Genomic DNA, 72,089 nt, shown 5'->3' with positions numbered 1-72,089 from the left:
ACCTCTGTCTTCACCCTGCATTTTGGTCTTTCATCAATGTCTTCTACTGCCAAAATATGGTCCTCAGTGGGCAGCTGATGTGGGGGGCCCACCAGTCTTTCCTGAGATTTGTTACACACAGAGGAAAATACCTTTCCATTAGGTTGGGAGCAATTGTTTCCCATAATGCACAGAGTGCCTGCCCAAAAATGAAGTCAAGCCAGGTATGGTGGCACACACCTTTAATCCCAACATTCTGGAGGCAGAGGCAGGCAGATCTCTGTAAGTTCAAGACCAACCTGGCCAACAAAGTGAGTTCTAGGATAGATAGAGCTACATAGTGAGACCCTACCTCAAAATAAAATAAAATAAAGTTAAGCCAGAGGGAAGTAAACTAGAAGAGAAGGGAGCAAAATCATTTGAATTCTAGAGCCGCTGGGCCAACAGCTAGCGTGACTTCCTGGTTATAGGAGCCAGTTCCCTTCTGTTGATACCGCTTTACATAAAACTGAAAAAAAAAAATCACCTGAAAATATGAAGTGAGAACTGAGTTTCACTTGGGGAGTGTCAACAAGGTAGTGAGCGCTTCTTATTGGTCGGTCCCACTACTGAGGTATTTGCATGTCTGTCTGCAAGCGGGCGTAGGTGGCAGGGGCTAAGTGTTCATCTGGTCCTTGAGCTCAAGGGGGCCTTCAGGGATGAAGTGGGGTGTGAGGAAAGCACCGGCCGGGGAAGCAGCTTAAGCAAAGCTCTCAAGGTGGAGAAGAACTGTGCTAGCAGGAGATGACTGAGCAAGAGTCAAAAGCAAGCAAATGGCTTCTGAGCACCTTCAGGTGGGGAACGGTCAGAGAGGACATGGGTGGAAAGGGCAGAGACCCTCTCAGTGAAGCGATAGGAAGGTTCGAGGGTCCATTTGCTCCTTTTAATTTTTTTTTTCTTTTGTCTTTTTTTGGTTTGGGGAAGTATTGGCCAGTGCTACTGGGTTACTGAGTCAGAGAATTTGTGCTCTGTGGTTGGGATGAGGAGAGTCTGGCAATGAAAGGTCAGAAAGGAAGGAGTGTGACTGAGACTGGAGTTGTTGCCTGGGGAGGAAGGATTAGGAAGTATTCAACTGACTCTAGTTGGTGGAGTAGAGACTGGCCTCACAGTCTGAGGGACTGGAGATGATCGGTACCTTCCCTGAGGACGAGGATTCAGACAGGAAGCGAAGGTGTAGTGATGTGTTCAGATGACTAGAATGTGGCGTCATGAGTTATTTAAGGACAGAGGTTGTCCAAAGGTCACTATTGAAAACCTGCTCCAATGAACGCCGCCCTGGGAAACTTCATTCAGATGAGCAATCACTGTAGTCTGAATGGAATTGAGAGTACAGGACGAAGTGGAGGTCGGAACTTAGACAAAAAGTGTTGCAGGGAGTTCTAGGTTAGCTTGGGTTACACAGCAAGTACCAAACCAGCCAGGGCTGCATAGCAGGAAAGAAAGAAAAAAGAACTTAGGCACAGACGGCACTGACAATAAGGGATGGCAAGACGCCATAGTGGCCTGGGAACTGAGGGCTAGGGGAGGCTATAGGAAAGACAGATGTCCATGACAGACAAGAGCTTCTCAAAGCAAAGGAAGTACAAAAGACATCAGCTTGGCCAAGGGACACTGGTGGTCTATGAGCACTGACACTTGCTAACTACAGAGTCCTTCATTTGGACCTCCAGAGCAGCAAATAAGAATTAACGACATTTATGTGGGTTCTCCTGTGTGCGCAGAGGGGCAGAGTGGGGAGCCAGGGCTACTCAGGGAAGGTTTCAGGGGTCCTGTTTGAGAACTGACAGAGGCCGGAAAGCATGTGGCACATCTGTGCAGCCAAGTGCAGGTACTTCCAAACCCTTACCTCTGCAGCCATGTACCTGGCTCTGTGCTTGATGCTTTGGAATAGACAAAGACAAGCAGAGGTGTGCCTCTGGAGTGTTCACTGTCCCGTGAGAAAGAGACACATCAGCAGACAGAGCCAGTGGATGTGACAAGCACTTAACAGCTAAGCTTTGTGGCCTGGGACAAACTTCTTTATGTTAAAATGCCTCCATTTCCCAATCTAAATTTTGTTACAGGAATGTTCTAAGGGGTGTGTGTGTGTGTGTGTGTGTGTGTGTGTGTGTGTGTGTGTGTTCTATGGTGTGGAGGTCAGAGGACAACTTTCAGGAGTTGTTTCTCTCCTTCCCCTATGCTGAGACAGGGCCTCTATTGCGGCTGCCACTCTCTGCAGTCCAGGCTAGCTGACCTTCCAGCTTCCAGGCTCTTCTCCAGTCACCTCTGCCTCCTGTGTCACTGGAGGGCTGCTGGGATTACATCTGACTTTTGTGTGGTGAAAGGATTGAACTAATGTCACCAGGCTTGTAGCAGCTACGTTTGCTAGATGACCTGTCTCACCCCAGTATTCTCACTTCAAGTGGGGTGTTCAGCATCTTCTACAGCACAGTAGCTACTGTACGTCAACCATCCCTAACCTGAAACTCTGAAATTCTAAATGCTCGGAGATGCAAAATCACCCAAAATCTGAGAGGGTTAGCCAGCACACTCTGTAAAGTTTCGGAACAAAGCCAGGCATGATGGTGAACACCTTTGATTCCAACATAACTAAGAAAATGAATCAGATGCAGTAGCAGGTGCCTTTAATCCCAGCACTCTGGAGGCAGAGGCAGGCGGATCTCTGTGAGTTTGAGGCCAGCCTGGTCTACAGAGTGAGTTCCAGGACAGCCAGGGATACACAGAGAAACCCTGTCTCAGGGGTGACCAAAAAAAAAAAAAAGGAAAGAAAAGAAAGCTAGTGGAGAGCAAGCCACAAGGCTAGAAAATATGCATCATTCCTCCCTGGTTTCTGTTTGAGACGAAAATAATATCTTACTCTTCACAGTCTACAGGCACATTTTTAGATAAACTTAATTTGTATATTCTACTTTCAAAAGTCCCGCAATCCAAAGGTAACTGAATTCTAGCTCTGCCTGATCAGGCACAAACACAGGTATGGGTGTCTGACCCAATTCCAGACAAGACACCAGCCAGAGCTTTGCCCAAACTATCAGGAAGACGTGGCCTTTCTGCTTGCTGCAAGTAACAGATTCCCAACATCAGCACCACCTACTCTAGCCGTACCTGAAGCCAAATTATCTGGGTCTTTTCAATAATGGCACTTGTACATTTTCCTATGGCCAGCTTGCTTTTTTAAATCGTATGTCCTTTTAAAAGAATCTTAACTAGGGGCCAACAAAATGTCTTAGCGGGTAAAAGCGCTTGCTATGCAAGCTGACAACCTGAACTAAATCCCCAGGAGCCCACTTAAGAAAGCCCGATGGTGTCCAGCTCTAATGGCAGTACTCCTACCTCCAGACGGGAGGTGGAGACAGGAGACGGCCCGGAAGCTCACAGGCCGGCCAGCCTGGATCAAGTAGCACCATAGAAACAAGAAACCCTGCCTCAACAAGTCAAGGGAGAATGGACTCAAAAAAGTTGTTCTTTGATGCGCACACACACACACACACACACACACACACACACACACAGGGATAGGGGGAAGAAGACTAATAATAGCCAGATGTGATGAGCCACTCTTTAATCCCAAGGAACCAGAGGCAGGCATATCTCTGAGTTCAAGGCCAGCCAGGTAGATCTACATAGAAAGATCTGTCTCAAAAAAAAAAAGGCAAACATAATGTCCTAACACATGTACATGTTGTGTGTTCAACTGTAGGTGGAGGCCAGAGGTCAACAGCAAGTGTCCTCAATCATGCCGACCCCTCCCTTTTCCGTGGCCTCTAGCTCAGAGACCCACCGGTCTCTGCCTCCAGAGCACTGTGATTAAAGGTGTGCCCCTTCACATGTAGCAAGCTCCTTATTTTTGAGACAGTCTCTCGCTGAACCTGAAGTTCACTGGTTCGGCTAGACTGACTGACTATGTGTCCCAAGGATACTCCTGTCCTGCTCCGAGTTACTGATGTGTGCAACTGTGCTTTACGTGGGTGCAGCGGACCCAGATTCCAGTCCTCATGCTCGCACAGCAGGCACTTTACGAACAGAGCCCTCTCCCCAACCTCCATGCCCTTGCTTTTCTAAAGACAAGCTGGCCTTGAACTCTCTGTATAGCTGAGCGCTTACACTCCTGATTCTTCTGCCTCTCCTCCCAGTGGATTACAGGTGTGTGCCACCATCATGCCCTGCTCATGCGTGCTGGGGACTGAACTCCAGGCCTAGGACATGCACTCAACCAACTGAACAACATCCCCATTCTCTTCATCCTTTTTGTTCATTCAGAAAATATTTGAGGGGGTCAGACACTGTTCTGGGAACACAAGATTATTCACTAAACCAGCAAGACCCCTGTTCTCCAAGTACGCCCTGTGTTACGCAGCAGATGCTCCGGAAGGAAGACAGCAGGGTGGAAAGGGGACTTCAGGACCACCGGCTACTGGGAACGGGACTTGGGTAGGACTTTCTGAGAATCTGAGACTGGAATAGACTTCAGGAAAGGAGGGAGGTGACAAATGGTTGTCTGCAATAAATGTAAGGTAGAGGGCACAGTGGAGCAGAGGCCTACAGAAGGCAGGGTGAGTCAGGGAACAGCCTGGAGGGGTCAGGGGAAGGGTCAGACTACGTTGGCCTGGAAGGACCCCTGAGAACACTGGCCTTTACTTTGAGTGCCCGGGGACATTCCAGGGTCTTGAGGAGAAAGAAGCCCAAATTGGACTCCCAGGCTGCTGAGCTGGAAATTGCTTGCTTGATCCACTATATTAGCTGGCTTTCTTTAAAATGTGTATTTATTATTATTATTATTAGTTGTTTTTGCTGTGTTTTGTTTTAAGACAAGGTCTCCTGGATGTTCTGTCCTAGAATTCATTCTATAGCACTGGGTTTAAAGGTTAAAGGTTTAAAGGGGGGGAAAAAAGGAATCAAAGATGAAAGGGGAAGATCTGGACTCCCACACCCAGTGAATGAAATGTAAACGGAAGAGACACCTTGGTGGCAGGAAGGGTCAGGAAGTAGGCAGTGAAGAGGGTGGGATGTGGTGAGAAGTGTAAACCAAGTGGGGGTTGAAAGGGGTTAAGTGTTCAATTCCAGAATGCACACTCAAATAGTCACAGAAGAAACTGCTCAGAATATGGGGACAAAAGGAAAAAAGAAGAGAAATAGGTCAAGTTTATTTATTTACATTTTCGGCAGAAGAAAAAAAAAATGAAGTGGTATAAAGCCCCTGGGTTTAGCTAGCATCAGAAGAATTCATCCATCTGGCCCTCGGTAGACAATAATTCTTCCCATTGTACCACAATTTGGACACTGTGAGAAGCTGATAAGGGAGCATCCACCACGTTCTTTCCTACACCAGAACCAAAAAGGCCATTCAGAAGTGTCAGCTAGACTGATGACGACACCATCTGAAGCCCGAGAAAGGAACTACCCGCTCTACAACAACCTGGCCCTCTGCACAATAACCTGGCACTGTGTTCCGCCTGTCAAAACCTTCATGCCCCTTACCCAGAACCAACCCTAAATCCTTGTCATCTAGGATGAAAATCCCAATGGCTAAAGAGGCAGGGGAAAGGTCTCTTCTCACAAGACTGATCACAGGACCTGACTTTACCTCCAACAACACGCATGCTACCCAGACAAGGGCAAGCATGGTCAAGGAGAGCTTCCCTTCCACGGCCCTCACCTCTGGGGCTTACTAGCTTCTCTTTACAAACACTTGGGGGTGGGGTGGAGTGGAGGAGTTGGAGAGATGGCTCATCAGTTAAGAGTACTTCCTACTCTTCCAGAGCATCTGAGTTCACCTACCGGCACCTCTGTCAGGAGGTCAGAGAGCCTGTAATTCCAGCTCCAGGCAAACCAACACCCTCTTCTGGCCTCTGAGGGGACCTGCACACACACAGCATCCATACACACACACACACACACACACACACACACACAGAGCATCCATTCACACACACACACACACACACAGACACACACACACACACACACAGCATCCATTCACACAGACACACACAGACACACACACACACACACACACTCACACTAAATCTCTTTTTAAAAATGTATGAGAACACAGGTGTGCCAAGATAAGAGACTATTACTCCCAATCAGAAAAACTACCATGCTTAGCCTCTAAGGAAAAGTGGCTGATTGTAAATCAGGCCCTTGAGACGTGTCATTTAGATGCTCCCCACAGTTGTTAGGATACTTATTAAATATTGAATAATTAATAACAGTGCCTTCAAGATTCTTTCAAAGAAAAGATCCTGTGGAGGAAACCATCCATAATTAGACATGGGCCTCACTTCCTGCCAACCAGACAGATCTTAGTAGGACAGGGAACTTAACCTTCCCAGAGTACTTATTAGTAAAATGGCTCCACTTCTGAATTAATTATCCAAGAGTGGAGCATAAGCGAATATTTAAAATAGCAGTATGTGAGGCAAGGGATATAGCTCAGTGGTAGAGCACTTAGCATGAGTTCAACCCCCTAGCAACACACAACACACACACTGTAGAAGCCAGGGTCCAAGATGGTCACAAGGATCTCCATTTCCTAGTGTTCTCTAGGATTCACACCCTCTACCCATGTACCAGTGTCCCTCTATAGAATACAGCAGAGGTATGTCACTTTGGGGATCAGTTACATAGGGCTAGCTGGAGTCTTGGGCTGTCTTGAATCACTTTCTCTGGCAGAAACCAGTTACTATGTTGTAGCCTGTGAAGAACCTCATGAATGAGCCTAGAAGGGAGGTTAGAACCCTCCCAATCCAGCCTTCAGATGATGGCAGCCTCCTAAAGGTCCAACCCAAAACCACCCAGGATCCTATAGACAATATTTTCAGATGCTAAATTCTGGGGTAATGTGTTGCACAACAGTAAGAAAATAATTCCATTTCCTACATAGAACCAAGACAACAATTGAAGGTTTAACCTTAGTTCTCATTCGACATCCATTAAAAATCAATTTCTCTGCTAATAAGAAAAAAACAAATTTATCATTCAGGCATTCAACAATCACTTTTTGAATGTCAAACATAAGCAAAGGGTTTGCAAGCCTATGTTTTCATATAATCTAAAATCTATAAAAAACAATAACCACAGAGGTACAGGCGTGCATGCAAGAACACATTTTGAGCTGTTCAATCCATCAATTTCATTAGCTTATGCTTTAGAAATGTATTATCACTCCCTGGTCGTTCTGAGGGCTTGAGGCTATCAAGTCACACTCTCCCATGGGCATTGTCACCCTTGCATATGGCCTCCAATCTAAGGGAAGAAGAAAAGTTAAGCCTCTCGATTCCATTAATACTGGGGAAAGGAGGGATTCATTTAGTATTTTAGCAGGAGGAAGAAACCCTGATCTCAAGTGCTAAGAACAACTGGAATGTCTACAACTCATGACTCAGTGGCAGCAGGAGCGCAGATCACTGCTCAAAATCCTGGTCACAGCTGAAATGGCGATGGGGGCGGGGGAGATGCTGTCTCTTCCTCCTCCCTGGACTTCGCTATCTCTCAAAGCAGCAGGAGGGTAGAATAGCTCTACAACCAAGAGCCTCCTTATGCACAAAGAAGGTCAGAGGGCGAGCTTGCTTTCCACCAACCACAAAACCTGCCACTGCCAAACCTAATCAATGTGGTCCGCTCCAGGAGGTGAATGAAGCCCCAGACAGAAAACCACAGCAAGACTCTCCTCCCGCCGCCGCTGAGGTCGGAGTCAGGTGACTCCTCGGGGCAAACAGCAAACCTAAACAAAGATCACTCCCCACATGACCGACTGGGGAGAAGAAGAGCAAGGCTGCTCGGTCCCCACCCCAGAAAGCCATTAGCCATTAACTATTGCTTCTTTGCAGTACTGAGAAGCCGGAGGCGCCAACAAGTTATTCCTATTCCGCAGTCCTCTTCAAGGAATGCACCTAGAGGGGTGAGAGACCCCCCTTCCAGGACACAAGGGCCAAGCACCGCAGCACAAACCCCGGGCCCCCACTTGCACGCTGCAACCTGAACCCCTCCCTACCAGCTGTCACCCGCGCTCTGGACCAGTCTCAGCCAGAGACACACATGCCCTCTGGCCACTCAGCCCGCAGCTGCGACCCCGCGGGGGCAGCAAGAGGACACGCTCTGGCCAAGGGATCTAGGGGCCAGAGCATGCCTGATCCCCGGGAAAGGGGCGCTAGGGTGAGCGCGGCCCGGCGGCAAGGGTGGCTCTAGATCCACCATCCTTCCTCTCTCCGCCCAGAGTCCCCAGACACGAGCACCCCACCTTGTCACCGAAGCTGCGGTCCATCAGTAGGTCCGGGCTGGGCGTGCTGTCTCTCCCACGGCCTCCTCGCTGCTGGAGCCGGCCAGCCGGGTGCGGCATGTCGCGCAGGGAGTGGGGCCCCGTGGACGGCAGGGCCTTGGGGGGCCCGCCCGCCATGGCGCGCAGCGCTCGGGACCCGCCCGCCGCCGCCGCCGCCGCCGCTTCCCCCGCCGCGCAGCGCTCGGGCCCCACTCGGCCTGAGGCCCTGCACCAGCCGCTGGGGGCGGCCGCCGCCCGATGCTTCTCCTGCCCGCAAGGCTGGGCTTTCCCTAGAGGCACACCGCAGCTCCGCGCGCTAAGCCGCCACGATCCCCGGCACCTCCGGCCCCGCGCCTAGCAAGCAGCGCCACGCCGCCCACGGCTCGCAGCCCCGCCCCCGCGGAGCCTCGCCCGCAGGAGGGGAGGGGCGGGGCGCCGGGGGGCGGAGCTTCAGGAGGAGGCGTCCCGCCCCGCCCACCTCCCGGCAGGAAGTGCGCCCACCGTCCGCTGCGCTGCGGGCTTAAAGGCTAAGGGGCTCGGAAGGCACCCGCCTAAGTCAGGGTCTTCCAGCCTCACCGCGCTCGCAGAAAGCACCCCGAATAGAAATGTGGGGCATATCTTAGTAACGTAGAGAGTTACGTGGCTCGGAGGGGCTAGAGGACATCGGGTAGAGAAACTAGAAGGACATTTAAAGAGGCAGTGTGGGATGTCTTCAGATCCACACTGACGTCCCCCGTCGTCTGGCTTCTGCCGCTAAGCAGGGTTTATGTAAGGCGAAACCTCAGAAGCATGAGCATCCGTAAATAGCGTGTGCTACAAATGAGTTATGGCCCCGACGCGCACACGTAGTCCACCAGTAGTCTTCTGCAAAACCGTGACGTCCGAGTTATTTTCATACATTATGGTTCCTGTCCTGGTCTCGAGCCAAGCTGGATTCTCGACTTTTATTTGCTGGCATGGTGGAGATGGCCGAAGCATTACTTCCAACTCTTTAAAGAATACCTTCGATCCCTTTTTTTCCTGTCAGGGGAGCTTCTGTTTCTAAGGCCAAGTTAGAGGGTCATCTGGCCATCTAGCAAAGCCTTAAGTATTGTGTGGCTCACTGTGAGAAACACGTTTTTCCCAATCCTCAAACTTCTTAGGTTTGTCCAGTTTTTTGTTTGTTTGTTTGTTGTTTTGTTTTTCGAGACAGGGTTTCTCTGTGTAGCTTTGCGCCTTTCCTGGGACTCACTTGGTAGTCCAGGCTGGCCTCGAACTCACAGAGATCCGCCTGCCTCTGCCTCCCGAGTGCTGGGATTAAAGGCGTGCGCCACCACCGCCCAGCAGGTTTGTCCAGTTTGCCTGCTAAAATAAAAAATAAAATGGTGACAAGTCTTGGCATGGGATTCACAAAGGGCTGTATCTGTCACACTTTCTCTAGAAACGAAAAGTGGAGAATGCAGAGTTGAAACCAACCAAAATAACTCTGAGAGTCTGACTTAACTTCAGTTGGCTCTTTTCTTCTGGCACAGTCCGAAGAGTTGGACCTTTAGTACTGTAGCGATTGTCTTTCGTCTCCTTCGGAGTGGTCTGCTGGACTGGGGAAAATAAGATTGAAAGGGCACTAACAACATTTTAAATGCACCTGTCTCATGTGATCCTCTGAGTTGGCAAAATTGTCGATCCATTTACATTTAGGAGCCGCCTAAAACTATTACATACCCTATTATCTTCATTAAAACAGATGATACAAATACAACTAGAAACGACTGATGTACGGATATCTAACAGATTTTCTTCTTGACGATTTTTTTTTTTAATTTTTTTTTTTTTTTTTTTTTTTTGTGGTTTTCGAGACAGGGTTTCTCTGTGTAGCTTTGCGCCTTTCCTGGAACTCACTTGGTAGCCCAGGCTGGCCTTGAACTCACAGAGATCCGCCTGGCTCTGCCTCCCGAGTGCTGGGATTAAAGGCATGCGCCACCACCGCCCGGCTGACGATTGTTATTTAACAACCGGGCCACGTTAACATAACGGAGCTCTTAGGATTCCATAGAAGTGGGGCTGGAGAGATGACTCCGTAGTGTGCACTGACTGCTCTTATAGAGGACCCAGGTTCGACAACATCCATAAAACAAAAATAAATATCAAAAGAAAATTCCATAGAAGAGCCAATTACATGGCAAAGTAGGTAAAAGAACCTGCCACCCATGCCTAAGGACCTGGGTTCAGTCCCCAGAACCCACAGGAAAAGCCAGATGCTGTGGCATTCTTTGATCCAGGCAGCGGCTGGCGAATCATCCAGAAGTCTAGAGTACCCAGTGCTGCCGCTGTATCAGCACAAACATGAGAGACTCTGCCTCCACGGGGGGGGGGGGGGGGGGGGGGATGAAAGAACCCACTCCCCCAAAGTTCACCCTCGGACTTCAAGCATGTGCGCACACGCATGCGCAGTAAAGGACCAAGTAGGGAGACAGAGAGCAGAGAGTCATACACAAGAAAACGGTGGGTGTTAGATGGGACTCAGGATCGAGGTCCTTGTTGAGTGTTAAGAGCTCCTTACATGCTATTCCTTCCTTTTTCCTCAGGTTTTTCTCTACTATTCTTCTGAAATAACAACCACAGAATATCCATAATTATATGATGCATTCCAAACTCCATGTCCTTAGTTTGAGTCAGAATAACATGTTTCTACGCCTCCCCACATCGGAAGGAGGAGAGAGGAAAAACAAAGAAAAGAGGAAGGAAAAGAGAGAGACAGAGAGAGACAGACAGACAGAGAGAGAGAGACAGAGAGACAGAGACAGAGACAGAGAGACAGAGTTCCTAAGGGCCATGTGAAAGTTTCTGTATTTACTTTCCTGGTCAGTCAGAGGCATCTGGCAGAAATGATCCAAGTTGTGGTAGTCATCAAGTCTAAAGAAAGTGAACTATGGGAAATATTTTTGTTGGAAAGTTCCAGCATTCATTTTCAGCCGAGGCCTGCCTGTTCCTGTCCACCGTTTTCTGTTTCATTTCAGTGCTCCTTGTGGTGAGGAATAGTTCTTGAAATAACCTAAGTCCCAGAGCATGTGACTCCGTCTACTGAGAACAACATGGTGGGGAAGAGGAACATGGGAAGTTTATCAGAGCAAAAGGCTGTGCTGTTAGTTGGAAATTATGGAGAGAAACTTGAATTTCTAGGGCTGAGCTCTAAGAAGGACATGGAAGTTTGTGGGATTCCTGCCCCCCGCCTCCCACCATGTCTCTATGTATTGGGAATTGCACTTGCCTAGAAAAAGCCTATTTCTGTTAAGATTCCACAGACTAAATGATTACAACTTTGTGTTGTTGGAATATTGCAGGTCATCTTTGGCTATCTTTAGTCCCCTTGATAGTCATTTGTTGCTGGGCATAGTTGTCCATGCCTTTAAACCCAGCAAAGGCAGGCAGATCTCTGAGATCAAGGCCAGCTTGGTCTAAAAAGAGAGTTCTAAGACAGCTGGAGCTACACAGAGAAACCCTGTCTCTAAAAAAGAAAAAATGGTAATTTATTACTAACCCGTGTATCTGCCTAACTTCCTTTTGACTATCAAGTAAAATCTTTAGGACATGTTAACTCACCAAACCACTAGCTTCTACCAACCCAAAAACTGAAAAACTGTCATCAGAGAGCATCTGAGGCCTGTAACAGATGTCACCACTTTTCTATAGCCTGTCTAACTGATGTTCCCACAAATGTATTTGGTAAACACATTGATTTATGACTTTCTGTTGTTCTGTGACTATAAAAATGTATCTAAGTCAGGATGTGGTGACACCTGCCTTTAATCCCAGCACTGGGAAGGCGAGTGGATCTCTAGGAGGCCAGCTTGCTTTATATAGTGAGTTCCCCAGCAGCCGGGCTACATAGTGAAATCCTGCCTCAAGAAAGAAAGGGAGAGAGGGAGGGAGGGAGGGAGAGAGAGGGAGAGAGGGAGAGAGAGAGAGAGAGAGAGAGAGAGAGAGAGAGAGAGAGAGAGAGAGAGAAAGTGAACAGGAGGGAGAGGAGAGGAGAGGGGAGGAGAGGAGGGGAAAGTGTGGTGATAGATTGTGTACCCTAATAAAATTTGCCTGAAGATCAGAGAGCAGAACAATCCACTAGATTAAACATAGAAGCCAGGCAGTGGTGGCACATGCCTTTAATCCTAGCACTTGGGAGACAGAGATCTGTCTGGATCTCTGTGAGTTCAAAGCCACCCTGGACTACATGAAAATGATTCAGTCTAGGAGAGAAACAGCCAGGCAGTGGTGGCACACACCTTTAATCCCAGTAATTGGGAGTCACACGCCTTTAATCCCAGCACTTGAGATCTCACACCTTTAATCCCATTATTTGGGAAGCACACACACCATTAATCCCAGCACTAAGAAGGAAGTGATGGCTGGGCGGAGAAAGGTATTTAAGGTGTGAGGAGACAGGAACTAGAGCCTTTTCAGGCTGAGGAATCCTAGAGGTAAAAAGGTAGCTGTGGCTTGTTCCTTTGTCTCTCTGATCTTTCAGCATTTACCCAATATCTGGCTCCGGGTTTTTTATTAAAAGACCAATTTAGAATTGAGTTACAGGAAGGGGAAGGGAAGGAAAGGGAAGGGAAGGGAAGGGAAGGGAAGGGAAGGGAAGGGAAGGGAAGGGAAGGGAAGGAAGAAAAGAAAATAATCATGTATAAACTTCCACAGTAAAACATGTCATTCCAAGTACACTCAACGCATGCTCCTTGGAGTATGGCCAAACATACTTGGCCCAGAATAAACTATCTACCTTTGGAGTAAGACCCAGTTGCATGGGCCCTTCCCCATCTACAAGGAATAGTAGGCACTTAGCCTGGGATCTATCAAGAGACAGAGCCCTGGGCCCCACAATTTAGTAACTTTGCCAAACAGGAACCCCGTCAACCTTACTAGCAATCCTGTCAGGACTGCATGTGAGTGCTCAGTCCTCAGAAACAAAGCCATGCCAACAAGGCATTGTCTCATTTTCTCCCTTGGTACAGCGTGTGCTTGGGCACTCTTGGTGTTTATATTAGCTGCTTATTCTCCTCTGGCTTTTATACAATCATAGCTTTATTCTATATGGCATCCCAAGCCCTGCCTCAAAATAACACCACCACTTCTGAAGTGGACGCTGGGGAGGACAAAGGAGGTTTTCAGAGAGCCATGTAACAAGCCACAGAGGGCTGTCTCAAACAAGGGGTGGGGGTGCCCAGCTGAGATGGCACAACCCCAACAGAGAGAAATTTGTGTGGACAGTTCCTTCAGCTGGTGATGTCCCAGGAAAGAAGCAAATCCACTCGAAGCCAGGATCTGAAGAGTTTTGCAAACAAGGAATTAGATCATGCTGGAGAGCCAACAGACGAGCGCTGGGGTAAATGACAGGATCGTTTTATCTCGCCACATCACAGCGCTCTGGGGCGGGGTGGTGAAAGTGCTTGCCACGCAAGAATGAAGGCCTAAGTTCAGATCCAATGTTCCCATCAAAAGCCAGGTGTAGGAGAGATGGCTCAGTGGTTAAGAGCACTTGCTGCTCTTGCAGAAGACCCTGGTTTGATTTCCAGCACCCTCACGGTGGCTCACAGCCAACTGTAACTCTAGTTCCAATGGATCTAACGCTCTTTTCTAGTCTCCAATGGTACCAGGCACTCACACACATACAAATAAACATTAATAAATTAAAAAAAAAAAGATAGGCTGGAGGGATGGCTCAGGGATTAAGAGCACTGACTGCTCTTCCAGAGGTCTTGGGTTCATTTCCCAGCACCTACACAGCAGCTCACAACTGTCTGTAACTCAACTCCCAGGGAACCAACACACACATGATGTACAGACAGACATGCAGGAAGAACATCTATGATCATAAAATAAAGGTTTAAGCTGGGCAGTGGTGGCACACGCCTTTAATCCCAGCACTCAGGAGACAGAGGCAGGTGGATCTCTGTGAGTTTGAGGCCAGCCTGGTCTACAGAGCGAGATCCAGGACAGGCGCCAAAGCTACACAGAGAAACCCTGTCTCGAAAAAAAAATCAAAAACCAAAAACCAAAACCAAAACAAAACAAAAAAAAGCGGGTGCAGCACCAGAGAGGGAAAACAAAAGGATCCTAGAGGCTCTGGCCAGCCAGGCTAACCAAATCAGTGAGCTCCAGGTTACAGTGGATATCCTGTCTCCAATGATGATGATGATGATGATGATGATGACGATGATGATGATGATGATGATGACGACGACGACGACGACGACGACGATGATGACACAGCAGGTGCTTGTAGAAAAACACCCAACATCCAGCTCCTGCTTCCATACATGCACACACATGCACACGAGCACAGGGTAGGGTCGGGAGTCTGGAAGCCCCACTTCTTTTGGGTATATGTGTACAGGTTTGTATGCGCCCATGTGCGTGCATGTGGAAGCCAGAAGAGGATATCAGATGTCTTCCTGTAACTCTCACCTTGCTCTCTTGAGACAGTCTCTTACTGGTGGTCGCCATTTCAGCTAGGCTGGCTGTTCAGCATGCTCCTGGGATCCAGCCATCCTCCCTACCCCCAACACTGAGGTTACAAGCATGCATGGACCAGCTTTTATGTGGGTGCTGGGGGTTTGAGCTCAGGTCCTTCTGCTTGCACAGCAAGTGCTCTTACCCACTGAGCCATCTGCTCATTTCTCTCTCTGTCTCTGTCTCTGTCTCTGTCTCTGTCTCTGTCTCTCTCTCTCTCTCTCTGTCTCTCTCTCTCTCTCTGAGGCAGGATCTCATGTGTTCAAGGATGGACTCAAACTTGCTATTTAACCAAGAACTTCTGATCCTCCTGCCTCCACCTCCCTAGTGCTGGGATTACAGGTGTGTGCCACCACACCTGGTCTAAGTGGAGCTGGAGATTGAACAGAAGGCTTCCTGCATGCTGGGCAAGCTCCCTACCATCTGAGCTACACGCCCAACCCGCCCTTGAACTACTACAGCTTGTTTTGGTGCTGTTTTGTTTTGTTTGAACATTTATCAGGTACTTAACATTTTTAGAAGAAACACTCAGAGAAACCAGACTGTGAGTCAATAGATTTCCTATCTCAACTGTGAAACGAACCACTAGGGAAAGGGTATTTTCCAGAATTCCGCTGTAGACTCTTTGTAGCTTGGGCCCTTGGCTGACCATAGAAATACAATTTACTGCCATAACCTAAGGAGATCTGCTACCCAGTTTTCTGCTCAAGCAGGTGTTGGCTGGAGTGAGATAGGCATGGATGGTATTCCTTTGTTGTAACAACCCAGCATAGACCTGGGCTGGAGAGATGTGGAGCTGGCAAGTATCTGGAAACACCAACACTGAGTCATATTAGCAGTGATCCTTTGGTTAGGGTAGATATGCCTCATGATGACATTTGGTTCATCACTATGAGATGAACTTTCACACGGTATATGATCCCCAGAAAACAGGAAACATAGGAACGCATATTATAGTTAGGTGTAGTGTCACAAGGCTATCTTATGATCTCATGGGGCTGAGGCTTATGGATTATGAGTTGGAGAACAGCCTAGGCTACAAAGTGAGTTTCAGGCCAGTCTGGGCTATATATGGAGACTATGTCTTAAAACAGAGACAGTTCTGGGCCTGATTTTACATGCCTTTAATCCCAGCACTCAAGAGGCAGAGGCAGGAAGCCTATCTGGTCTGCATAGCACGTTCCAGGACAGCCAGGGCTACATAGAGAGACCCTACATCAAAAAGCTTGGTGAGGGAAGAAGATGAGGAGGAGAAAGAAGAGCAGATGATGGGGGTGCAGAGAGAGGCATACATGTATTTTCCAGAAGATGAACCACAGCACTAGGTAACTGGGCTAGAACCCACATAAAAAGCTGGGCATAGTTGCAAGCTGCCTATAACCCTACACGATGGGGCGGGTGGGATGAAAAACCAAGGATGAATGAGGCTAGCTGGCTGCCAGCCTAGTGCCAGCTTCAGTGAGAGACCCTGTCAAGAGAATAAGATGAGAGTGATACAACAAGACACCTGATGTCTTCCTGTGGCCTCCATACACACATTTACCCCCCTCTCTCTTACACACACACACACACACACACACACACACACACACACACACACACAAAGGGGGAGCTAAAACTAGAAAGAGCTCACATGACTTGCCAGCACTGTAATGTGTAAGTGAATATGGCATATTTGAATAATAGAATATTACACAGCCATAAGAATGAAGGAATACAACACACCCATGAAAACTCAGGCAATAGATAATCCCACACCAACAAGAATGAAGGAATACATGATGAATGGGTCTCACAAATGTGGTGATATTGTGTTCCCCAAAATATTGTGTGCCCTAATAAACTTATCTGGGGTCAGAGAACAGAACAGCCACTAGCTATAAAGGCCAGAAAATGTTGGCATACACCCCTTTAATCCTTTCACTTGGGAGGCAGAGATCCATCTGGATCTCTGTGAGTTTAAAGCCACACTGGAAACAGCCAGGCATGGTGACACACGCCTTTAATTCCAGGAAGTGATGGCAGAAAGCAGAAAGGGCTGGGCGGTGGTGGCACACGCCTTTAATCCCAGCATTCAGGAGGCAGAGGCAGGTGGATCTCTGTGAGTTCGAGGCCAGCCTGGGCTACAGAGTGAGTTCCAGGACAGGCTCCAAAGCTACACAGAGAAACCCTGTCTCGAAAAACCAAAAGAAAAAAGAAAAAAAAAAAAAGAAAAAAAAAAGAAAGCAGAAAGGTATATAAGGCATGAAAACCAGGAACTAGAGCTGGTTAAGCTTTTAGGCTTTTGAGAAGCTGTTCAGCTGAGATTCATTCTGGATGAGGACTCAGAGGCTTCTAGTCTGAGGAAACAGAATCAGCTGAGGAATTGGCAAGGTGAGGTAGCTGTGGCTTGTTCTGCTTCTCTGATCTTCCAGCATTCACTCCAATACCTGGCTCCAGGTTTATTTTTATTAATAAGACCATTTAAGATTCATACTACACACAAACATAAGGATGAATGAAAGAAGCCACATACAAAAGCATATCTACTATATGATTTGACTTAACATAAAATTCAAAACTAGACAAATTTCATGTATGGTGCTAAGAGACCACTTGTACATTTACAGGGAGTTCTGGGTGCCAATAACATTCAGTCCCTTGAACCAGCAAGTTGTGCTTTGTAAGACTCCAAGTAGCACATTTATGATTTGCAAGCCTTGATGGTCTATTGCATTAATTTGCCCAGCAAGATGTCTCAGGCGGTAAAGACACTTGCTGTCAAGACTGATGACCTAAGTTCAATCCCTGGGACCCACATGGAAGAAGGAGAGAACTGACTCCTGCAAGCTGTCTCATGACCTCCATGATACATGCTGTGGCACACATGCACTCATGCATGATAGATAAGTGCAATGAGAAAGTGTATGTTTTTCAAAAGCATCTACTTTGTGACCCGTGCTTTAGAAGTGAGGAAATGAGGTCCAGAGGTAGCAAGTCACTTGCATGAGGTCAGTCACCCAATACTTTTTTCTGCTTGGTTTCATGTTGGTGACCACCTGAGTTGGGGAGCAGGCTAGTTTAGATAAAGCTATGAAGCTGGGGGTATGGCTCGGTGGTAAAAGTGTGTGCTTGTTCCTCAGGGGTATAGCCCTCAAGAGGCTACCCACACACACCTGGTAACACTGAGTAGACTTGGGAGTTTAAAAACAAACAAACAAACATGAGATTGGGAGGGGATAACGTGGAGAGTTCCTGGGGGATGTCTTTCTGTATGCTATGAATATATATTGTTCCCATTGGTTAATAAATAAGCTGCTTTGGCCTATGGCAAGACAGCTTAGAGGCAGGTGGGAAATCCAGGGAAAGAGACGGGAAAGAGAAAGGCGGAGTCTGAGGAGAGACGCCAGCCTGTCGCCCAAGGAACAACATGCCAGCAGACTGGTCAGCCATGGAACATGTGGCAAAACATAGATTAATAGAAATGGGTTAATTTAAGGTGAAAGAGCTAGCTAGCAAGAAGTCTGCCATAGGTCATACAGTTTGTAAATAATATTAAGCCTCTGAATGATTGTTTTATAAGTGGCTGCTGGACCATGGGGCCAGGCAGGACTGGAGAAAACTTTTGACTACAGAGGGTGATAGAGAAGGAACTGGAGAGGAGTGAATGGGGAATGGACTTGATCAAAACACATTATAAGCATATGTGGAACTCCCAAACAGTAAAGAAAAAGGACGTGCTCTCAGCATATATGACGCCTGGGTTCCATTCCCAACAGCTAGAAAACTAAAGCCAAAGAAAAAGAGAAGGAAATAAGCAAAGGGAGAAAGAAACATGTCACCCACCACTGCCCATCAGTCCTTTGCCCTTCTTCCATGATTCATTGTCTTCTTGCTTGCATCCTGCCACTGTCTCTTCCTTTCAATGCAGTCGGGTGTGTGTGTGTGTGTGTGTGTGTGTGTGTGTGTGTGTGTGTATACCAATGCCTGGTGCTGCTGCAGTCATCCTGTGGTCATGAGGCAGAGCCATTTCTAGTACCCCAGGATAGCTGTACGAGTAAGTGGGGGAAGCTCAAGTCTTCAGCGATGTCCTAGTTGGCTTCCTCTTGCTGTGACAAAAATACCCTGACCAAAAGCAAATTGGGAAAGAAAGGCTTTACTTCATCTTATACTTCTAGGTCACAGTGATCCTTGAGGGAAGTCAGGACAGGAACTCAAACAGAACCATGGAGGAATGATGCATATTGTCTAGCCTTCTGCCTTTGCTGTGGTACCCATCATACACAAGACATTAAAAGAAACCATAAATATTTAGGAATGTTCAACATCAAGTGCTTTACAGTCTTTTTTATTTATTTTAATTAATTAATTAATTTCTAGCCTGATCACAGTTTTCCCTCCTTCCTCTCCTCTCAGTCACTCCTCCCAATCTTCTCCTCCTTTCTCTTCAGAAAAGGGCAGCACCCCCTCCCCATGTTTATCAGCCAGTCATGGTATATCAAGTTGCAGTAAGACCATTGAGGGTGGACGAGGTAACCCAGTAGGAGGAAAGGGTCCAAAAGCTGGTAACACAGTCAGAGACAGCCCCTGTCCCCACTCTTAGGAGACACACAAGAAAAGCAAGCTATACAACTGTAACATATATGCAGAGAGCCTACATCATTCCCATGTAAACTCTCTGGTTGGAAGTTCAGTCTTTGTGAGCCCGGGTTGGTTGATTCTGTGGTTTTCCTGTGGTGTCCTTGACCCCTCTGGCTCCTACAATCCTTCCTCCCCCTCTTCCAAAGGATTCCCTGAGGTCCTCCTAAGGTTTGGCTGTGGGTCTCTGCCTCTGTTTTCATCTGTTGCTGGATGAAGCCTATCTGACGGCAATTGGGCTTAGCTAAAGCAATAAAACAACAAGGAGATCAAGGGGATACAAATTGGAAAGGAAGAAGTCAAAGTATCACTATATGCAGATGATATATTAGTGTTCAAAAGAGACAAAAAAAATTCTACCAGGAAACTCCTATAGCTGTTAAACATCTTCAGCAAGGTGGCTGGATACAAAGTAAACTAAAAAAAAAAAAAAATCAGTAGCCCTCCTATACACAAATGATAAATGGGCTGAAAAAGGAATGAGGGAAACAACACCCTTCACAATACCCACAAACAATATAAAATGTCTTGGTGTAACTCTAACCAAGCAAGTGAAAGACCTGTAGAGCAAGCACTTCAAGTCTTTGAAAAAAGAAATTGAAGACAATATCAGAAGATGGAAAGATCTCCCATGCTCATGGATTGGTAGGATTAACATAGTAAAAATGGCCATCTTAACAAAAGCACTACAGATTCAATGCAATCCCCATCAAAATTCCAACACAATTCTTTACAGACCTTGAAAGAACAATACTCAACTTCATATGGAAAAACAAAAAACCCCAGGATAGCTAAAACAATCTTGTACAATAAAAAACTTCTGAAGGTATCACCTTTCTGATTTCAAACTCTACTACAGAGCAATAGATAAACAAATAAAAACCGCATGATATTGGCATAAAAACAGATAGGTTGATCAATAGAACCAAAATGAAAACCTAGACATTAATGTACATACATGTGACAGCTGATTTTTGATAAAGAAGCTAGAAATATACAATGAAAAAAGAAAGCATCACCAGCAAATGGTGCATCACCAACAAATGGTGCAAGTCTAATTAGATGTCTGCATGTAGAAGAATGCAAAGATCCATATCTGTCACCCCACACAAAACTCAAGTCCAGATGGATCAAAGACCTCAACATAAAACCAGATACACTGAACCTGACAGAAGAGAAAGTAGGGAACACATTGGCACAGGAGACTACTTCCAGAACAGAACATCAATCGTGCAGGCACTAAGATCAACAATTAATAAATGGACCTCATGAAACTGAAAAGCCTCTATAAGGCAAAGGACACCATCTGCTGCTTTTCTTATACAGCCCAGACCCACCTGCCTAAGGATAATGTCACCCACAGTGGGCTAGACCCTCCCACTTCACTCATCCATCAAGACATCATTCTCATAGACATGGCCACAGATTAATTTGATGGTGGAAATTCCTCAATTGAAGTTCCCCTTCCCATGTGACCAAAGGTTGTGTCATGTTGACAATAAACACTAACCAACAAAGATGGCCCACTCTACCACTGCACCTAATTCCAGACAAGCTTATTAGTCGTGTGTGTGTGTGTGTGTGTGTGTGTGTGTGTGTGTGTATGTGTGTGTGTGTGTGTGTGTGTGTGTGTGATTGTGCCAAAGCACAAATCTGGCAGCCAGAGAACAACTTGTGGGAATCGATTCTCTCCTCCCACCATTTGGGTTTGAGGGCTCAAATGCAGGCTGTCGGATTTAGCAGGAGGTACTTTTATCCACTGAACCATCTCTCCAGCTCTCACTAGACTTCTTAACTGCTTACAGTTTCAAAGAATTAGTCGATTATCGTCATCATCATCATCATCATGGCAGTAGCGTGACACAGGAGCAGTAGCTGCAAGCTACATCCTGATCTGTAGGCAGAGAGAGAGAGAGAGAGAGAGAGAGAGAGAGAGAGAGAGAGAGAGAGAGAGAGAGAAGCTGGAGTTGGGGTGGGCTTTTGAAACCTAAAGCCAAACCCTCCCTTAGTAGCACACTTCCTTCAACAAGGCTATACCTACTCCAACAAGACCACACCTCCTGATCCTTCTCAAATAGTGCCATTCCCTGATGGCTAAGCATTCAAACATATGAGCCTATGGTGGCCATTTCTTTTTTCTTTTCTCTTTCTTCCTTTCTTTCTCCTTTTTTTTTTTTAAAAAAAAAAAAAGACAGGTTTCTTTGTGTAGTTTGGCTGTCCCAGAACTCACTCTGGAGATCAGGCTGGCTTTGAACTCAGAGATTCATCTGCCTCTGCCTCCCAAGTGCTGGGATTAAAGACATGCGGCAACACCACTTGGCTATGGTGGCCATACTTATTCAAACCACCACAGGTAGTAATAAAGAAAAACTGTAAGCATTCAGAATAAGTTCCAAAACATGGTGTCTCTGGCTCCTGAGGACAGCATTATGGCTTCTTCTCAAAGCCTCTGAATTCCTCATTCATAGAGCCACTGTGCAAGCTCTGGCCTGTCTGCTCTGCTCACTCCCTCTTGAATTTTGTAACCCCGGTGACAACAGAGTGTGCAGGTCCACAGATGAGCCCTCACTGCAAAGACTAGGAGACTATATGTATGACACAGTCCTTGCTCTGTGTAACCTCTAAACAGCAGGGTGACTGGGTGTAGGACCACAGTAAGAAAACTGTAGTCAGGGCTGGGCATATAGCTCCGCTGGTAGAGTGCTTGCCTAGAATGCCCAAGGCCTTGGGCACAATTCCTAACATCATAAACCATACATGGTGACGTACACTCATAATTGCAGCACTCAGAAAATGGTGAGCAGATCAGAAATTCAAGGTTATCCTTCAGTACTTAAGGAGTTTGAGGTCAGCCTGGGCTAGAGACCCCTGGCTCAAAAATAGTCAGTTGCCTGAATATACATACACATATGAGATCATTAACTATGCAGGAGTTTTGGGATTTTTTTCATATAGAGGGAAGCTTGCTTTGCCCTGTGCCCTCCACCCAGGACTTCCTGTTTTGTGGCAAGAAGAACACTATCACTACCACTCATGCAGAACATGGAAGGATCAGGAAGCTGCCCTTACCAGACACTCATTCATCTGACTTCCTCTGCTCGCTTTAGGCTAATAAATGGTAACTTCTGGAAGTTTAATCTGATAGAATGCTCATATCTTCAAAACCAAACCAGTTCTCTTCAAGACTTCATAAACTACCCTGCCCTATGCTAGAATAAAGGTTCATTCTGTTCCCACTTTTAGGGCATTGAGTATATCTTGGCTCCTCTAGGTCAGCCTCATTGTGAGATTGTCATCTCCCAAACGTATTCATTCAGCAACTTCTTGGCATCAGGTCAAAACAGGCCACAGTTCTTCCCAGGAAACATCACTTTTTTTTTTTTTTTTTTGGTTTTTTGAGACAAGGTTTCTCTGTGTAGTTTTGGTGCCTGTCCTGGGTCTTGCTCTGTAGACCAGGCTGGCCTTGAACTCACAGAGATCCGCCTGGCTCTGCCTCCCGAGTGCTGGGATTAAAGGTGTGTGCCACCACCGCCTGGCTTTGATGCTAACAATTGAACATGGAAGTGGGAGGAGCAAGGATCTAGATTGACCTTGACCAGAGGATTTCTGCATAGTCTCAGAATTAAGGTGTCCATGGCTGACTTTCATGCAGCAGCACCATTGCTACCCAGAACTCCATGGAAGTATCGATACATGGTGTGATGGTTTGAATAAGAAATGTACCCTACAGGCTCAGATATTTATACACTTGGTCCCTAATTGATGGTGCTGTTTTCAGAGGTAGTTCAGTCTTGCTGAAGGAAATAAGTCACTGGGGGTGGGGTTTGATAGTTACCAGCCCCATCTCACTTCCTGTTTACTCTTTCTGCTTTGTGTTTGAGGTTGAAGATGTGATCTCTCAGCTTCCTACTCTGGCAGATGAAGCAAGAGATGAATATGTTGTGCTGAAAGAAGGTACCAACACGTGGCAGAGGGTAGATAAGAAATATGGGTTAATTTAAGTTGTAAGAGCTAGTTAGTAACACGCATAAGCTATCGACCAAGCTTTTATAATTAATGAGAAGTCTCTGTGTGGTTATTTGGGAACTGGCTGGAGGGAAAGAAAAGTCTATCTACAATACCAGTAGAAGACAATAGTATAAGCCAGGCCTGGTATTAGGGGCCTATAATCCTAGCTACTCAGAAGGCTGAGGCAGAAGGACCCCAAGTTCAACAAAGCCAGCCTGGACAACTTAAACTTCTTCTAATTAAAAAGAGGGTTAGGGATATAACTCAGAGGTACAAAGCTTGTTTAGCATGTATGAGACCCTAGGTTCAGTCCCTAAGACACACCCTGCACAAGTATTTTTTAACTAGCGTGTGTGTGTGTGTGTGTGTGTGTGTGTGTGTGTGTGTGTGTGTGATGGAGCTGGTTCTCTCCTCTACCATGTTCTCACTTGCACCACATGGGATCAAACTCAAGACCTTAGGCTTGGTGGCTAGCATCTTATTCACTGACATGTCTCTCTAGCCCAAAGCCCAGCTACTCATATCTATACAACTCCTGTATGTTTCCCATTGTAGAGAGGATGTGCTTTATATTTGATAATACAGCTGTTGATAGTTTGTGGAGAAGTTACAAGAGTTTAACTTTTCCAGTTATATCCCAGCATGGCTTGGGCTAAGAGGACAAGCAACATGGGGTGGAAAGAATGTCATCCATCTGCAGCTCCAAGTGTTACTGAAATCAAGAGATTATGGAAAGCTAAGAAAAAATGGGGAACCAGAATCCAGGAAGCCAAAACAAAAAGAGTGTAGACAGTGGCAAAGATGCTAGAAATGAGAGAGAGAGAGAGAGAGAGAGAGAGAGAGAGAGAGAGAGAGAGAGCGCGAGAGAGAGCGCCAGGGTCCAAGAACCAGGAGCAGCAGCACAGGGGTGCACTAGGACCACTGAATGCTGCTGTGAGTTCATGGTGTGGCCAGGACAGTTAGGATCCACTGTCATGGGGCGTTTCTTTGAGAGAGCTGTGTTGGTGGCAGTAGGTGTTGAGAAATGACTCCTCAAAATTCCTTCCTGACCATCTGTATAATTTGCTCCAATTAAGCCCTGGGTTGTAGATGCACCAACTCTATTTCTGAAGACAGGGTGCTCTTTTGGCTTAGCTGGCTTCCCTCAGGAAGGATGTGGCTGGCAGGAGTAATTGAACTCCTTCTCCTTTTCATTTAAACTTTTTTTTTTTTTAAAGAAATGCTTTTAGATTTTCAGAAAAGTTGCAAAGTTGGTATAGAGATTTTTTTTTTGCATATGCTCACTCAATGTCTCCTGTCATCAATATCTGTCATCATTATGGTATATCTGTCACAGCTAAGGAGCCAACTTGGTACACTGCTGGACCAGGTTCTCCATTCAGAGTTCATTAGTGTTTCCTTAATGTTCTTATTTTCCCAGTTCAGTATTGGTGAAATTATTAAGGCCACTCCACGTAGTTAAAAGGAGATTTATTTAATGGCGTAACTTACAAATTAAGGGATAGGTAGGTCGCGAGGTCTGGAGAAGGTGTATTGCAGTCCAGCAGTGTTCTCTGGAGCTCTGCTTAGCCCACCTCCACCGCCCAGGGTCCCGGAACCAAGAGACCGCTCGCCCATCCAGATCTCGGGTCTCCAGGCGCCTCCCTTGGCCCCGCCTTGTGGGCGTGACATTTGCCAAAGTCTCAATGGGGGTTGGAACTTCCAGATCAAAGCTGGAATGGCTACCCACTACAGTTCAGTATTCTATCCAGGGTACCCTGTTACAGTGTGTGTGTGTGTGTGTGTGTGTGTGTGTGTGTGTGTGTGTGTGTGTGTGTTTATGTGTGTGTGTCTCTGTGTGTGTGTGTGTGTCTGTGTTATATGTTGTATGCATATGTGTGCCCACACATACACAGATGAAGGTTGGAGGTCGACATTGGTGTGTCTTCTTCTATTGCTCTCTCCTTGTTTGTTTGTTTTTTTAATTATTTATTTATCTTTAGTTTCTGTGTGGGAGTGTTTTGCCTGCATACATGTCTGTGTACCATGTGAGTTGAGTGTCTATGGAAGTCATCATATACCTAGAACTGGAGTTACAGATGGTTGTGGGCAGCCATGTGGGTGCTGGGAACTGAACCCAGGTCCTCTGGAAGAGCAGCCAATGCTCTTAACCTCTGAGCCATCTCCCCAGCCTCAACACCTGGTTTTAGAGACCAGATCTCTCACTGAACCTAGAGCCCACCAACTGGCTCACTTGGCCAGTCAGCAAGCCCCAGGGATCTTGTCTTTGCCTTTCAGTGCTGGGGCATAAGCACCCCCAAATGGACTCAGAAAGTTCTATATTTACACATGCACGTGGTGTGTGTGTGTCTGTGTGTGTCTGTGTGTGTGTGTGTGTGTGTGTGTGTGTGTAGTAAAATAATCCAAGAACAAGAGGAAAGAGCCCATCAATTTTGAGAGGAAGTGGAAGGTTGGATGGAGGAAAGGGAAGGAGGGAGTGATGCAATTAGATTTTAATTTAGAGAAAGTGGGAAAAAGAAAAAAAATGCCCCCATAGACTTGAGTACAGGCTAATCTTTTTTTTCTTTCTTTCTTTGTATTTATTCTATGCATCTTTTACATCATGTATCTTGATCCCATTCATTTCCCCATCCCTTCACATCTGCCCTCTGCCCCTGAACTGACCCCCCCCCAAATAAAACAAAATTTAAGGGAAAAAAGGGGGGATCAAAAATCTCATGACGGAGGCTGTAGTGTGACACAGTGAGTCACTCAGGAAACCCCTTTGTCCAGATATCTTTACTTGCGAGTGTTCATTGCAGAGTCATTGGTCTGGTTCGAGGCCTCTGGTTTCTACTACACTATCGATGGTGGGCCCTCACTGGGACTCTTCTTAGATATCCTGTTGTTGCCCTGTGTTGTGGAGATCCTGCAGCTTTGAGTCTCAGTGTCAGGCCCCTTCACATGCTTCAGCAGATCACAGATGGAGTGGAAATTGGGGCGGGCCAAATCATAACCCTGGTTCCGGGCCTAGGCAGCTGTAGGATTGGTCCGCCAGCCAGATTTCCCTGTCCTCACCACCAGGCTGAGCTCTCCAGCATTGTCCAGGCTAATTCAACTCTGGCAGCAATGAGTAAAGGGTGGGGCCGATTCTCCTGTTTTCACACCCTCAGGGTCAGCTCACACACACACACACACACACACATACACACACACACACACACACACACACACACACACACACACACACCATTAGGGCCAGCTCTACTGTGTTGCCCAGGTGAGGTGTAGGCTACTCTTCCAAGTACCGCAGCTGGTGAGAGGTAGGGCCAGCCCTCCTGCTCCTATGACCTCAGGGCCAGCTCCTCCACCTGTCTCAGGCGTTGATGGGCGGGAGTCGGGGCTAGGGGGGGCATCTCTCCTCTGCCCACACTACCACACGCAGACTAATGTTATAGAAGTATTTTCTCAGTTGAGGCTCCCTCTTGCCAGATGACCCTAGCTAATGTCAAGATGACAAAAAAAGTAATTAGAACAGAGCTCTTACTGCTATTCCAGAGGACCCAAATTTAGTTCCCAGAACCTGTCAGGCAGATCACAACCATGTGTATGTAACTCCACCCCCAGTGGATCTGACACCATCTTCTGGCCTCTGAGGGCATCCACAGACATGTGCACACAGACACACAGAAGAAAAGAGGTAGAGGTCTACGGTAAGGGAGATCTGTGACACATTAAATAAAAAGTAGCCCGTAATATGCAAGGTGTTGTACATTTTTTTGGAAAGTAGAATGTTCCTTCATTCATATCTACTGATATCCACACATATGTATAATATATGCACACATATATGAATGTATATGTGTAGACATTTACATGGAAAGATATGCAGCAAACTGTTAAGGTTTTACCTTGGGAGGAGGACAGGGAAGTGCAGGGGATGAGTGAAGAGAGGCTAGATTGTTTCCTTTCTACAATTTCATATTATTTGCATCCATGCAATGCAAAGATCATTCACTTCTTTTGCAATTCATTAATTTGAAATGAAAGCTTAAACATTAAAATGTAGGAAACCTATGAGCTGAAGATATCTATAGTGCCTCCTACTTCCCAAGACTAAGCAATATATTAATATTTGGGTTTTTTTAACTTTTTAAAAAGAATTATTTTTATTTTAAATTATGTGTATGAATGTGTGTTGAGTGGGGGGTATGTGCATGTGACTGCAGTCGCCCTTCAAAGTCAGGATAGAGTGAGATCCTCTGGAGTTGGAATTACAGGTGATTATGAACTGCCCGATGGGAATGTTGGGAACCAAACCTGGGCTGAGAGCAGTATACACTCTTAACTGCTGAGCTATCTCTCCAGCTCCTTCTTCCTCTCTCTCCTTTCTTTCTTTCTTTCTTTCTTTCTTTCTTTCTTTCTTTCTTTCTTTCTTTCTTCCTTCCTTCCTTCCTTCCTTCCTTCCTTCCTTCCTTCCTTTCTTTCTTAGGTTATTTTTTACTTGTTTGGGTCTCTTGGTTTTTCTGAGCCAGGGTCTCACGATGTAGACTAGCCTAGACTAGCCTAGAACTTGACTATGTCGCCCAGGCTGGCCTTGAACTTGCAGCATTCTCCTGCCTCAGCCTTTTGAGTACAAGCAATGTATTTGTAACTCCAACTCTATGCCTATGTTTCTCCACTACAAAAGTGATAGAATTCCAGAACTGTCCATGGAACTTTTGAGAAACTTTAATTGCATGCTACTTTATGTTAGCAAAGACCATTTCCATGAGCAAGTCTAGAACTCCTTAACATCTGTATAGCTCCCTTTGTTAATCCTGAAATTCACCTTAGAAAAGCCAGTTCCACTATTTTGGCCAAATTAAAGCAAATTTTATTAAAATATTAAATACTGACCAAGATGTAATTTGGTCAGGACCACCACATGTAAACTTTTCAGTTGAGTGGCTCAAGGCACATGTTGTCAGGGCTTATATGGACAAAACCCATAGGCCATCCTACTTTCCCATGAGGCTTTGTTACTATTTTCCAAGAACTGCAACTCCCAGAATTCCAGGAAGTTACCTAATCTTTGGGCATTTGGGGCTTACAGGTTAGTTTAGGGTCTAACACCTTCTCCCCTATAAACACCTTTCTCCAACCTCACTTTGAACAATGTATTTTGAAAAAATATGTTAACAAGCATGATTAAATTATGTCATAGGATGTGAAGCCCATTTTAGATACACAGTTTTAGCCAGAATTGTTTTCTTTCAACTTCAGAATTGTTTGCCATTTTGTTGTTACCCATAAAAATAATGTGTATTTATAAATGGAGCTGCTATGTATCCTCAATGTCTTCATTTAGACCAGTGGTTCTCAACCTTCCTAATGCTGAGACCCTTTAATACAGTTCCTCATGCTGTGGTGACCCCCCAACCATAAAATTTTTCATTACTACTTCATAACTGTATTTTTGCTACTGTTATGAATCGTAATGTAAATATCTAACATGCAACTCCTGGGAGAGGGTTGCTCGACCTAAAGGGGTCAAGACCCACAGGTTGAGAACCACTGATTGGCTTTTTTTTTTTTTTTTTGAGACAAGATTTTTCTGTATAATAGCTCTGGCTGTCCTGGAACTTACTTTGTAGACCAGATTGGCCTCCAACTGACAACAATCCACCTGCCTCTGCCTCCCAAGTGCTGGGATTAAAGATGTATGCCACCAATACCTTGTTAGAATTAGGAAGTTCTAATTTTTTTTTTAAATTTTGGTGGTGGTTAAGTGCATAATCATAATACTGAATACAAAATTTAACGTGAAGCTTCACAGCTCCATTTCTAGTGCCAATTCAAACTGTATATAAGTCAATTAAGCTGCATAGACTTTAGATCTGGTTAATTCTGGTGTGTGATAGTTTTATTTATTTGCAAGGGTGTTAAAAGATAATATAGTTTGCTCAAAATGGAGGTGGGTCATTTATTTGGCTGGAACTCGAGCTCTGTGGTAAAAGATTTGCTTTGCATGTAAAAAGGTTCAATGCCAAGTACTATCAAAAGAAAGGAAGGGGGGATGGATGGATCAAATATATCAGTTTAGACTTATATATGTTATAAGGAATTAACAGGAGGTGGAATGTGCTTTTTAAAAAGCCCATCTGGATATTTGGGGGCTTACAGACACAGGCTTACATTCTGTATTTCTAGATTTTTACTTTATTTTATTTTTGGCAGTATTGAGGATCAAGCTTAGGACCTTGTGCCTGCTAGGTAAGTACTCTGCCATTCAGCTATACTGCCAGCACCTGTCTAAATATTAAAGTTTATAAATCAAACTAATTGAAAGCTGTGACTTGGAAATGACTGAAAGTTGGTATAATATCAAAGACAACTATTACTAGTCATATCTGGATAATCTTGGTAATAATGCATAACAAAATAAATATATACATACCTAAGTAGTTCATAAATTATTTTAAATGTATACTGTAAAAGATTTTGCCTTTATATCAAGAAAATAAGTATTAGGCTTTTTTTTAAAACAGGGTTTCTCTATGTAGCCCTGGCAGTCTTGGAGCTCACTTTGTAGACCAGGCTGGCCTTGAACTCACAGAGATCAGCCCACCTCTGCCTCTGAGTGCTGGAATTAAAGGTGTGTACCACCACACTATTTGTATTACAATAATAAAATTATATGATTTTTTTCACAACAGTCATTGCTTATTGATGATGATAGTTGAGAAATCTTGTGTAATTATGGTTCTTAAGTATAATTTTGAAATCATTTTATTTTGAAGTAAAGTTTTGAAATTATTTTAATTTGAAGAAAATATTTGGCCCACTATAGAAACAATTGAAATTTCTAATTAAATAACTTCAAGTACTATGTAGATTCAGAAGTGATGGGCTGCAGGACTGGAGAGATGGCTCAATAGTTAAGAGCAATAGATGCTCTTCCAGGGGACCTGGGTTGGATTCCCAGCATCTGCACAGCAGCTCACAACTGTAATTCCAGTTCCTGGGATCTGATATTCTCTTCTGGCCTCTGCAGGCACTGCACACAGTTTTACACAGATATACATGCAGGCAAAACACCCATACACATGAAATTAATTCTTTTCTAAAAACCAGAAATAGTAGGCTGGGATGTAGTGAGTTGGAGTGTTTACCTACCAAGCACGAGATCCTGGGTTTGATCCCCAGTATCACCCAAATCTGGCATTGTGGTGTACACCTGTGATCCCAGGACCTAGGAGATAAAAGCAGGGGAATCACATTCAAGGACAGTATTCGGAAAGGAAGGAAGGAAGGAAGGAAGGAAGGAAGGAAGGAAAGAAGGAAAGAAGGAAGGAAGAGACAGAGGGAGGGAGAAAGGAAGGAAGGAAGGAAAGAAGGAAGGGAGGGAGGAAAGGAGGAAGGGAGGGAGGGAGGAAGAGACGGAGGAAGGGAGGGAGGAAGGAGGGAGGAAGGGAGTTACAGTGATGTTTAATATGACATATGTTGCTGTGAATATTGCTCTGTATGTTGTGAATGTGTTGCTCTGGTTTGGTTGATAAATAAAATGCTGATTGGCCAGTAGCCAGGCAGGAAGGATAGTATAGGTGGGACAAGCAGAGAGGAGAATTCTGGGAACAGGAAGGCTGAGTCAGAAGCTGCCAGCCACCACCAGGAGAAGCAAGATGTAAAGATACCAGTAAGCCACGAGCCACATGGCAAGGTATAGATTTATAGAAATGGGTTAATTTAAGATGTAAGATCTAGCTAGCAAGAAGCCTGAGCCATTAGGCCACACAGTTTATAATTAATATAAGCCTCTGTGTGTTTATTTGGGTCTGAGTGGCTGCAGGCCCAGGCAGGACTAGAGAAAACTCCAGCTACAACATGCATTACATACTATATTAAAGCACTTATCAGGGGCTGCCATAATAAAAGACCAGGGATTCAATTGCAGATACTAGTTTCTCACAGTTCTAGGCACTAGACAGTTCAAGCTCAAGACACCAGCAAGGTGGGTTTCATTCTGAAGCATCTTCTATTGGCAAGTAGTTAGCCCCTCATGTATGATCCCTCCTGTAGGCTTTAGGAGAGAGCCAGCAAGCCTTCCAGTACAGTTATGAGAGGATAGTATCCTGCTGTCCATGGTAGAGCACACCAGTTCTATCTTCTAGCATTTGGGAGCTAAAGGCAAGGGGATCACCACAAGTTTGAGACAAGCTTGTTCTCTATAGCAACTTCCAGGTCAGGTACAGATACACAGCACGGCTTGTTCTCAACACAAACACTCAAATAAATAAATAAATAAAATCTTTTTAAAGGAAGAGGAGATTTGTCTTCCTCTGGCTCCCTAGTTCTAGGATTATTAAGGCATGAGTCACCATGCCTGGCATATTCTATTAAAAAAGAAAAACAACACAAATCTGTTTTGAAAAGACTGGTCATTGTCCTTCAGTAGAGATCAATCTCATGCTTTACCATGTTCCATATAAACTTGCATATATAGGAACTCAGCAGGGATGTAAGTGGTTAGTGTTGCAGACATGTTCCCCAGCCACAATGCACTGTGTGAAGACTGCACTAAGAAGTGTCTCCAAAATCACAAGAGAGAAGAGAGATTAGACACTCAGCTAACTGAAAACAGTTAGCTGTGCAAGACCCTCCCGAGTTCATCTGATGTGAGAAAGGTGTTTGAAAGTTCACAAATCCTCCTTTCTCTTACTTGAGTAGTTTTGCTAGTCAACTATTCCCAGCACTTTAAAAATTAGATTGAGTCCTTTTATTTTATGTGTGTTTTTCCTGAGTATATGCATGTGCACCACATGTGGACCTGGAGTCACAGATGGCTGTGAAACATGTGAGTTGCAGAAATCGAACCTGGGTCCTCCATATGAGCAACAAGTGCTCCTAACCACTGAGCAAACTCTTCAGCCCCCTCTTGCATTTTTGAAAAGTGTTGTCAGTTACAGACAGGAGCAGAGGATAACCTATAGATCACCACAGTATTCCAGCACAGCTGCCTTTTGTTTCCAGAACATGGGGCAAGAGACCTAAAGTGTTTCCATAGGGCCTAATGCTGTTTGTCACAGGAGATGATGTTCAGGACTCCATTTGTGCTGTGCCAGTGATGTTCTTATCTGCTCCTTAATGTCCAGTCTGTTTTGTGTCAACTCCATGCAAGCCAGAGTTATCTGGGAAGAGGAACCGCGGTTGAAAAATACCTCCATTCAATAGCCTGTAGGTGGGTCTGTGGGGCCTATTCTTGATTAATGATTGATGTGGGAGGACCCAGCCCACTGTGGGCAGTGCCACCTGGGCTGGTGGTCCTGGGTCAGACAACAAAGCAGGCTGAGCAAGCCATAGGGAGCAAGCCGGTAAGCAGCACTCCTCTATGGCCTCTGCTTTGGTTCCTGCCTCCAGTATCCTCAGTTCCTGCTCTGAATATCACCAGAGATGAACTATAAAGTGGAAATATAAGCCAAATGAACCCTTTTTTCCCCAAGTCCCTTTTGGTCATGGCCTTTATCAGAGTAATAGAAAGCAAACTAAGACACATAAAAAACTGTCTGTGCATATGTCTGTATAGGACCCTCTAAAATGAGGGGGCAGGAGTTCTTCTCTCTTGGTCTTGTGGGTAGTATTAGGTGTAATGAAAGGCAATGACTTTGAACCATGCTGTATAAAGGAAGAATTTTCAGTCCTTTCAAGAGGGAACATTTGGGAGAATTGAGTCACCCAGGTCAGGTAGTAGTTTCAATGAGCAATCTCAAAGCAATGCATACTATAGCTACGGACTTCCTCTTCATCATGTGAACAGTGGTAAATCCATCATTGACTCATAGAGTTTAGTGTGTTGATTAGAACTTACCAGTTTAGTGGTTTTGTTTGTACTTACATTATAGATCAGAATTCTGAACAAGCTTTTTGAGAAAAGGCCACATGTAGCCCAGGATGGCTTCCAACTCTCTATGTAGCCAAGGACGACCTTGAACTTCTGGTTCTTTTACCTCTACCTCCTGAGTCCTGGGATTTTAGGCATATGCTACCATGCCTAATTTTTGTGGTGTTGTGAATCCAACCCAGGTCCTTGTGCATGCTAGGCAAGTACTATACCAACTGAGCTACATCCTAGAATTGAACAATTCTTACTTTTGAGAAATCTGATGCTTATTTTTTAACCTTGGAAAGAGGATTGGGGATATAGATCAGTAGTAGAATGCTTGCCTAGCACAGGCAAGACCCCAGGGTCAACTCCCAACATCACAAACAAGCATACAGAATCTTGTAAAGGTAATTAATCTTCATATGCAGGCACAGAACTTGTTTGACAGGTGTTAGGAGTAGATTATGAAAAATCATTCCTATTGTTAATTAATAAAAGATTTCTCAAAATAGCAAATTGATTTCTCTTAGATTGCTCTAGGAGAGGAGCATATTTTTTTTAAAGCCTCATGAGTAGCAGCAAGAGATATTAGAATTTTATTAATCTAAACCCCATGCAGATATTGGAAAACACAGAAAGTTTTAACACAATAGGAAAGGGCTGGAGAGATGGCTCGGTGGCTAAGAGTACTTGCTGCTCTTCCAGAGGACCTGGGTTCAGTTCCCAGGACCCACACAGCACTTGACAACCATCTGTAACTCCATTTCCAGGAAGTGTAGCACTCTCTTCTGGCCTCCATAAGCACTAGGCATAAACATAGTGCACAGACGTACATATAGGCCAAACAATAATACACATACAACACACACGTAAGAGATTTCATTTTTTAGCTTTTTTAAGCAGCAACATTAGCTAATGTTGGTGCAAAATGGTTATATACGCTTTGCCTTTTACCATCAACTCAACACCTGCATGGAGAAAGCCCTCAATGGAGAAAGCCCTCCATGGAGACACAAATTTCAATACACCTTAGAGTATATATATAGTGTAAACATTTTTACAGTGCCTTAAAGCATTTCTAACAATGCATATTTGATAAAGGTTAAAACATTTCAAACAATGTGATATGTTTTTCAGAGAGTAAGTGTAAAGAAAGTGTGTGTGTGTGTGTGTGTGTGTGTGTGTGTAGCTGGAGTTTTAAGACAACAAACAAACAAAAAACCTACTCCAGGAGTCCCAAGGACTAGAGTTGCAGTTACCAAAAGGTCCCCCCCCCCTTTTTGAGATAGGGTCTCACTGTGCAGCCCTGGCCAGGCTGGAACTCACTGTGTAGATCAGGCTGTCCTGGGACTCAGAGATCCTCCTGCCTCTGCTGGGGTTAAAGTATCTTATGGAGACAAGAAGACATCATTTGTTTGTATTTTTCCAGTGCCTCATACAGCGTGTGAGTCATTAAATATTTATTGAATGAATGAGTAAGTGTTGACATCTTTCTTCTGCAGGATTGAACATGGGGCCTCAAGCATTAGGCAAGCACCTACTAATGTACATCTCCAGTGCCACATCTCAACTTGAACTGGGTTTAAATTAAACATTAATCAACCCTGTACCTGCCTGGCATTTTTCTAGGCACTTGGATAACACTAGAACATGCTGGAAACTTGATTCTCTAGAGGTACTCAAATTAGAAGTAGGTGTCAGGAAATAATACATTGGTAACCATGCAGCCATTCTACAGGAGGCCTGATGTAATTTAGTGAGCCCTCTAAACAACCCACAGAAAACAGCAGAGTTCAACAGTCAGTGATGAGACAGGCGTCAGTCTAGTTACAAATGACCCCACATTAAGGAATGGTGCCCACATGGCAGCTAGTAGCATACATTTCATACTACTAGCATTCTTGATGGAGGTTATCAACCCAGGCAGCATCTTCTGCTGGATCAGTTCACTATCATAAACAACAACAACAAAAACAACAAGAACAATTGTAGCATCTTAGGCAAGTTGCTTTATTTCTCAAAGTTGCAATGTATCTTCACCTTTAAAATGGTAAGATGACAACTATATCCTTCTAAAAGGTTGGTCTTGAGAAAATGTATGTGAAGGTTCTAGGACACAGTAAGGATTTAGTCCAGCCACATATTATCACACATCAAGGCATAGGGATGGAGGAAGAGAGCACAAAGTTTGCATATAATTACCTGTTTACAGGTGTAGTCCTTAGGCATCCAACGTCCAATACTTCACAGTCAGTTCCAAACCATGCATCTTCTTCGTCCAGTAAAGTGCCAGTTCTTTAGAAACGCACAGCGAGTTGTACTACCCTATCCCTTCTCTTTACTGCCATCTACCGACAAGTGAATGGATGTCTTGCTCTTTGCAAACCTTGCTGTCATCCTAGAGAATTTCACAAGGATAACTCACTCTAAAGGAATCAGGCCATTCCCTTAACTAGACAATCCTCTTCCATGGCTAACAGGATCACCTTGCTGATCTTGGAATATTAACTATATATTCCTGTGTAGAAGACACGAGGTCCTTGTGCTCACAGACAAGCACCTGGGAAACGAGGAAGGGTAAGCACAAAGGTTGTCTCTTCAATGAAAAAGATGTATACCTATTTTCCACCCAGAAGGCTGGGTGTGAATGCAGTTAATAGCCTGTGCTATCTGTAGGGCCAGACCACACCTGAATCTCCCAGACAACGATGTTTATCCCAGACTCTTCCTCCCTACACCTTTATCTTGAGCAGTTTCTCACTCAACAGAGCCCATCCTTCGGGGAGAAGTCACATGTACTTTATAACTTGCTGACCTCTACACTATCTATACAACCAAGACCACACCAGCGTCTCCCCTAGGCCCTTTAAGCTATAGAACTCATTCTTATGGAAGAGATAACACGTACTTTGCAAAGGAGTTTCAATGTCACCATGCCTTAAGCTTTACTGTGCACACAGGATTGAGATCATTGTTACCAGGAAACTTTTTTCCAAAATTGTGTCGTATTTAAATATGCCTAAACATTGCCCGGAGTCAGACTCTAGAGGTTTGAACCAACACCGTTTACTGAGTCATGTTGAACCAGACTTCCTCCTTGCCTCACACAGATCATTGCCCTACTGACTGCAGCATTTGCAGAGCACCCCCCGCCCCCCGCCTGTCTTAGGGTTTCTATAGCTGTGAAGAGACACCACGACCTTGGCAACTCTTATAAAGGATAACATTTAATTAAGGTGGCAGCTTACAGTTTCAGAGGTTCAGTTCATTATCATCAAGGCGGGGAGCATGGTGGCATGCAGGAAGACGTGATACTGAAGGAGTAGATGAGAGTCCTTCATCTTGCAGGCAACAGGAAGTCGACTGAGACTCTGAGTGTTATCCTGAGCATAGGAAACCTCAAAGTCCGCCCTCACAATGACACACTTCCTCCAATAAGGCCATACCCACTCCAACAAAGCCACACCATACATCCTAATAGTGCCATGCCCTATGAGATCATGGGGGTCAACTACATTCAAATTACCATACCCCTCCTACATTAGTATATAATAAGTTATCACAAAATTTAATAGCTTAAACTGGCAGATATTTATCATTTTATATAGTTTCTGTGGACTAGAAAATTTTTAACAGAGAGACACAATCAAGATAATGGGAGCCACAGTGATGGTTGAGTGGTTAAGAGCACTTGCTGCTCTTCCAGAGGACCCAGATTCCGTTCCCAGTATCCACAAACACCTGTATGTTCAGCTCCACGGAATCCAACACTCTTCTCTGGCCTCCACAGGCACCAGGCACTTACATAGTATACATATATGCAGGCAAACACTCATATACATAAAATATAAATAAATACAAAGTTGTAGTCAATGGTCCAGTTACTCTGAAGGCTGAGGCAGTAGGATAACTTGAGCCCACAAGTTTGAGAATAGCCTGGGCAACATGATAAGAAAAAAAAAAACTCGAAATAGTTTCCTAGGTGGTCCTGTGGTTCAGGCTCAGGGTGAAGGCCTACCTGTGGCTAAAGAGCATAACTCACCTAAGAACTGGCAGCTTGCTGCTGGTTGTGGGTGCAAAGATTGCCTCAGTTCCTGTCATATGGGCCTTTCCACAAGGGCTGGCTGCTTTAGTGACCTCCTGGCATGGTGGGTGACTGGCTTCCCTCAGAGCAAGTGACCCACAGTGGAAGCTACAATGTAATACACTAATATTTGCACAGTCTACTATGAATATATATATGTGTATGTATAGATATACATATATACATATATATACATATACATACATACATACATATATATATATATATATATATATATATATATATATATATATAAAAATGGAGAGCCTGAGAGCAACCTTGCAGACTCCTCCTTTTGGTTGTACAAAATTTTCTGAGATAGGGTCTCCCTGTGCAGCCCTGGCTAACCTACAGAAGTTCCCAAAACTCTCAGGGCAAAGACAGATGGTCTCAAGGATTACTATTCACAAAACAAAAGGCGGAACAATTGGTCATGAGTTAAATTTATCTTTCTGCTGATCATGTTCCCCGCAACCCTGAGATACTGAACTTGTCAGGAAATTACAAATGTTCTGGAGGAATTTTCTCCCACTCCTTAAACAAGGTTCTTCCAAAACGTTCATTATTTTAACGTGCTATTATTTTAATTGTACAAATGTAGGCAGTGTAGTGTAATAATAAGATGTATACATTCACCTGTCATTATCAGGGTAGTAAGCATTTTCATCTACTTAAATCTTTTTTTATTTTTTTCTATTTGGGAGCTAAAGAGCTTTCTGTGCCCTAGTTCCTGTATTGACTAGCCAGGCAACAGGACAAAAAAGAAAAATTCTCTTAAGAATGTAGATCTCATTTATCTTTTCAGTTCATACCCGGTCTCACAGTGGCCTTTTAACTGAATTTGTTAAGGATTTTAAACTCAAATAAGACTATTTTCTCAGCAGATTATAGAAGAAGACTAAAATGTTCTCCCTACCAACATGCTTTAGATAGACAGATGATTTTTTTTGTTTTTTGCTTTTTTTTGTTTTTTGAGACAGGGTTTCTCTGTGTAGTTTTGGTGCCTGTCCTGGATCTTGCTCTGTAGACCATGATGGTCTTGAACTCACAGAGATCCTGTCCTGGATCTTGCTCTGTAGACCAGGCTGGCCTCAACCTCACAGAGATTCGCCTGGTTCTGCCTCCCAAGTGCTGGGATTAAAGACAGCAGTCAACAGAGCTGGGTGTGGTGGGACAGGTCTGTAAGTGCCAGCACTCAAAAAGTTGAGACAGGAGAATTCCAATCTGCAGCCTGGGATACATGGTGAGTTTAAGACCAGCCTGTACACACCAAAATCCTGTCTCAAGGGGGGGGAAAGTCACTAAAAGCTGGTCCCAGAGGAATTCCTTCCTCTAGAGCAAAGACAGTATGCCAAAGTTAAGAATCTGAGCCTTAGCACTGGGCAGAGTTTTGGGGTTTAGCTCAGTTCTTTGATGGACACAATGTAGTAACATCGCTGAGTCCCATACACAAATCACAGACATCAGCTGAGGATAGCCAGCACCTAGCATGTGAAAACACTCAACAATTTCTTGCTGAGAACTAAATAAATCCTTGGTATTGAACTTAACTGTTTCAGTCATGGACTCTGTACAACAAAACTGTGCATCCAGAAACATTAGCAAACATCAATTATTATTTTAGAAATAAGGTTTTAGCCGGGCAGTGGTGGCGCATGCCTTTAATCCCAGCACTTGGGAGGTAGAGTCAGGCCGATCTCTGTGAGTTCAAGACCAGCCTGGTCTACAGAGCAAGATCCAGGACAGGATCTCTGTGAGTTCAAGACCAGCCTGGTCTACAGAGCAAGATCCAGGACAGGCACCAAAACTACACAGAGAAACCTTGTCTCAAAAAACCAAAAAGAAAAAAAAAGAAAGAAATAAGGTTTTATACAGTCAAGACTGGCCTCAAACTTGCTATGTAGCAAAGAACAACCTTGAGAGACGATCCTCCTCCCACTAAACTCCCCAGTGCTGGGTTAAGGATGTATGCTCTACCATGCCCAGTTGTATTCAGTGCTAGGTATCAAATTCAGGGCAAGTACTCTACATCCCCAGCATCGCAAACATTAATTATTAAGAGCACAAGTTCAAGTTGTGGAAAGTGATTAATGACCACAGAACAAGTGACACACATTAAAGAACGTTTACTTTTGTTTGTTTGTTTGTTTGTTTTTTGAGAGAGTTTCTCTGTGTAGCCCTGGCTGTCCTGGAACTCACTCTGTAGACCAGGCTGGCCTCAATCTCACAAAGATCCGCCTGCCTCTGCCTCCAGAGTGCTGGGATTAAAGGTGTGCGCCACCACGCTCCGCGAACGTTTACTTATTATAACCATCTAGATTTAGTGTGATGCAACGCAGCATCAGGTGATTCCCCAGTAGCGTCCTGGTGTGACACTCACTTTTTTGTTTGTTTTTTTGCTTTTAAGACAGAGTCTCACAGTGTAGTCCTGACTGTCCTGGAGCTGGCAGTGTAGACCAGGCTGGCCACCTCTGTCTCTGCCTTTCTAGAATGCTGTGATTAAAGGCGTGCGCCACAACAGCCCGTCCACACTCACTTTTAAAAGGCAGATTTTGCACAGTAATAAAAACTTGTACCAGCTTAGTGCTTTCCTTATGCATAATTATTCAGACGGTAAACAACAAAAATATTTCTGGGATGGTTGTTAACACCTGAAAGTGAGCTCAACTTCCTTCTGAGGCTCTGCTGAAGTGGATTAGCACCAGGTTTAAATCTTGACAGGCCAACAGCTAGCCTCCTGCAAACCCGGAGGACTAAAAAGCCAATTTAGGTGCTAGGGACCCGGCTCCCTCCCCGCCTCTCAGCGTTGGGCTCCGCCCCCCGCAGTACGGCCTGCATCTCCCGTGAGCCTCCTCGACTGTCATTCTTCAGAAGGGAAACCCTTTCCTGCCAAAGAAGCCGCAGACCTCGAATCGCCTGGAGTAGCGCCCGTTACGTCCAGGCTTAGAGGCGGGACTTCCGCTTCCTCGGGCTCTGTCAGTCAGGAGGCGGAAGTTGGTGCCGGCGGGAAGGTTGTAGTGCGGAGCATCGTTGTGCTCTTGCTGGGTTCTGCGTGGGCGCGCCCCTGCTGCACAACCACGACCCGACAGCGAGGTTTCTCGGGGCTCCTCGCATCCGGGTAAGTCCAACGGACTGGTGACGCCAGGAGAAGTGTGTCCCGAGCGCCGGCCGTGGGACAGCGGCCTCGTGCGGACTAGCGGGCGAAGGGTTCTCACTTCCCGTTTGGTTTCGCCCACCTCGCCCGCGGGCAAGGGAATCCTGGGACTCCCTGTCCCTTTCTCAAGGTGGTCCCGATTCCCTTCACTGTTAGCCCGGCTTCGCTCACACTGTGCTCCAGCCGTGGGAGACGCGATTCATTCACACCCGGCATCTGCTTCGAGCCCTTGTCTTTTGCTCAACAATTAACTCTCTACTTCCGCAACCCTGTTCGCGCCTTGTTTTTGAGACAGGGTCTGGCCGCGTAGCCCGGGTTGGCCTGGTACTCTCGGTTCTTCTGCCTCGTCCTCCCGAATGCTGGGATTACCGCTATTGTGCCGGCACGTTTTTAAAGAGCGCACTTGTTAAATTGGTTCCCCCGGCCCCTCCCCCACCCCAATGTGATTGCTTGAATGAAACACAAGGGCCGAGCTTATCTTGTGATTTCGGTACGACCTAATACAAAACTTAATTTTTTAAACTTAGAAATTAGCAGGCTTGGGGCTGGGGAGGTTGCCCCGCTGATGAGATCACTTGCTGCCCAAGCATTAGGATCTGTGTTGGAATCCCCAGCATCCGTCTCCGAAGCTGGTGTGGTTGTAGCGCCTGGACCCCAGAGCTGAGGGAAGGCATACACTGGAGGATCGGTGAGGAGTGCTGGCTGCCAGCCCATCTCCAGGCTCACTGAGAGACCCTGTGTCAAGGGAACAAGGTGGAGAGTGATAGAGCAAGGCATCCAATTCCTTCTTCTGGCCTGTTCACACATGCTCGCCCCTGGGCATACAACACACACACACACACACACACACACACACACATATCACACACATCACACACATCACACACAAAACCAGGAGTCCAAGTTTGCTTACTAGTTTTGTGACAGTTGACCTCCACGTATATAAAGATGCTCATTAAAAATATTTTTGGAAACATCTTTCTTACACAGTGTATGATGCAGAGTAGGTACTTGTCAGGTTCCTTTTTTCTTTTACCAGCATGGCAAATGCTGGGATATGTTTTTAAATGAATGGAGAGTGATTTTTATAGAATTTTATTTTTCTTCCTAGCACTGATCATATGGATACTTTCAGAAGGTTGATATATTTGGTAAATACATCTTAATGATGTAAATTGAAGTAATGCTAAATGTTGGTATTAACAGCTTCAAGACTAAAAATGCTCATTTAATAAGGTGCATGAGGAGTTTGCAGAGTTAAATTTCTGATTTAAGTATGTGCTTTTTATGGGTATCTTTCTGGAGACTGAGAAACCAAGCTCAGCCCAGCTGTTCTTCACAAGTTTGAGACTGTACTTTAAGGCCAGTGCATTTTATGTGTGCACATAAATTTTTTTACAGATGATTGTAAAGTGCTGATCAGTGGCCACTGAATAGAATTGAAACAGAATAGGAAGATGGCAGCAAATCCTTCAGGACAAGGTAATGCATGCTGGGATTTCTGTTATTACTAGAAACTTTCCCTCATACAGTTAATGTATTTGAAGTAGAGAAAATTAGTATAGAACAGTTACTGCATCCAGAATTAAAGAACGAATAGCAAAGTGGAAACCTCCAATTTAAAACCAGCTTAACACCATATTAGCTACACATTTTTAATACTACTAATTGTGTATTTTAACCTGTTAAGATTAGTGATTCACATCATAAACATCTTTTTTCTTTTTTCCATTTATTTTTGTATGGTGTGCATCAGTATATATGCATGTTTGCATGTATGGGTGCATGTATGTGGGGGCGGGCATGCATGCATGTGGAGACTGGAGGTTGACATGGAGAATCATCCTTCATCACTCTTCACCTAATTCACTGAGGCAGGGTCTCTCAGTCAAATCCAGAGCTTGCTGATATGGCTTTCTTTGCTAGCCAGCTTGCTCTAGGGATCCTCTCTCCACTTTCCAAGGCTGGAGTTACAGGTGGGCCGTTATACCCACTCAACATTTATGTGGGTTATAGGGATCTGAACCCTGGTCCTCATGGTTTTGGGAACAAGCGCTGAACCACTGAATCATTTCCCCAGCCTTCATCACACACTTTATCTCTGGCATTTATTTTCTTGCTCTTTTATTTGAAATCAGCATTATTTCTAAAACTGCCATCAGATAATAACTGTGTCTGTCTTCATTGCTGTAAAAACTTCAGTCATTTCACCTGTCTTTAATCAAATCAAGTTAGGCACATGTTGCTATTAAGGAATTTTTATTTGTAAATGTTCTGTTGAAGTAAAAATTTATTCAAGTTTTTAGCTTTTTGAGGGCTATGTATTGAACTGCGATCTTCCTGCTTCAGCCTTCCAGTTGCTAGGATTACAAGTATGTGCCAGATTCAGCTTAAAAATAAAAGTTATTTATTTGTTTGTTTATTTTTGAGGCAAGGTCTTGCTATGTAGTCTTGGCAGTCTAGAACTTATATAGAGCAGACTGGACTCCAACATAGAGATCTGCTTGCTTCCCTAGTGCTGGGATTAAAAGCATGTGCCACCACACTTGGCTCATAAAAACTTAATCTTTAGAAAGTTTATAAGTATTTTTTGAGGGTTTTTTTTGTTTGTTTGTTTTTTGTTTTTTTTTTTTTTTTTTTTGAGACAGAGTTTCTGTGTATAACAGCCCTAGCTGTCCTGGAACTTGCTATGTAGCTCTGTAGACCAAGCTAGCCTTGAACTCACAGGGATCACCTGTCTATGACTCCTGAGCACTAGGATTATTTTTAGGTATTTTTATACATAAAACTTGAAATGGGCCTCTTTCCATATCAAGTCTGAAATGTTTGACTTTTAGGTGTGTTTGACCCATCATCACAGGTAAACATATTTATCTTTAACTTCTTTTCAAAGTTAAGTTAGAAAGGTTCAGATTAAAGTAGTTTGTATGAGATCCTTGGTACTCCCTACCCCTGCCAAAACAGCCAAAATAAGAACTAAGAGCAGTCCATTTAGGAAAGAAAAAAACGTAAAAACCACACAATGTAGTCACAATGAAAACATATTTTAAATTATCCTGTTCTGATAAAAAAATTTGCTGGTAACTTTTCTCTGCAATTGTTGTAGAAACAACTATGGTTGGTATGGCTTTTGGTTGGCCTGTAGCCAGATCTATGAAGCATCCAAAAATCTAACGAGTAATTAGTTGAATCAGCCATTTTCCTTTCATTACTCCTATAGGAATTCTTTTAGTGTCACAGAGCTGCTGCTATTGGACACCAGCAGAGGGAGTCTGTATCATGTTCTGTAGACTTGCAGATTCTCAGTAAAGAATTTAAAAAAATTAAAATTTAATGATGCTTATTTATTTATTTTGAGACAGGGTCTCACTATGTAGACCTGGCTGGCCTGGAACTCTTATTTTATGTGTTTGAGTGTTTTGCCTGTGTGTATGTCTGTGCATCACATGCATGCAATGTCCTTGGAGGCAAGAAGAGGATGTCAGCTCCCCTGAGACTGAAGTTACAGGTTGTGAACCGCCGTGTGGGTGCTGGAAATCAAACCCATGTCTTCTAAGAGAGCAACCAGTGCTCTTAATTGCTGAGCCATTTCTGCAGCACCTTAGTAAAAATTTTAGTCTTTTATTGTATTTTGCTATCTATAATAAATTACTTTTGCACTATTTATGTGTCTAGAAATTGGATGGAGGCTGATTGTCTCGCTTATTCTAAAATGGTAACTGAAAGAAACATGATTTATAAAAATAAGAAAAAGACTCAATATACGCATTATAATTCATTAGTGTCTCTTATGCAGGGGTCAAACATTCAGTGTATTCTTGTCCATTGGCTGGCTTGGGTTGAAAGCCCAGGAGATGAGTTAAGCACACTGGGTGGATTTGTGAGGGAGGTAAGAGGCAGTTAAATCATAAAGGATCCAACCTAATCAATGACTTAATCTCTTGATGGATTCAGGGTTTAAAAAGCCTGCTAGGAGGTGGTAGAACTGTAAAAGGACAAGGCTGGGATGTCATTGGGGAAGTGGGTTATGGAGGGTGGTTTGAATGTGTTGGCCCTGTTCTATCTGTTCTCTAGCTGCCATCATGAAATTATGTCTCACCTCAAGCTCAAAGCAATGGATCCAGGCATCCATGCACAAAAACTTCTGAAACAATGGACCAAAAAGACCTGGGTTCAATTCTCAGCACCAGTGTGGCAGCTCATAATCATCTGTAATTCCAGTTTCAGGGAATTTGATGCCCTTGTATGGCGGGCTTCCTTAGACACTAGGCACACATGTGGTACACAGCTATGGGTGCAGATACAACACCTATACACATAACACCCTGTTATGCATGTGTGTGGAAGGAATTGTTTCTCTCCTCCCACCTGATGTAGTCAGGCTTGTCAGCGAGCACCTTACATCAGCTGGCCCTTCCTGGTGTTTTAAGATAGCCAAAAAAGCTGGGGGGCGGCAGGACACACACCTAACACTCTTTCAGATCTACCGGGCAGTTTTCCATAGTATAGTAGTAACCAGAATTTCTAAATTCGTTAAGCTTTTGGCAATCACTGAAGTCCTACTTTTCTTTATCCAGTGTAATGTGGAACATTTGGTAGGTTCTCAGTAATCATTTGATTTATGAGTTGATTAGTTGTAACATCTTAAGAATTTTACATGTTTTTGGAGAAATTTGAATGTAGAAGCAGACCACAAACTAAAATTTGGCTAAGGTACCATTCTGTATCTTTTTTGTTTTTAGGTTGTATACATGCTCGCGTGCGCGCGTGCGCGCGTGCGTGCGTGCGTGCGTGTGTATGGCGCGCATGCGCGTGCATTTGTATGTGTAGGAGTGTGTGACCTGGTGTACATGTGGAGGTCAGAAGACAACTTCATAGAGTCTGTTCTCTCTTTCCACCTTTATGTGGGCCCCACTATTGAGCCCGGATTGCCAGGCCTGTGTGACAAGCACCTTTCCTTATTGAAGCATCTAGCCTGCCTCCCTATTTCTGTACCTTGAATGGTGTCTTAGTTCTTCCTTATTGATAAATGTGGCAGCCAGATCAGTCCAACTTGTGTAGCTAAAGTTTTCCTGCCTGGCCCACAGTCAGGACAAATCTCTCTCACCTGCCAGTCCCACAGCCGCTTAGACCCGAACAAGTAAACACAGAGACTTATATTGGTTACAAACTGTATGGCCGTGGCAGGCTTCTTGCTAACTGTTCTTACAGCTTAAATTAATCCATTTCCATTAATCTATACCTTGCCACATGGCTCGTGGCTTACCGGCATCTTCACATGCTGTTTGTTATCGTGGCAGCTGGCAGTGTCTCTGACTCAGCCTTCCACTTCCCAGCTTTATTCTCCTCCTTGTCCCGCCTACACTTCCTGCCTAGCCAATGGCCAATCAGTGTTTTATTTATTGACTAATTAGCAACACATTTGCCATACAGAACATCCCACAGCAAACTTGATTTCAGAGAGAGCCTGTGTAATACACATGGAAGGAATGGAAACTTTGATTTCATAGTTTCATAGAGTGGTAACCTAGAGATCAGTGGGTACTGCTGACTTGGAGTCACTCTGGGTGCTTTCTCCTGATCTTAGAGTCCTGTGTAGGAATAGACTGGCATAGCATCTGGGAAGGGTCCTGTTTGACCCCTGCTTGGTTTTTTGTTTTTGTTGTTTGTTTGTTTGTTTGTGAGACAAGATTTCTCTGCATAGCTTTGACCTCACAGAGATCCGCCTGCCATTAATTTCCACATAGACTGTAACTTTGACTAATGACATGAAAAATCACCATTGTAATTCAACTATAGAAACAACCACCACCGCCCAGCTCAGGCTTATATTTTAAGGTGTGCTTGTCTCTCAAGCACCACTGATGTGTTTAAAGGATTTGTGAAAATTCTCATATTTATACCTTTTAAAGAGTATATGCAGCTGGGCAGTGGTGGCACATGCCTTTAATCCCAGTACTGGGGAGGCAGAAGCAGCTAGATCTCTGTGTTCAAGGCCAGCCTTGTCTACAGAGTGAATTCCAGGACAGCCGGGGCTATACAGAGAAACCCTGTCTCGAAAAACCAAAACAGAGAAAGAAGGGGGATACAGAGACACATTTTGGAGTAGGATTTTAAAGCCTAGATTCCTTTTTTATTTCATTTTTGAACTGCTAAAGCAAATACATATTAAGGTTTGAACCGTAGGCCCCAGGTTAAAATTGGGGATGAAACTGGGTCAAAGAAAAATAATATTGTATAGTAACAAGAACATCTGTATAGTTCGGAGAGAGCTTGGGTCCCTCAGTCCCATTCAGACTGTCCTAGGAGATCTTTAATGTGAATGTAATTTAGAAAGCTGATGCTAATAACTACCCTGAATAATGTAACACTGCTTACTGAAGGGATTAACAGGAGTCTGTTGATGTTAACAAGAAGGGAAAAAGAATTCTGGATGATAATGAGTCATAGTAACTACTATATGGGAGGCAGTTTGCTAGGTGTTTTCTGATGTTTGTACTTCCTATAACTACTCTTTGATGTTGTTACTGTTATCCCTATTGGTTCTAAGGCATGGTGAGGCAATTTTCTTGATAGTAAATAATATGTAGTCTACTGGTATGAGAACCCGACTAGATTCCATGTCTCAGTTCCTTATTCATTTAGTTCCCACACTGTTTGTATTAGAGTTTTCTAGAGGAACAGAACCAAGAGAACACACACAAACACACACACACACACACACACACACACACACAGTTGTAAAGAGGGGTTATTGTATCCTTAGACTGTGGTGAATGTATGAAATGGATGCACAAAAAAATGTTAAGCCAATAAATAAAAAATATTAAACTGATATTCCCAGAGACTTTCCTTTAATACTAAGTGTACATGTCATAAGTATGGTACTTAGATTTACTGTATAGTTGTGGAGAGTATGCAGCTTGTAGAATAGCAACTTGAAAGGTTTAACATTAAGGTAACTTTTAAAAGTCTTGTTTTAAAATCAATATAATAACTGTAATTGAAAAATATATTATTGGGGCTGCAGAGATGATTCAGTGGTTAAGAGCATTTATGCTCTGTAGATGTAATTCTAAACAGTCTTATTAAATAAGAAACACAGAGCCAAATAAAGAGTTAAAAGCCCAGAGATCCAGCAGTCGTCAAGAGCTAAGACCACCTTATCTTACCACTTGCCTGCTGTCCTTTCTCTGAGAGAGAGAGAGACCTTCTTCCTGTGTCCTGTCTTTTTATTGTCTTTCTGTTCTGCCTTCTCATTGGTTCTAAACCCAACCACATGACTTCCTCGTCACTGCCTGTCTATACAGACCTCCAGGTCTCTGTGGTTCGTACTGAGATTAAAGGTTCGGGTCATCGCTTGGCTGTGTCCTTGAACACACAGAGATTCTGCCTGCCATGTGATCGAATTAAGGGCGTGTGCCACCACCGCCGGACTTCTGCTAAATGGCTTGCTTTTAGCTCTGATCTCTAGGCAACTTTATTAATATACAAATAAAATCACATTTCAGCACAAATAAAATATCACCATAGTGCTCTTTTAAAGGGCCAGAACTCAGTTCCCAGCACTCACATTGGGTGTGGGAACTGCCTGTAATTTCAGTTCAAGAGGATCTAGTTCCCTCGGCCTCCATGTGCACTGGCATGCATGTACACACACACACACACACACACACACACACACACACACACACACACAAAGTTTCTTTAAGGCAGGCGTTCTTAACCCATGGGTTGCAACTCCTTTGGGAACCTAATGACTCTTTCACAGGGGTCCCATATTAGATATTTACATTATGAATCGTAACAGTAGCAAAATTACAGTTATGAAGTAGTAGTGAAAATAATTTTATGGTTGGGGGTTACTACAACATAAGTAATTGTATTAAAGGAGCTCAGTATTAAGAAGGTTGAGAGGGGAAAAAGTTTAAGGGAAATTTTTGTTTGTTTGTTTTTTAAGAGAGAAATGTTACCTATAAGTTTGCTATTAATTATACAGAATAATTTTCGTTCTTTTGTTTTAGAAATAAAAAGAATTCCAGTTAGTCTGTAAGTATGGTAGAGCTGGTAAAAGGAAGTGACTATCACCTCTTGGGTTCTAGATGTACTTTGAGAATTGCTTACTTGAGATTTTTTTAGTGACAAAGGAAAATATGGGAGTAAAATGTTTCTGAGTGTTAAAATGAGAATATATGATTGTGAATGAGTGTTTTCTATTGCTGTGTAGAGACACCATGACCGTGGCAGTTCTTGTAAAGGAAAACATTTAATTGGGGATTTTACAGCTCAGAGGTGTAGTCCATTGTCATCATGATGAGAAGCATGGTGGCACGCAGGCAGACTTGGTGCTGGAGAAGGAGCTGAGAGTTCTACATCTTGCAGGCAACAGGAAGTGGACTGGGACACTGGGCATGGCTTGAGCATGTATGGAACCTCAAAGCCCACCCCCACAGTGACACTTCTTCCAACAAGGCCATACCTACTTTAACAAAGCCATACCTCTTAATAGTGCTACCTCCCATGAGCTTATGGAGGCCAGTTACATTCAAACTACTACATTCCACTCCCTGGCCCCCATAAACTTATAATATAATGCAAAATGTATTTTAGTCCAACTTTACAAGTCTCCAGAGTCAATAATCACAGTCTCAACAGTGTTTCAAAGTTCAAAGTCTCTTCTGAGATTCATGTAATCTCTTAACTATATTCACCTATAAAATCAAATAAAAAACAGACCACATACTTCTAACATATAATGGCACAGGATATACATTACCATTCCAAAATATAGAGAAAGGAGCATAGTAAGGAAATACTGGACAAAAGCAAGACCAAAAAAAGCTGGGCAAATTCCGACTCTGCATCTCCATGTCTGATGTCAAAATGCTCTTCAGATCTCCAGCTTCTTTCAGCTTTGTTGACTGTAACATATTTCTCTTTCTTGGGCTCGTTCCACTCCCTGTTAGCAGCTCTTCTCTACGGGGATCCCATGGCTCTGGCCTCTTCAACATCTTGGGGTCTCCAAGGCAATCCAGGCTTCACCTTCACAGCTTCACAGAATGGCCTCTCTAGGCCTCCATTTATTCTGGACCCTGGAATCCAGACTCCAGACTCAGCAGCCTTCCTTAGCTGTTCCTTGACTCTAAAGCCAGATCCACATAGCCAAAGCTGCCAAATTTTGCTGCTTGCTGGGGCTGGAACATGGTCCCCTTATTCAGCTACATCTGTTTTCTGTGGTTTCTTTTATTGCGTAAGCTTGGCTGTTCTGAAACTCCTCTGTAGACCAGGCTGGCCTTCAACTCAGAGATCTTTCAATTACATCTTCACTTGTCTTCACTGCCTAAGCTTGGCTGTTCTGGAACTTCCTCTGTAGACCAGGCTGGCCTTCAACTCAGAGATCTTTCAATTACATCTTCACTTGTCTTCACTGCCTAAGCTTGGCTGTTCTGGAACTTCCTCTGTAGACCAGGCTAGCCTCAAACTCAGCAATTCACTAGCCTCTGCCTTCCAAGTGCTGTGATAAAGGCCTGCATCACCACACCCAACTCTAAGCTTTTAATTCCTTTTCACAAGTTGGAATTTAGCTGGGTGGGATCTTTCCCTGAGGTCACCATTCCCTTTATTCCATTTCTTAATCTGTTTATCTCTTTGAACACAGGACTTTGTTCCATTCCACTTCCTGGTGCTCCTTTTCTCCTCAAATTATATATTTTGTATTTTTCCTTGTTCAGCTTGCTCCCTTTCATTATAAATCTGTATAAGCAAGATGTAGAACTCTCAGCTCCTTCTCCAGCACCATGTCTGCCTGCATGCTGCCATGCTTCTCACCATGATGATAATGGAAAATGGATAAGCCTCTGAAACTAAGTAATCCAATTAAATGTTTTACTTTACAAGAGCTACTGTGGTCATGATGTCTCTTCACAATAAAGAAACCCTAACTAAGACAGAAGTTGGTACCAGAAGTAGGGTATTGATGTGATGGGTCTGACCGTGCTTTTGTTTGAAGGGATATGTAATCACATGACATAGCTATATGAGGCTGTTTTGAGATTTCCTCTGCCAACAGAATTAATTCAAATCTCTTCACTTTAGCCTCAGCCATACTTTTCAGACAAGGGCAAAAAGCAACCACATTCTTTACCAAAATATCACAAGAAAGATCTCTAGGCCACATACTGACATTCTCCTCTGAAACCTCTTGAGCCAGCCCGGTCACAGTTCAAATCACACTCAGCACCACTGTCTTCCGTGTTCCTACTAGGATGGCCCATTAAGCAGCACTTAAAGCATTCAGTTGCTTCTCTAATCCACAGTCCCAAGGTCCATATCCCTTCAAACAAAAGCATAGTCAGACCTATCTCGGCAATACCCCACTTTTGGTACCAATTTCTGTCTTAGTTAGGGTTTCTTTGCTTTGAAGAGACACCATGACCACAGCAGCTCTTATAAAACATTTAATTGGATTGCTAACAGTTTCAGAGGTTTGTCCATTTTCCATTATCATCAAGGCGAGAAGCATGGCAGCATGCAGGCAGACATGGTGCTGGAGAAGGAGCTGAGAGTTCTACGTCTTGCAGGCAACAGGAAGTGAACTGAGCATGGCTTGAGCATGTATGAGACCTCAAAACCCACCCCCACTTCCTCCAATAAGGCCATACCTACTCCAACAAAGTCACACCTCCTAATAGTGCCACTCCCTATGACCTTTGGGGGGACAATTACATTCAGACTAAGACTTATCATTTGAAAAGTGAAAGTATTTTAGTGTACTGTTTCATTCTAAGAAAATTGTATTTGACGGACATGAGGATATTATAGTTCCTACTGTATATGAGATAATACAGTAAATAGTTCTTGTGCTAAGAGTGAACACAGGCACATAAGCTATAACATGAGACCATAGGTATTAAAGAAAATCTCACTAGTGAGTATACCCTTTTGTTTAAGTAGTTTATCCTTTGAGTTTGTAAGAATTCTACTGGTGAGAGAAAATGAGAAAAATTGTACCTTACTTCATATGACCAGACAGACTAACTAGTTTGCCTTAAGTTTCAAGTCTGAAGTAAGAAATTATTAGTACTTAAATAGTATTTATTGACTTTTTTATACTTTCATAGTGTAAATACTTTGCTCAAAACTCACACTCCGTTAGGTCATGTTTTTTATTTGTTTGTTTGTTTGTTTTTGTTTTTGAGACAGTCTCACTGTGTAGACTTAGCTGGCCTGAGACTCACTATGTATATGTAAACCAGGTTTGCCTCCCCGAGTTCTGGAATTAAAGGTGTTGCCACCACACCCAGTTTAGATCTAAAACTTTAAAAAGGAAGGATGCATTTCAGAATGGTAAGGCCAGCTCAGAAGATGCAAACCTACACAGCCTTTTCTTCTGAGCTCTTGCTTTTCAAGTCCCAGGATTACAATGTATCACTGTGCCCAGCTTTAGGTTTCAACTCTAGTAGTCTTTTAAGTTTTCATTGAATTTGAACATCATGTGTAAACTTGAGAGTTTTTTAATTTGTAATAAATTCTGGAATATTATGTATGATTATGAAGCAATTATATCCAATTATAAATTAAGTTGCTTAGTAATGGTTTCAAAGGCAAAGCGAAAAATCTTTCAAAAATTTTCTAAGAAGCATTTCCATGCTGTCTATGAGCTCATTTTAAAATGTTAGTTGTCATATAGTGTGGCCCCCACAGTAAAGTACCTGGGAATTTCAGAAACCTAATGAATGGTTGCCCCGCAGTCACTGGCCCGCCGTCACTCCAGCTGTAACTCTGGCTATCACCTCTTCTTGTCTCTCTCCCTCTCGCTGTCTCTGTTTATTTTTAGCTTATGCTGGCTTAGAATTCATTCAGTACCAGTAGCCCAGATTGGCCTGCAATTCTAGCAGTCTTCCTGTTTGAGAGCTCTAGGGCTAAGATTACTGGTATGAGCTTCACGCCTGGTTAACTCTTCTCTTTTTAATATTCAAATTGACAGTCTGGTTAGCCTCAACTGGCTTCTTTGTCCAAGGGCGACCTTGGACTTTTTTTTTTTCTTTTTTTTAAGGACTTCTTGCCTTCTTACAGTAAGATATCCCAGATCTGATCTGCAGTGCCCTTTATTTTTTTGTAACAGGGTCTGATGTAGCCCAGGCTAGTCTTAAAACCTTGCTGTACAACCGAAGGTAGTCTTGAATGCCTGATCTGCTGCTTTCACCTCCCAAGGGCGAGGACCCCCTAAGAGTGGGTCATCATGTCCAGCTTCGTGGTGCATCTTCACTGTGGGAGAGAGGCTTTATACATTAGACCACATAGTCAGTGACATCATTAGCTTGCTTTGCTCTCGGAGAACAGTGCAGGTTCGTGCTATGTACAAAACTAGCCTGTTCTGTTTCCGCTGTACTTGGGATAAGTTCACCCTCCCTGGACATGTCATTCTTGGCCTGCCTGACCCACTGTCATTCCCTGGGAAAGAAGAAGGGGCATTTCAGCAACCTGACAGTTGATGTTGATGGCCTGTTTTCCTCGGAGAGCATATCAGCAGGAAATGGGCTCTAGATCTAGTATGAAAAATTGCCTGGAAAGTTCATAAAACCATCTTTTTAGAAATGCCAGAATGTACTGTCACTGGTAGTTATTAAAAAGGAGTCTGCTGTTACTAGAATTTGTGGTATAACAGATTCAGAGATGGAAAATGGGAGAGGATAAATTACTAAAATGGATATGGCATTTCCCAGACTCCTGCCTATAGACAGGCTGCTGGTGCCTGGTTAAACTGCGAACTGCAAGTTCCAGCTCTGTCTGGTTAGGCCCCTATCTATGAATACCTTATACATGCTGTGCCATCTCAACCAGTCTCCCTCTTGGGGACATTTCCACCTACCAGGTCTTCTCTGTAAGTCAGTATAAAATTCTCACAGTCCCACAGATGGGTATTTAGGCGTGCTTAGGTCTACCCTTATTGAAAGTGCCCTCTTCCCAAAGTTATCCTTCTAGTCTCCAGAGCTGTAATTGTCTCCTGCTCCTCTTATTCTATATCCTTCTGTGTTTCCCAGTCCTTTTACACTCCCCGACCCCCTGTCTTTCTGTCTGTCTCCCCTCACTAGCTAGGGATCAGAAATGCAGACTCCTTTGGTAGTACAAAAAAGTCTGCTGAGGATTATAAAGAGCGTGAGAGTGGCCAGCTAGAGGGAGAATAAATACTCTCTGGTTCTGGCTTGTTGCTGCTGTGTGGGAGTCTGAGTTAGACAGATTTGCAGAGGCTAGAGATCTGAGAATGTGGAATCCTTCAGTGTTCACATGTTGGCATTTTAATTCGGATTTGTTTGATTGTTTGTTGTTTGTTTTTTGAGACAGGGTTTTAACTCTGTAGCCCTGGCTGTCCTGGAACTCACTTTGTAGACCAGCCTGGCCTCGAACTCGGAGATTCACCTGCTCCTGTCTCCCAAGTCCTGGGTTTAAAGGTGTTTGCCACCACCATCTGACTTTAATTTGGATTTTTAAAGCTTAGCTGCACACTGCCTGCTGCAGGACTTTGCAACACGTGCTGAGATCTTATCTAAGTTTAAGGCTTAGAATTAAGTCAAATATTAAATAAGTATTTGATAAAATGAGGTGTCTATATATCTTATGAGTTGTGCTATTTCTTAGACTTGCTTTCTGGTCTGGTCATTTGTAATTCTTTGGTTTTTCCTTCAAAAATGTATCATTTTTTAATGAATTTGATCTGAGTATGCACAGTATTTGTTTTGGTGGTTTTTTTTGTGATTTATTTATTTTATGTATATGAATGTTCTGTCTGCATGTACGCCTTTATGCCAGAAGAGGGCATCAGATCCCACTATAGATGGTTGTGAGCCACTTGTGGTTGCTGGGAATTGAACTCAGGACCTCTGGAAGAGCAGTCAGTGCTCTTAACTGCTAAGCCATCTCTCCAGCCTGCATAATGCTTTTTTCTTCATGTAAGAATCTGCACACCTGGGCTGGAGAGATGGCTCAGCGGTTAAGAGCACTGGCTGGCTGTTCTTCCAGAGGTCCTGAGTTCAATTCCCAGCGACCACATGGTGGCTCACAACCATCCATAATGAGATCTGGTGCCCTCTTCTGGCCTGCAAGCATGCGTGTAGGCAGAACACTTATACATAATAAATAAATAAATCTTTTTTTTTTTTTTTTTAAAAAGAGGGGCTGGAGAGTTGGCTCAGAGGTTAAGAGCACTGGCTGTTCTTCCAGAGGTCCTGAGTTCAATTCCCAGCAACCATATGGTGGCTCATAACCATCTGTAATGAGATACGGTGCCCTCTTCTGGCCTGCAGGGATACATGGAAACAGAACACTGTATACATAATAAATAAAATCTTAAAAAAAAAAAAAAAAGAATCTGCACACCTGTAGATTTGACTGTCCAATATTTTGGGCCCCCAAATTTAGTCCAAAACAAATGCTGTAACTCATACCTTGGTGAGTAGAATTATTTAGACCTGAGTCTTGGTGCTGGAATTGTGGTTAGTGGAAGAGTGCTTGCATGGGATATACAAGGGATGGGTCCTGCTACTGCAAAAATTAAACACATCTTAAAAGTCCTTACTTTTATTTTGTATCCATCTATTATGCTCATTGGGTTTTTTTGTTTTTGACTTTTTTTTTAAATATTATGTGTGTGGGTGTTTTGTTTACATGCATGTCTGGGTGCCTACAGAGTTCCAAAGATGGTATCAGATCCCCTGGAACTGGAGTAACAGTTGTGAGCTGCCTGTGGGTGCTGGGAATTGAACCCAGGTCCTCTGGAAGAGCAACCAGTACTCTTAACTATTGAGCCATCTCAGCACACACATACACACACTTTTTAGGGTTGAACTAGGTAGCCTTAGTTGACCTAGAACTCAACAAAAATCCACCTGCCTCTGTTTCCTGAGAGTGTTGGAATTAAAGGTGTATGCTACCATTGCTGAGCCTGTTTTTTGTTTGTTTGTTTTAAGTCAGGGTGTCATGTAGCCCAGGCTGCCCTTGAACGTGCTGCATAGCCAGAGATGACCTTGAACTCTTGATCTCTGCCTCTACCGCACAGGTGTAGGTATGCACCACCACATCTAGTTTATGCTATATTGGAGGTCGAATCCAAGGGTTTTGCATATTCAGCAAACACCCTACCAACTGAGCTAAACTCCCCACCCCATTGGATTTTTTGTTTTGTTTTAAAGAGATAAGGTCTCATGTAGGCCAGGCAGGCCTTGAACTCCACCTCTCAAGTGCTGGGATTATATGTTTGCTACCACATCTGGTAATGTATTATGCTCTTAAAGTTGCTGGGAAATGGCCAGTGGGGAGAAAGAACTTCCTAGTGAGTTCATGACCATGCTAGAGAATAGGAACTTTGCTTTCTGGCTTCTCCATGGCCTTGCTCTAAAGTGCTTCTTATTCCCCCTCCCTTCTTTTTCTTTAGGTTTTCAAAATAAAAACAGAGTTGCGATTTTGGCTGAACTGGACAAAGAAAAAAGAAAATTACTTATGCAGAACCAATCTTCAGCAAGTCACCCTGGAGCTAGGTATTGACTGTTCTTTGGAGGTGCTATTATTAATCATACTTTTAAAAAGAAAAGCACTGACTAGCACTCTTTGGAGGTCTCATTACTGTTAGAATTAGGTCTACACTTTAAGCTTCTCCTTACCAAAATCCCAATTGTGTTCATAGTCTGCCCCTTCCTATTACGTCATGTGCATCATCACATTTCATCATCGCTGCTGTTGTCTGTGAGATTTGGTCTGCATCTCTGTATAGCCCTAGTGCTCAGCACAGAGGCAGCTGTCTAGTAGCTGCTTTAGAATCTCAGGAGTAAGCACTGTCAGTGTGGCTTTCTTTTTTTTTTTAATTCACAGTTGTTCAATCTGTGTAGAACATGGTTATCATACGTGTAATTATGATACAGACAATGAAGTATGGTTTTACTGTCGATAAACATCATGCTATTTGTTAACAGTTTTTAAAAACGTTAATGTCCGCTGGGCGGTGGTGGTGCACGTTTTTTTTTTTGTTTTGTTTTGTTTTTCGAGACAGGGTTTCTCTGTGTAGCTTTGCGCCTTTCCTGGAACTCACTTGGTAGCCCAGGCTGGCCTCGAACTCACAGAAATCCGCCTGGCTCTGCCTCCCAAGTGCTGGGATTAAAGGCTTGCGTCACCACCGCCCGGCTGTGAAACCTTATCTCAAACCCCCTCCTTCCCTACCTCTGACCCCCAAAGAAAAAGAAGCAGCAGCAGCAACCTGAGTTCTACTCCTAGGACTTACATGGTATAGAAAACTGATCTCCATATGTCTGACACAAAACCAACAAGTTAAAAACCGTTTTTAAAGGAATATACTTAATGAACACTATGTGATTCAACATAAGCCCATAAAGGCTTAGGGATTAACTCTGTGGTTTAGTGTGCTTGAGGCCTTCCGTATGATTTCTAGTGCTACACATAGAAAACAGAAACACCACATGATCTCTTTAGATTTCTTATACAGCATGGTGGTTAGTAAATAATGATGTATACCTGAAAATTACTGAGAGATCTTGTATAATATCTTGTATAGTATCATAGTATTGGCATATGACCTGATGGATAGGTTATCTGGCTTGACTTAATTTTTTAATGTATACAAATATCAAAACACTATAACCAAAAATATGTACATAAATATTCTTATGTGTCTGCTATACCTCAATTTTAAAATGTAATTTACTGTAATAAAAATGTGCCAATCTAATAAATCCCCTTGTATAGTTTTTGTTTTGTTTTGTTTTTGTTTTTTTAAGATAAGGATATCTCTGTGTTTGGTAACCAAGTAACCAAGATTTCCATTTTAGCATCTCCCTCTCCAGACCCTCTCTTAATAAGGACTTTCGGGATCATGCTGAGCAGCAGCACATTGCAGCCCAGCAGAAGGCAGCTCTTCAGGTGAGTAACAGGAACCTACAGCCCGCTCTCATTGGAGAGTTCCAGGTACTAGAAGGCAACACAGTGCTTACTTTGTGTCTCAATGGAGCAATGGCAATAATCATGTTCCAAACATAATCGGGGGGGGTTTGCCGATGTTTGCTCATGCCCACAGGGATTGAAAGACCAGTACAGTGGTAATCAAAGTATCTTTTATGTGTTAATGCAGTCATGATTAATTCTCTGCTGTGCTTTGCCAAGGGATTGCTTGTTCACAAAACTGTTTAGACAGAATGATACAGAAAATTGAACTGGCTGGTTTAATAGGAGCATATGTATCTCCAAATATGTCACACCATTACTTTGTCTGTTGTCTTCCTGGTTTACCATTTGGATATCTTTTTAATAGTCTACACTGCTTGCATGGACAATATTTAAAAACTCTTACTGTTAAGCTTATGAATGTGATATTCCAGCTTGGAAACATTATTCTTAAAAGTAATAGTTTTAGTATTACATTCCTCTTGGATAATTTACAATTCCCAGAGACCTTGGGTGAAACATCCTTTTGGGGGGTGGGAGGCGAGGAGGTTATTCATATAAAACCCCTGTATATCATCACTTCAAGGGTGGAATGGGAGGATCTTGAGTTCCAGGCCAGCCTGGGTTACATAGCAAAACCCTATCTCATAAAACTTAAAAAAAAAAAAAATTGAAAGGTATAGTGTAATTGCCTTTGCTTTTAGGAAGAATCCCAGAATTAGAATGGACATTATAAAGATCATCTCACTTTAAATGGCTAAAAGCAGTCCTTTTTAAATAAGAGAGAAGTTACTGACAGTTTTTAATGAGTTGCATTCCGAAGTCCTCTCTGGATTTTAGTCATCAGTGGTCTCGGTTCGCCATCCCTTCAGATGCTGCCCTCCCAGGCTTTGGGCTCGTGACCTTTGCTGCTGCTTTTTTTCATTCCAAGAACAAAGCAGTCGTGTCTGCTGATGGAAGAGTCAGTCCCACAGAGATAGATACAGAGGCTGCTGGATGAGTGCCTGATACAGCGTGTTAATCTGAACGGTGTTATCGTCCGTCCGTCTGTGTAAACATAGTTAGCACCGTTAGACCTGTTACAAATAAACTAGATCTTAGGAATTCAGGAAGGTACGGACTTCTAATGCCTCAGTTGAAACAAACGTGTCTCTTACTAGCTTTTGTTGTTTTACTCTTTCTCAGCATGCTCACGCACATTCATCCGGATACTTCATAACTCAAGACTCAGCGTTCGGGAATCTCATTCTCCCTGTTTTACCTCGCCTTGACCCAGAATGAAGACAGTGTCTGGATAAAGGGACCTCGTACTATCCAGTGGCAGAGCTCTCATTCAGCTCTGTACAAACTGACTTTGGAATTTTGGAGAACTTAGTTTTTGTTTCTTTAAAGAAAGGAATAAGTGAGTGAGTGAGAAAGAAGGGAGCAGGGATGCTGAGGACTTTGAAGCTCTATGGCTGGCAGAGTTGGGTGTGCTGGCCGTGACTACGTTTTTTGTATTACCATTTAACTCTTCACTCTCAGACTCAGAATCGCTTAGTTTCATAAAATCTGCATCACGTTCATCAAGTCGGACTGAATGTCTCCTGCATGAAGCCCTGGGGTTGAGCCCAGCACCACACAGACAAGCTCTGATGCGCAGGCCTGTAATCTCGGCTTAGAGAAACACAGGCAGGAGGATAAGAACTTCAAAACCGTCCTTGCCTAGGTAGTGATTTTGAGACCAGTCTGAGGATATAAGACTGTGCCTCAAAACACATACACACACACACACACACACACACACACACACACACACACACACACAAAACCAAACCGAAAGAACCATGTGTAGTCCTAAAGTTAGAGAAACGAGGATGCTTTTTAAAAATGTAAATCAGCCGGGCGGTGGTGGCGCACGCCTTTAATCCCAGCACTCGGGAGGCAGAGGCAGGCGGATCTCTGTGAGTTAGAGGCCAGCCTGGGCTATAGTGAGATCCAGGACAGGCACAAAGCTACACAGAGAACCCTGTCTCAACCCCCCCACCCACCCCCAAAAAAACTACAAACAACAGGGTTACATCACAAACATCTGGTTTCTGTGCTCAGAAGCAATCCAGAAATATGCGGAGTTGATAACTAGTTCTCCTACTCGGAATTTTAAAAGAAAATTACAAATAAGACTCAATTACCAACCAATCTTAAATCGTTTTCAAATAAATGCTATTATAAATGATGTGACTAAATACTGTTATAAAAAACAACTAAGTAATATGGTGGCTTTAAATGTATTTGTCTTCTCACTTCATTTTGCTACAGAAGTGGTGTGTCTGAGTGGTTTTCTATTTTTTATCTAATTGAAAATTTAATTAGGCAAATTAAGGCCTTTAAAAGTCTTTTAAATAAAAAAAAGACTTAAGCAGGTCACTCAATAGGGCCCAACTTTAACAAGAAACTAAGGTGCTTACTTAGATATGTAGTTACCACTGTCCGCCCTTTGTCCTACAGAACTAGAGTGTGAGTAAAAGTGTGAGCCGGGCGGTGGTGGCGCACGCCTTTAATCCCAGCACTCGGGAGGCAGAGGCAGGCAGATCTCTGTGAGTTCAAGGCCAGCCTGGGCTACAGAGCGAGATCCAGGACAGGCTCCAAAACTACACAGAGAAACCCTGTCTCAAAAAACCGAAATAAATAAATAATAAAATAAAGTATGGAAGCATGGGTTAGACAGTTCTGGAACACATCTTGCACACAAATGTCATGATCTAAGTGATACTTTGTAAGGATCCTGAGGATTGAATCTAGGGATTTGTAAAAGCTGTGCAGTGTTGTTTCCCTGAGCCAAAGCCCCAGGCCCTCTGACCCCGTGTAACCAACTGTCCTGCATCCCCATCCTCTGGTGTGGGGAGTTTAAACCTCATGTTTTCAGTCGGGTCAACATTCAGCCAAGTTATGCTCCTGATAGATAGAAAAACCTGTAGGCGTTTTCACCAAGCACAGCATCCCCTGCTCAGAGGAAGCAGTAGCGAGCAGTCCTAGAAGACGCTGTGCCTCTTAGGAACAGGAACTGACTGTACATCTGAGTGAGGTGGAACTCTTCAGTTATAAAGTGCCCCAACTGCAGGGCGTCCTCACGTCTGCCGTGTCTGCTCCTCCCCTGCCAAATGACCGCCCAGCGTCTGTCTCCTTCGGCCCCTAGGAGCTATGTCTGTTCTGTGTGATTCCTGACATACTGACACGGTTCTAAATCTGTCTGCTGATACTAGGGAGATCAGTGTGTGTATAGTTTCCACTCTTGAAGCCTTTGCCTACTGTGTGACTTTGTAATTTAGGTACCTGTGTTCCTTTCCTGTTTCTGACATAAAGTACCCTGATGAAAAAACCTTAAGGGAGAAAGGGCTGGTGTTGGCTCACAGTTCAAGACACCATCCATTGGGTGGAGAAGTCAACGCAGCAGGAGCTTGAAGCAGCTGGTCAACCTCATCTACCGTCCAGTGGAGGACAAAGAGTGGATGCTACTGTTCTCTCCTGCACAGCCTGGCAGTGTGTATCTTCTACCTCAGTTAATACTATCAGAGGATTCAGAAAGGCATGCCCAGAGGCCCATCTCACAGGTGATTCTGGGTTGTGTCACACTGATAATGCCATCCCACTAACTAGGACTTTTCACTGGTCCTCTGCCTTGTGTAACAGATACACAGAGATGAGTATGTGGCATGTCCTGTGCATGAGGGACAAAAAGATCACTGAGACCTGTGTATGGGGAGGCGACATTGTGGAGGCCTACTCTGGCATACAAGTAGTCATAAAGCAAGCAGTTATGGCACGAGAGGCATCTTGGTGTACACTGCAGTCTGGAGAGGGTTAGAAGTATGTAGGTGATGTAACTCACAAGAGTGAAGGGTACCCCAGACAAAGGTCAGAACTGCAGTCCAGTCCAGTGTAGAAGCTCATGACTAATCCTAGCACTCAGGTAAGGCCAGCCTGGGCTACAGAGTGAGACCCTACTCCTTAGCCCTACCCTCATCCCCCAAAATAGTATGATGAAAGAGAATGAGTTGGGTCAGGGATGAAGCCTGCAGTGTTGAAGATGGGATTGGACTCAGTTGAAGCCCTTAAGTGAAATGCCTGCCAGTGCTTTCTCTGAGATCGTGGGTGAATTTAGGTAAATCTCTGAACCTTTTTTGCATGCCATGCCATCTATAAAATGGGAATAGCACACACTGACTATTGTCTTACTTGTTTAGGCCAGGATTTTTTTAAAGTACAAGTCTCAGCTCGTTTCTGAGTTAAGGCAGCTTAAAGGTTTAATGCATTGTATCCGCATTAAATAAAAAACTAGAAAAAGGAAACTGTACCACATGTGTTAATAGGTGCTTTAGTTTCGTGAATGTTCTGGGACTGTGTATGTGTATGTAGTTTGCATTCTATTTATAAGTCTTCAAGCGTAAAGATTGTGGTTTTTCTGTCTCTCCTCTTACTTCATCTAGAAAAATACCTGCTATGTTGGGGTATTTTTATCTGCTTATTGAAAGAGTGAATGCAAGGATATGTACACACACCCAACCTTGGTTGCAGAGTAAAATAAAAAATTCTCCACCTTGTTTTTGAAATAGGGTGTGCTGCTGATGCTGGAGCTCACTGATTTTCTTAGACTGGCCAGCAAGCCCCAGGGATCCTCCTCTTAAGTGCTGGGGTTATAGTGCCTGCCAGGCTTTTATGTGGGTGCTGGGGGTTGAACCACATGCTTGTAGTTTACAATTTGAGCCATCTCCCTAGCTCCTAAAAAGATGTTTTTGTATGTGTGTGTTTTGTTTTTCTGAGACATGGAAAATAAAAATTGAAAGCCACCAAATACTTGAGATGACAGTACTTTTTATGATGACAGAATAAAACCCAAAGGGCTCAGTGATTTTAAAGGCAGTTTGGTTGGTTGGTTTGTTGTTTTTTCTCCCACCCCTGAATCTGTGAGCTATTTTATTAAATCATCTCAATTCTTTGCTTTGCTTTGGCAAGAGAAAGTTCTATGAGTTCAAAGCTCACTTAGGCAAGGGCTTTGACAAGATCCTGAGAACAAGATGAACAGAATGGGAATTGATGGTTTGATTCGGCCCCACCCAAGAGTCCCCACCCACAGAGTCCCATCAGTGAGCACAAGTCCTACTGTAACAATGTTGAAGTCAACCAGTAGTTACAAAGTGCCTTCTCTATTCATGTCTGTGTATAGTAGTTTGCTTTTTGTAGGAGCAAATAAAGGATGAACATGGATCACGAGGAGGGGGAGAAGACAGTCACTGTACTAAAGAGTCTAACCATGTCGAGCACACAAAGACAGATACCCTAATACCAGTGAGTCTAGTGAGGAGACAACCGAGGACACGAGCGTGGGAGAACACATGAAGGCTATATCGGAGAATAGCATTTGAAACTTAATTTACAAGATGAAATATTTTGAGAGAAAAAACATTCAGGGTAAAGGCAATGTCTGCATGGAGGGAGGAGGATGTCAGCTGTGTAGGGGTCATGGAACAACCAAAGTGCAATTTAGCTGGAGCACAGATTTGTATATTTTAAAAATGACTAAATGGACAGTTCATTGGTCCATTGAACTTAGGTCATAAGGTCCTAAGTTCAATCCCCAGCACTGATATTTACAAAATGAGCCTCAGTCTAGGGTGGATTCATATTTCAGAGTCTTGAATTCTGGGGTGAGCTACTTTGCTTGGTGCAAAGCTGGAAGCCACTGAACATTTAGGGGCATAGTCAGGTATAGAGATGAATAAACTTAGCCCACATCGGCTCTTAGAAAAGGTGAACTTGGGAGACACCAAAAGAACATAACTAATTCAGCTCACCTCTACTTCATTGATATCTGCTGTCTTTTCCATCTCATTTTGACCCTTTTTCCCAGACTGTTCTTAGCTTGCCCCTATATACCTATATTATCTTGTAGTTTCTTCTTTAGATAGGTTTCCAAGAGCTTTTAAAGGAAAAAGCCAGGTACTGTCGGAGGGTATTTAATCCACACAGCTCATGAGATAGTGAGGTAGGTGGATATTCTTAGAATTTACCCAGCATCATGTTCTTCCTAACAGTCCTATTTTTATAGGCCATGTTTCCTTCTATGGAATTTGACTCAACCACATCCACAGAAGTGGACTTTACTTGCTACACAAACCACCATAATTCCGCATTGCCAGAGTAATAGTAGGTCCTGCCTAAGCCAGCTAGCACATTTCTAGAACAGACTGGTTCAGGTGAGACTTGGGAGAGTTTGCTGGGGGGGTTGGAAAAGTTCCAAGGGGTGCTCTTCACATGGATGGAAGGAAGTAGTGCTGCTGGAGTCAGGCGGCCACGGTGGGTGTGGAACCAAATTAGGAGTGAAGACACCACCCTAAAGGCAGAGCAGAGGTGGCCCTCATTGGTGACATTCCTGGGCCTGTGACTGACATGACTCAGATAACCTCAAGGTGCTGGTGATCCTGAAATGTCAGATCTGGGATGGGACGAATTCTCATTATGTTGGATTTAGGTAGGGTTCTGGTTTTTTTGTCACTTGTCTTATAAAGATCTTAATTCAAGGAATCAATTTGCTGCCATCTTAGCCACAGAGAGTAGGCAATGAGAATCCAGAACTCCAGTTTGTTTGTTTTTTGACCACGCAATGCTGCTTCAGCATGCATTAGTATGCTGTCCTTCATAGCCACAGAACTCGTTTGCCTATTCCTATCTTCCCCTGCAGCTCAGCCTCCTCGGTACCTGCTCACCTTCCGTGACACATCCTTATAATTTCCCCACTGTGATGTGTGGAACTTTTGGTTCCATCACAAAAATACACATATGCAAGTGTTTTGAACTTCTCAAGAGAACACAGCTCATAAGCCTATAGCCTGGATGTGAATTCAGTTAGTCTCTGACTCACTGTTGCCACCATGGGGACGCAGCATGCCCGGGACACTTGGTTTGACCCCTATGACTGTAGGGTTTTTTTAAGGCCACATCTATGCCAATGTCATCGTCAAGTGCTGGGTGATTCTCTCCGTCCTTTAAGGACCTTTAGTGCTTTTCCTAGGCCTGTGCACTACTGGGCTATACTGAAGCCATCAACAGTCCATGGCCTCTTTAATATGACCCAGATGGATACCCTAGTCTCCAGATGCCTGCCATCTTTTGCTCCAAAGGCTGCCCTCTCCCACTCTGGAGAAGAAACTGGAAACATGTCCTCATGCTCCTCACCTGCATCCTGCTCTGGGGCCACATACCCTGAGATTGTAGTTACCACCTTCCCTTCCTATTGCCCCTACAGAACCATGCTTCTAGCTCGTGTGTGTGTGTGTGTGTGTGTGTGTGTGTGTGTGTGTGTGTGTGTGTGTGCATTGTTAAAGACCTTCCGACAGGACCCATCCTTTTCAAGCCTGGATTAACTGTGTCCCCTCCCCAGGAGACTGCTCTGTCTCTACCACAGCTTCCCACTAAGAATGTCTAACCACTTGTCCTGGGTAGCTACATACTCTGGTTTTCTAAATTATTTTGACTTTCTCCTTCCTTTTTTATTGTAATGGTAAATGGTTTGCACCTCTAAAGGCTGTCTGTCTACCTTTGCCTTATCTTGGCTTACATCTCATTTCATTCTGACCCACCCCTCTGCTTCCCACCTAACACATTCCAAGAGTGGTCTGTGCTGGCTGCCACCGATTCTTCTAGTCTGGAACCCACCCAGCTCAAACTGAGGCGAAGTCACTGAAATTTGTAAAAGCTCCATTCCCCAAGCCCAGCAGTAAACTTTGGTGTTTTGCTTCTGCTCTCTGTAGCATCAGATGCTACTGATCATCTGGAACCATGGTTATGCTCTCAAGGTTCCTCCTACCTTAGCAGCCACGCCTTCTGTTCCCTCGGCCAGCTTCTCTTTCCAAGTGCAGCATAGTGGAATGTCCTTGAAGATGAGCCTACCTTCCTCCTGTGTTAGTCTGTCCAGAAACATGGCTTTGGGGGCTAGCCTTTGATTACTTTTCAAGTTGTATCACTATTACTGACATCTCCCCCCCCCCCCCTGTGGTTAGTCTCTAAAGTGGATCTCAGTCTGTACAGATGCACTCGAGGGAGAGCAGCAAAGAATCCGCCCACATGGCTGCTCCATTATTGGGAGAAAGATTCTTATTGTGAATAAGAGAGAGAATATCCAGAGGCATCTTGGAAGAGTCCAGAGCAGTGAGGAAGAGCAGTGGACTGGTCATAGCCAGGGCTATCTGTGAGAGATAACAGAGGGCAAGAGAGCATAGGGTGGAAAAATCACATGGATTATAAGAAACAGGAGGGACTCCTGGGGATGGAAAACCATTTCACAAGTTCCTGAGGTGCTGGCTTCATCTAACTGCCAGAAATCCTTCTACAGTCCAGTTTGAACTCATTTCTAGATACCTGCACACCCTGAGACCTACCAACACATATGCCCCTGTCCTTATGAACAGGTGGGCCCTCTTCACTATCTGACTTCTCAAAACAGTATGGCAGAAGGCAGGCTATCTGAGACCGGGCTTAGCCTTTAAGAGGCCAGGTAAGTTCTGCTGTCATCCTCTATTGAGAAGCCAGGGAGGAGTCTGACTCCCTGTGGCCTGTAGTATGAGGAAGCCTAAGCCAACTACATGAAGAGCCCCATGGAGCACTGGCCTAGTTAGGGTTACTATTGCTATGACAAACACCATGGCCAACGTGACTTGGGGAGGAAAGGGTTCATTTGGCTTCCACTTCCACATCAGAGTCCATCATCAAAGGAAGTCAGGACAGGAACTCAAACAGGGCAGGAACCCAGAGGCAGGAGCTGATGCAGAGGCCATGGAGGGGTGCCGCTTACTGCCTTGCTCTTCATGGCTTGCTCAATAGAACCCAGGACCACCAGCCCAGGGATGGCACCACCCACAATGGGCAAGGCCCTTCCACATCAATCACTGATTAAGAAAATGCCCCACAGCTGGATCTTATGGAGACACTTTCTCAGTTGAGATTCCCTCCTTTCAGATGACTCTAGCCTGTGTTAAGTTGACATAAAACTAGCCAGCACAAGCACCAAGCGACCAGATAGCGAGTGATAATAAGTGAAGCTATCATGGCTGGCCTAGCCGCCAATCGATGAGGCCAAATGAGTAACCCCTGCTGATGTCACAGGGACCAGCACTACCCGGATGAGCCCCGTCGACCTACAGAATTGTAAGAAAACTAAATTCTCATCATTTATATACATTTTAAGATTTTTTTTAAATTTATGTACATACCACAGAGCATGTGTGGAGCCCAGAGGACAGCTTTGTGGAGTTGGTTCTCCTTCCCAGTGGGTTCTGGGAATCGGTCTCCAGCCTGGTAGCACATGCCTCTCACTGGCCCACTAAGTTAGGGAGTAGTTCACTATGCAGCAAAAGATACCTGAGACACCTTCTTCTGCAAACCCACATACCTTTTATTGTCATTTGTTTCCATGTGGAAGTCTAATGGGCATGCAGACTTAGCATGTCCAAATGTGACTGCAGACATGTCCTCCGGGTCCTCCACTTCAGTGAAGTCATCCTAGGACTTTTTTCTTACATTTCCTCTTTTAATCTGCTTGGCCCAGCCCCTAAGTATATCCGGAATCTCATGAACCCTCTCAATGCCGTCATCTATAACACGAACTGCTAAATTGGTCTTTTAATAAAAAAAAAACCCAGGAGACTGATATTGGGGTAAATGCTGAAGGATCAGAGAGACAAAGGAACAAGCCACTGCCACGTCTCACCTTGCCAACTCCATGAATCCTCTGACTGAAATCCTCTGAGTCCTCACCCGAAAGGCTCCAGCCAAAAAAGCCTCTAGTTCCTGTCTCCTCCCGCCTTATATACCTTTCTCCTCCCAGCCATCACTTCCTTCCTAGTGCTGGGATTAATGGCGTGTGACTCCCAAGGGTTGGGATTAAAAGGTGTGTGCCACCACTCTCTGGCTCTGTTTCTCTCCTAGACTGAGTCAATCTCATGTAGTCCAGGGTGGCTTTGAACTCACAGAGATCCAGACAGATCTCTGCCTCCTGAGTGCTAGGATTAAAGGTGTGTGCCACCACTGCCTGACCTCTGTGTTTAATCTAGTGGCTTGTTCTGTCCTCTGATCATCAGGCAAATGTCATTAGGGCACACTATCTATCCCCACAGTCATCGATTCCAAGCCTCCGTCATCACTTCCCTAGTCTACTGCAGCAGCCTTCCGCCTGCCTTTTCCTCCTTCCATGTGCCGCCCCTGTAGTCCATCCTGCCTCCCAGTGGAGAATGCAAAGCAGTCAGTGAGCCGTTAGAAATCAGTAAAGCAGAGCCAGGCAGTGGTGGCACACCTTCAATCCCAGCACTCTGGAGGCCGAGGCAGGTGGATCTTTGAGTTTGAGGCCAGCCTGGTCTACAGAGTGAGTTCCAGGACAGTCAGAGTTACATAATAGACACTGTTTCAAAAAATCCAAAAATAATATTTAAATAAAAGTAAGTAAAACACTTTAAAATATGTTTGGTACTGCCAATTATTCCATTATAAAGTACTACCTTGGTAGGATGACTGTTACTAAAAAAATAAAATAAAATACAGAAAATAACAAGACAAGGATGGAAAGGTTGTGAAAAAATTGGATTCCTTATGATTCTGCTGGAGAAGCAAGCCCCACAGCTGTGGGTCTTCCTGTCTGGATTAGCACCATGCACCTCAGCCAACCCTGAGGAACTAGGAAAACAGGCCTGAGTAAATTCCTGGGCTTCACACAAAAACCGCAGTCCAGACGTGTTTAGATAATTTAGGTCTGTGTGCTAAGGCTGTGAGAATGGGTAGGACTGTCCTAACTAGTCTGTGGTTAAAAGGGGTTCAAAGCACTTGCTTCTCTTGCAGAGGACCCAAGTTTAATTCCCAGCACCCACAAGGCAGATCACAACTGTCTGTAACTCCAGTTCTGGGGGATCCAATGTCCTCTTCTGACTGCCAACAGTACTAGGAACTCATAAAGTACACATACATACACACGTGCAGGCAAAAGTCATATATATAAATAAATTTTTAAATAAGTCAGAAATAAATAAATAAATTAGTTGAGGTACAGATACCTTGCTCAGGATTACAGAGCTAGGAAGAATTGGAATTTAAACATGAATACCAAAAAGAAATTAATCAGAGGATGCTTTTCTTTTTGTTTAAGGCATTTATTTTTTACTTTAATATAAGTTCAAAATTTATTTATTTATCTATTTATTTGTTTATTTATTTGAAACAGGGTCTCTGTAGCTCTGGCTGGCGGGGGACTTGTGGCCTTGAACTCACAGAGCTCTGCCTACTTGGACTTCCTGAGTGCTCAGATTAAAGGCTGGCGCCACCAGGCCAGGCACTAAATTCATGTTTTAAAACAAGGAATCAACATAAATATAAGACATCAAATACATAGTAGAATAAGCAAACTTGTAACAAAAATTGTGAAAGTGGCATATAACGCCGGATGCCTGGGGACTGTATGCAGGCTGGTGGGTGTGCTGAGAGACAGGAGGGCAAGAAAGAGATGCAGGAGTGATCTTTGCACGGTCTGCCCACGCACTGAGGATACAGTACAAAGGGAAATGTCAAGATCACACTTTTCCCCGCCTGAGAGATGTCAGATTGCAGCCTGTCAATTCTGGGCTCTAATCCAAGGGACAGACAGGAATAACGGCTCAAACCCGGCATTCCTATCGACTGTCAAAAGTGCATCTGTTATTGGTACAGTAGATCTTCGAAAGCTGTCACAAAAAGTTGACTGGGTTCTTTAAATCTGTCCGAACTCTTAAAGACGATTACCACAGCTAAGCATGTTAGAATGTTCTAAATTGCTTCCTTGATTGCATGCTGAGCATTTTAGCAGCTGAGTACACTGTAAATACTCCAGCAGGAAATTTTGTTTCACATCTTTATTTCTTTGGGATCCCATGAGAAATATGAGGATCTTGTTTATTGTTGAAATGCATCTTGTTTAATGTCTTTCACATCTGTCCCTGGTGTCTTACCAGCAAAAATGGTGGTGAAAATGCCCCTAAGAAGAGGGAGGGATCAGACAGAATCCAAAGACGAGAAAGAAAAATACATGTACTGGAGAAGGAAAATGGAGCCACATACCTGAAAGAAGCCCCAACACTCTGAGCAGGAGAGGCTCTGGGCACTAGGATAACCCTAGTAAGGACCCTAGATAAGCCTGGGTGCCCAGAATGCCTGTGCCCTGGTCCCCATATCCAGCTGGTGCTCTCAGGGAGGACACCTCCTCTACTACATCACCTCCTCGGCCGTGTGCACCCTTCGGCCCTTTTGCCTCATCTTGCTAATCTGCAAGGGGCACTGGCATGAATGTGACACGCGTCTGTGTATCATAAGCACACCTGTCTCACTAACCCACAGATGTACGTTGAAGGAAGCAGGTTAGCGGGTACAAACAGGGTTGCCCACAGGAACAGCTTCCTTCACCGCATGCTTCTATCACAATACAGCCCATCATGCTCCCCCAAAACTCTGCTTCAATTTCCAGCCACGCCATTAACAGCATCATCCCCATGTCTCCGCAGGGCCCTCCTTTCAGCTGAGGATACTCACCTCTGAGGCGGTACTGTCTCTAGAACAGCTTTGTGGTCTGCTGTGTGTGTTTGTTTACAACTGTTCTTGTTTATTTCATCTTACAACTCCCAGGTCCCACTCTGTCACTGAGGGGAGCCAGGGAGGGAAGTCCTCACGGGAAATGAGACAGGAACCAAAGCAAAAGCCATGGAACAGGTTTCAGGTATCCTCGGGTTGGTCTTCACACTCTCAGGGGAGACTGCGCTGGCCAGTTTTGTGTCAACTTGACACCGCTGGAGTCACTTGGGAAAAGGGAACCCTGGTTGAGAAAATGCTCCCGCTAGACTGACCTGTGGGCTAGCCTGTGCTGCGTTTTATTGATTGATGATTGGTGTTGGAGGGCCCAGCTCATGGTGGATCAGTCACTCTGGGCTGCTGATCCTGGGTACCATAGAAAGCAGGCCGAGCAAGCCATGCAAGCCAGTAAGCAGTGTTCCTCCATGGTCCCTGCTTCCAGCTTGCTGCCTGTGATGGCTCTTCTTGGTTGTCAACTTGACCACATCTGGAATGAACTAGAATCTGGAAATGGAGGGAACACCTGTGAGGGACTTTTTTGCTTGGTTTGAAATGGGTGAAGTGGGTGAATCCACTTGTAGTCCGGACCGTTGAGGCAGGAAGACCTACGTCTTTAATCCAGATCTTGAGGCTACACCTTGAATCTGGGCCTCACCCACTGGCAGCCTATATAAGGAATGGAAGCTGGTTTTTCATTCAGTTCTTCACCTGCTTGCCCTCGCCTTGCGGCACATCCATTCCTTCACTGGCACTGGAGTCTACTCTTTCAGGATTCCAGCATCTACAGAAGAGCAGCTGAGACACCCAGCCTTGCAGACTGAGCAGCTACTAGATTCTTGGACTTGCCATTCACAGCCAGCTGTTACTGGATTAGCTAGACCACAGCCTGTAAGTCATTCCAATAAATTCCCTTTTATATAGAGAGACTCATTCCATGAATTCTGTGACTCCTGAGAACCCTGACTAATACACTGCCCTAATCGCCCTTCACGATGTACTACAACTCTCAGATGAAAATCAACTCTTTCTTCCCCAAACTGCTTTTTACCACAGCAACATGACATGTACCACAGCAACAGAAACCTAAGATACCCAAATCTATTCTGCTGGAAATATTGTTTAAATTTCTGTTTTTAGAAATGAGTTTATCTGTTGTAATCCAGAGAGCAATAGACTTCCACTTGGAAGTTCTGAGGACTAAATGCCTCCAAAGTAACAAAATTGGAAGAACTAAAAACATGAACTAAACAATAACCAAAGGCGTGAACACAGTGGCCGGTATATGACTGAGACCTTTCCATGGGACGCGGTCTGCAAATTTTAAGGGAACCAGAGCAGGAGGAGGCAGCTGCAGCAACTACCTCCACAACACGAGCTCAGGAGCATCAGAGGTGGGCAAGGAACACACCATGGACCAGCATTGCAAAGCACCACTCACGAGAACGTGATCCGGATGTGAAGATACTCAAGCTGCTTCCCGCATGTCATACTCAAATAGCTAGGCTACTTTAAGAAAACAGACATAAAATATACATTATTATTTTTTATTTTTAAAAATCTGGGTTGAACAGTAAAGCTGCATATACATGAATAAAATCAAGCAACACTTTAAAACAAACCAACCAACCCCAAACACTGCGAATTGTTAACAGACTACTAGACCGTCAACTGGAGGGTTGGAACACAGGAGTAAGAGAACCCCTTCCAACACCAACACTAACAGAAAACGGATACAAAGGCCTCCCGCTCACAGGCTTCTGTGTGCACGTGTGTGTTCCCAGGTGTGGCCGCCAGGGGAGAAAAAGTTGGAAAGGGTACAATAATAAAATCAGTCATTAGTAAATGAACACCAGCCAGAAAGACTTTCCTAGTGTGTTTAAAAACACCCAGGAGAATAAAAACATTACAAATGCATTTTTGTTACAAAACAAAGAACTGTCACATAGAAAACACTGACATTTTAAGTAGAGACAGATGACTTATCTAAGTGGTGAAGTCAAACAGACTTGTCAATCACAGCTAAGCAAGAGAACCCTGGGAAGCTACACTAGGTCTCCACCCA

The 72,089-nt window shown here is 44.1% G+C and overlaps 2 protein-coding genes across 6 annotated transcripts in view; one reads left to right on the top strand and one right to left on the bottom strand.

The window, feature by feature from the left end:
- Positions 1–8,416, bottom strand: part of Snx30 (sorting nexin family member 30) — a 98,973-nt gene extending 90,557 nt beyond the window's left edge. The window contains exon 1 of the mRNA XM_059254418.1: positions 8,261–8,416. Within this exon, the coding sequence (XP_059110401.1) occupies positions 8,261–8,416 (156 nt within the window). The remainder of the gene's footprint in view (positions 1–8,260) is intronic.
- A 31,863-nt stretch (positions 8,417–40,279) lies between these two features.
- On the top strand, positions 40,280–59,663 carry Inip (INTS3 and NABP interacting protein). Of its 5 annotated transcripts, none has more exons than XM_059254415.1 (5): positions 40,280–40,429; positions 41,867–41,947; positions 55,896–55,998; positions 57,301–57,391; positions 58,253–58,520. In XM_059254415.1, the coding sequence occupies exons 2-5, from the start codon at positions 41,923–41,925 to the stop codon at positions 58,364–58,366; spliced, it is 333 nt and encodes a 110-aa protein (XP_059110398.1). In that variant the 5' UTR covers positions 40,280–40,429; positions 41,867–41,922; the 3' UTR covers positions 58,367–58,520. The 5 variants fall into 5 exon arrangements, with proteins under 5 accessions (XP_059110398.1, XP_059110396.1, XP_059110397.1 ...); XM_059254414.1 differs by lacking the exon at positions 40,280–40,429 and adding an exon at positions 40,478–40,955; XM_059254417.1 differs by lacking the exons at positions 40,280–40,429; positions 58,253–58,520 and adding exons at positions 40,499–40,955; positions 58,598–59,663.
- Positions 59,664–72,089: the final 12,426 nt, after the last annotated feature.

The sequence above is a fragment of the Peromyscus eremicus genome, chromosome 2 (assembly GCF_949786415.1).
Source record: "Peromyscus eremicus chromosome 2, PerEre_H2_v1, whole genome shotgun sequence".
Taxonomy (NCBI): Eukaryota; Metazoa; Chordata; class Mammalia; order Rodentia; family Cricetidae; genus Peromyscus; species Peromyscus eremicus.
The sequence above is the reverse complement of the archived record's forward strand: the minus strand, read 5'-3'. Positions and strand labels throughout refer to the sequence as shown.

What these genes read in the sequence shown, in the direction of transcription:
- Inip (XM_059254413.1), top strand. Translation starts at nt 40,920, where the DNA reads ATGAAACACAAGGGCCGAGCTTATCTTGTGATTTCG. An exon ending in GAGCTTATCTTGTGATTTCG is followed by an intron (nt 40,956 to 55,895) that starts GTACGACCTAAT and finishes CTTTTTCTTTAG; the next exon opens with GTTTTCAAAATAAAAACAGA. An exon ending in AGCAGAAGGCAGCTCTTCAG is followed by an intron (nt 57,392 to 58,252) that starts GTGAGTAACAGG and finishes TCTGGATTTTAG; the next exon opens with TCATCAGTGGTCTCGGTTCG.